The sequence below is a fragment of the Bombina bombina genome, chromosome 4 (genome assembly GCF_027579735.1).
Source record: "Bombina bombina isolate aBomBom1 chromosome 4, aBomBom1.pri, whole genome shotgun sequence".
In the NCBI taxonomy this organism is placed as follows: domain Eukaryota; kingdom Metazoa; phylum Chordata; class Amphibia; order Anura; family Bombinatoridae; genus Bombina; species Bombina bombina.
The window spans coordinates 116,082,702-116,135,891 of NC_069502.1; the positions used below are offsets into that span (position 1 = coordinate 116,082,702).

Below are 53,190 nucleotides of genomic sequence, written 5' to 3' on the forward strand. Positions count from 1 at the left end.
AACTGAGCTTGGAACTTAAATGACTCTGATTTTCATATCTTAAATATTACAAATGCATTTCTTTATTGTATACTGTATATGAAAGAGCAACAGTTGCACAAATAAATATATTTTGCGTAAGAAAGGGGTTATATAAAATCTGTTTAAAGGGACACTCAAGTCAAAATTAAACGTTCATGATTCAGATAGAGCATTAAATTTTAAACAACTTTCTAATTTACTTCCATTAACAAAATCTGCACAGTCTTTTTATATTTACACTTTTTGATTCACCAGCTCCTACACAGCATGTGCAAGAACTCAGAGTATACATATACAGGTATAATAATACCTCATTTTACAGCGCCTCACTTTACAGAGCTTCGCTAATACAATGCTTTGTGGAGCTGAAGTTCAACCTCCAGGGACTTTGAAACAGTGCTTTAATCATCGTGAGATTGCGAAAAAAGTGACCGGCACCATTTTGTTATACACAGTTTGCTCTGTTTACAGCATTACAGTGCAATCTGTGTCTCAGTGCTATAGTCTGGCAAATTGTACTACAGTAATTGTCACTATTTAACAGGTACAGTATTTATTGAATACTGTGCTAGTGTTAAACTAAACGTAGCACTATTGCACCCCTAATATATGTTAGTTCAAACATGTTTTTAAACACAATGGCAAGTGAAAAGAAAGCTAAAACTGCCTTGTTTCACTTTAAGGCGGTTTTCACTTTACAGCAGGGCTCCGGTCCCTAACCTGCTGTATGAGCGGGGTATACCCCGCTCATACAGCAGGTTAGGGACCGGAGCCCCGCTGTACAGGTATACCCCGCTCATACAGCAGGTTAGGGACAGGAGCCCCGCTGTACAGGTATACCCCGCTCATACAGCAGGTTAGGGACCGGAGCCCCGCTGTACAGGTATACCCCGCTCATACAGCAGGTTAGGGACCGGAGCCCCGCTGTACTGGTATACCCCGCTCATACAGCAGGTTAGGGACCGGAGCCCCGCTGTACAGGTATACCCCGCTCATACAGCAGGTTAAGGACAGGAGCCCCGCTGTACAGGTATACCCCGCTCATACAGCAGGTTAGGGACCGGAGCCCCGCTGTACAGGTATACCCCGCTCATACAGCAGGTTAGGGACCGGAGCCCCGCTGTACTGTACAGCGGGGCTCCGGTCCCTAACCTGCTGTATGAGCGGGGTATACCTGTACAGCGGGGCTCCGGTCCCTAACCTGCTGTATGAGCGGGGTATACCTGTATGCATTTGTGATTGACTGTCACACGATACAGGGGGAGTGGAAATAGACATAACTGAAATTTGTCTGAAAAAAAATCTGCTACTCATAATTGCTATTACATTGTCTTTGTATCATGCATTTGTTGATTATGCAAATCTACTGTATTTACTGGTCCTTTAAATTAAAGAGGAAATAAACAGAGAGAACATTTAAATGTACAATTAAATCCTGTAACTCTTCTACTCACTGGCTTACATCTGCTTCCACAGGAAAAAAAAGGTTTATTCAGCCCAAGAAAATCCAATATTCTAAGCTGTGTAATACATTTAAAACATTATTTTAGATAGGACAGAGAACACTTTTGAGCATCATGTTCATTACAAGTACTAGTGGTTTTATAAGAGCTGTAGCCGGCTGCATTGCAGTGACTAAGCTGTATCATGTGAGTTTACTGCACACAATAACTAAACCATAGGGGCGGAGCTTGTGTCTATAGCAACTGTGATCAACACAAAACGCCTACACTCAGCTATCCAGCACCTATCTGCTCTACATCCAGCAGGGATTGCAGATTACGGAATTATGTTTTCCAAGGATTGCATATCCGAGATTCAGGACGTCTAGGAAAACCTTGACGTAAGAATATTTAATTTGCTGCTTTGTATCATTTCTGGTTCCACCTGTATTAGTCTGGTAATGCTAATTATAGCCTTTACTGTAATGCTATTATACATCTGTCATTACATTCAATCACCTATGACAAAATAGTTTGCTTAGTATGTTTAATATCTATTCTGCATTCATTTATATTTTAGTATTAATATTTTAAAAGGAAATATATCTATAAAATGTATACTATATAATTTACCTTAAAGGACCACTTAATACAGCAAAATTTCATAATTAACAAGTGCATAAGAAAAAGACAATGATTAAACATCTACTCTGAATTTCAAATAAGCAGTAGCTTTTTTCTCTCTCACATTTTCTGCCCCCCTGTGTCATGTGACAGACATCAGCCAATCACAGACTAGTATACCTATACCTTTGTAAACTTGTGCACATGCTCAGTATGATCTTGTCCCCCAGAAAGTGTGCATCTAAAAAGACTGCAAAAATGTATAATGTAAAGTGTCTTAAAACTGTATGCTCTTTCTGAATCATAAAATTTTATTTTGCTTTGAGTGTCCCTTTAATAATGCCTTTCACTGTCTGAGCTTGATTAATCTATACATGTATATTATTAATATATAATGATCTTTCTTTCTATAAAAGCCAATAAGAGCTACATTATTTATATGCTTTTGTGTTACCTCATATATTGCACAATGTATCAGAGAGAGGCTGATACTACAAGCTAAAAACTTAAAGGGACACTCAATCAAAATTAAACTTTCATTATTCAGATAGAGCATGCTATTTTAAACAACTTCCCAATTTACTTCCACTAACAAAATGTGCACAATCTTTTTATATTTAAACTATTTGAGTCACCAGCTCCTACTGAGCATGTGCAAGAATAAGTGTGTATGCATTTGTGAATGGCTGATGTTTGTCACATGGTACGTGTATGCATTTGTGATTGGCTGATGGCTGTCACATGGTACAGGGGGAGTGGAAAAAGACATAACTTTTAAAATTGTCAGAAAAAAAAAATCTACTACTCCATTTGAAGTTCAGACTAAATGCTATTGCATTGTCTTGTTATCTTGCATTTGTTGATTGTGCAAATCTACTGTGTTGACTGGTCTTCATATATTTTGAATATATAACGTAACATTTGAATGTAATGAAAAAAATCCATTCTTTTTTTTTGTTTACTGTATCCTTCGATCTTCATAAATTTAAAGGTAATCCAGGTATGAAGTAAAAATATTTTAAATAAAATAAGTTAAAGCTGGTATTTTGATTTTATTAGCAGGAAGTGTATATTTGTCTACACTTGAGCCTTAAAAGGACACTTCAATTTTATTTATTTTATCAAATGTATTTTAAATAAAAACACGTATAACATTTGCATAAAGATACAAAAGATACTTGCACATAAATGGAAATAACTTGAAAGCAGCTTAATAAATGACAGTCTGGCCAGACTAATAAATTAGTTCACTGTACTAAATCTGGCCAGATTATTAGTTTAAAGGGAAAGTCTAGTATAAATTATCCTTTCATTATTCAGATAGGACTTTTAATTTTAATCAACTTTCCAATTTACTTTTATCATCAAATTTGCTTTTTTCTCTTGGTATTCTTAGTTTAAACTAAACATAGGTAGGCTCATATGCTAATGTCTAAGCCTTTGAGGGCTGCCTCTTATCACAGGCTTTTTAAATCTCTTTTCAACACAAAGAGACAAAGTACACGTGGGCCATATAGATAACACTGTGTTCAGGCACAGGGAGTTATTTAAGATTTAGCACAAAACAATGCTAAATTTAAGACAATAGATAATAAACAGTCACAGTCATGTGATCAGGGGGCTGGAAGAAGGTTCCTAGATACAAGGTAATCACAGAGGTAAAAAGTATATTAATATAACTGTGTTGGTTATGCAAAACTGGGGAATGGGTAATAAAGGGATTATCTATCTTTTAAAACAATAACAATTCTATGGTAGACTGTCAGTACAGAGAGAAAAGAAAAGGTAGCATCTTTTAAGCACTCTGGGAAACACTAAGTTAGATTGGTCCAAAAGAGAGGACACCCAATGAAACGGAGGGGTTCTCAATCCTCACCACAATATGATGGGAAAAAAAGAGAAATAAACTTAACATTTATTATATCAAGAAAATAAAAAAAGAGAAATATAAAATCACTTAAAGGGCCATAATACCCAAATGTTTAAACACTTGAAAGTGATGCAGTATAGCTGTAAAAAGCTGACTAGAAAATATCTCCTGAACATCTCTATGTAAAAAAGAAAGATATTTTACCTCAAAAGTTCCTCAGTAGCCACCTCCCATTGTAAAGGATTTCTAAGCAGCATATTAGTATGCCTGTCCTGGGACATCTTAGGGGATGAGCATCGTGAACTCTCATATTATTTCACCAATCAGGTAAAGGAAGCTTACTATGAAATCTCATGAGAGATAAGTCAAATCTCATGAGATCACAGTAAGAGTTCATGACCTCAGCACTGCTGATGCTGATTGGCTGCTGTTCATTTCTTCATTTTTTTTTTAATTTTTACCTGCAGCTGGGAGCAGGTGAAGTATAACTTTTTACACTGAACTTACTCTGCTGAGCTGAGGAGATTGTGAGGTAAAATATATTCCTTTTTTACATAGAGATGCTCAGGTGATATTTTCCTGTCAGCTTTTTACAGTTATACTGCATCAGTTTCAAGTGATTTAGCATATGAGTATTATGTCCCTTTAAACACTTAAAACAAGAAATAACATACAGGGATATGAAAGGTCCAAATCAAAGTATTTTAAAAATCGGCAAACAATCAAATATAAGGCCTAATACCAGTAAGCTTCAAAGGAGGTAATTATCCCCATTATATAGTGCAACACGAAATAAAAGGAGCCCTGTTATAGAGTCTACCGGTGACTATAATATCTCCCTAAGGAGAACCACAAAAAAGGGATTGGCGAACTGCTAGTCTCACGTGTTCTCCTATACAATTATTTAAAAACACTGGGTATTCCTGTCCTAATCTGGTACTACAAAAGCATCTAGTATAGGGTTTAGCCAATAAAGCAAATAGAACATATGAAATATAGCTGCAATACCAAAGGCCCCCTGGTCAGGACCTAATCACGTCACAAAATTCATTTTTTGTGGTTCTCCTTAGGGAGATATTATAGTCACCGGTAGACTCTATAATAGGGCTCCTTTTATTTCGTGTTGCACTATATAATGGGGATAATTACCTCCTTTGAGCCTTTCTGGTATTATGCCTTATATTTGATTGTATAGGTGTTTGCTACATGATTTATACAATACTGTGATTTGGACCTTTCATGTCCCTGTATGTTATTTCTTGTTTTAAGTGAATTTATATTTCTATTTTTTTATTTTTTTGATATAATAAATGTTAAGTTTTCTTTTAGTTTTCCCCTCATATTGTGGTGAGGATTGAGAACCCCTCCATTCCATTGGGTGTCCTCTCTTTTGGACCAATCTAATTTAGTTTTTCACAGAGTGCTTAAAAGATGCTACCTTTTTCTTTTCTCTCTGTACTTAAAGGGATACTAACTCCACATTTTTTCTTTCATGATTCAGATAGAGCAGGCAATTTTAAGCAACTTTGTAATTTACTCCTATTATCAATTTTTCTTTGTTATCTTGATTTTAAAAAGCAGTAATAAAAGGTTAGGAGCCGGCCCATTTTTAGTTCAGCACCTTGGTAGAGCTGCTGATTGGTTTGCTACATTTAGCCACAAATCAGCAAGTGCTACCCAGGTGCTGAACAAAAAATGGTCTGGCTCTAAAGCTTACAGTACTGCTTTTTCAAATCAAGATAGCATGAGAACAAAGAAAAATTGATAATAGGAGTAAATTAGAAAGGTGCTTAAAATCCCATGCTCTATCTGAATTATGAAAGAAAAAAATTGGGTTTAGTATCCCTTTAATTATCTATGTCTGCATCCCATTCAGTTTACTTATTGTATGATATATACTCCTTAATTATTTTAAATTTATTTTAAAATATCAGATTATTAGTTTGTCTAATAGTCTTGACAGAAGCGTGGACTGATTACAATTGTGAATCTCTGATTTTAAGTATCCTTGTTTTTATGTATTATTTATTATATATAATATTGTTTATACTGTACATACTATGGGCCAAATTACGAGTGTAGCGCTAACAGCTACACGCAAGCGAAAAGGGGTTTATCACGGATGTTTGCTTGTGTAAGGTTTATTGCTTGTATTACAAGTTGAAAGTAAACGAAATCGCTTGAGTGCAATTGTAGTTAACACACGTCTAGAGTGCGTCCTCAGAGCTCTGGTTAACTGTTTCACAAAACATAAAAGTGTCACAAAACACATTAAAAATACATTTAAAAGTACAGTTACACTCATAACACTGTCTATTAAAAAAATATTTTTTTTAAAAATGCACATACATACATAAACATGTCTAAATATGTATATCTGTGTGTGTATGTATGTGTGTGTATGCATATGAAAAAAATAATAATAAAATAATATATATATATATATATATAGTTATGTGTGTCCATATGTATTTATGTATTTACAGACGTATATACACAGATCAACACATAAATACACACACACACATATAGGCTCAAAATTTCCACTACTTACTAGCCATTGGCGAGTGGAAATTTAATGGTGGCGAGTAAAAGTTAGTGAGTGAAAAAATGTATACTCCTATTGCAGCATTGACAGACACACATGTTGGGCTATGCTAAACATATTAGCTGAAGGAATATTATATAACCTAGAAAGGGCAAGAATGTTATTCCTCTAGGATGTAGGAACACCATTGGTGCTTAGACTGTTACTTCTGCTTCTGAGTGGGTAAATGGGGGGCAGAGAGAGAGACGAAAAGTAAAAGTGGAGAAGAAAAATCAGCGCTGCGGAATCTGTTGGCGCTCTACAAATACCTGATAATAATAATAATAATAATAGCTTTAAGAGAGAATGGAGAAAAAAGCAAGAGTAAAAAGATATGAGAGAGGGGAAAGAGAAGATATGGCCTGAGAGATAAGGGAGAGGGTAAAAAGAGAGAGAAGACAATAATAATAAAAAAAAAACATCTCCAGGTCTGCTATGACCTTTCATGACTGTCAGCACTCTCTCAATTCTCTCACTTGAACAAATTCCTATTGTCTTACCCAGAACCACCAAGTTGATGTTGCTAATTGCTATGCACTTATTTTTGTTAAACTATTATTGTAGCTAGCATTATTTAATTTAAGGTATAAAATAAAAAATATTAAAAATGATTGCACAATATATGCAAAGAGAAGGGGTGGAGTAGTGGGTGTGGGCAGGTAGTGGATAAGATCAGAAGTGGCGAGCAATATTTTGGCCTGGCTAGTAGCTTACGACCTGAAATTTTGAGCCCATATATATATATATATATATATATATATATATATATATATATATATATATATATATAATATTTATGCAATATTCAATAAAGTGTTATACTGTGTATTTACTGTACATATTTCACATTCCAATGTTCTGCACATATCAGAATATGTTCAATGTATTTATAAATATATATATATATATATATATATATATATATATATATATATACACACATACACATACACATACATACACATACACACACACACCAAAATGTGTATATATATGAATGTGAAATATTCATATTTCTTTCCTAAGAAATATCAGGTAAGCATGAATTTAGTTTTTTCATGTTGGGTTAGCGCACTTGAAAATATGCTATCAGGTTTGCGCATATTTTTTTTTTGCTCCATTGACTTCTATGGTGGAATATGTTAACGCGCGTGAAATATCCTAAATTCGGTAATGGGCATCGGATTAGTGCTCGTGTGAAAACAGTATACTTTCAACTTGTAATATGAGCGCTATCGGACGCACTACTAGCGGGATTAGCATGCGAGCGATAGCCTTAAATACCACTCCACTTGTAATCTGGCCCAATATGTTTTAATTAATATATCCTATTTCGTTTGAACAATATTGTTTGAGTGCTGTTTATTGTTTTGATTGATATTTTAATTTTGCCCCATCAATCCCTTTTAAAAAATGATCAGAGAAATGGGTTGGGCTTGGTGTTGTAAAAAGGCTTTTTTATATTCAAATCATGCAAATCTGAACAATGCAATTTGTAAAATAACGTCATATTTGAATGCAAAATTGTTCTGGAAATGAGGCATTAAAATTAACGCATTGTTGCTACCTTGCTTTAAAGGGACAGTCAAGTCCAAAAAAAACTTTCATGTTTCAAATAGGGCATGTAATTTTAAACAACTTTCCAATTTACTTTTATCACCAATTTTGCTTTGTTCTTTTGGTATTCTTAGTTGAAAGCTAGACCTAGGAAGGCTCATATGATCATTTCTAAGCCCTTGAAGGCCGCCTCTAATCACATGCTTTTGTATTTGCTTTTCACAGCAGGGGAGAGCTAGTTCAGGTAAACCCTATAGATAACATTGTGAGCACGCCCGTGGATTGTGGCAGACACTGCACTAATTGGCTAAAATGAAAGTCAATAGATAATAAATAAAATGTCATGTGATCAGGGGGCTGTCAGAAGATGTTTAGATACAAGTTAATCACAGAGGTAAAAAGTATATTAATATAACTGTGTTGGTTATGCAAAACTGGGGAATGGGTAATTAAGGGATTATCTATCTTTTAAAACAACAAAAATTCTGGTGTTGACTGTCCCTTTAAGGGGCTCAATTTATCAAGCCCTTCCCCTCGCTACAACTGCAGGTTCTCACAAGAGAACCTGCAGTCAGTATTTGTCACGCTGCTTCTTAGCCTCTTCTCCTGCCCACGTGTGATTGGATGTGCACGGGCAGGGGGCGGTGTTGCACATGAACGCAAAATAGCACTCACATGGAATATTAATCCCGCCAGCTGATTGCTGCCCGCCAGAGGCGAGCTGGGGCAGACAGGGGCGCATATTTACTAGGGATGGGCGAATGTTTCCCAACATTCGAAAAACGGCACAAATTTTAACACATTCGTTCGTTCGAATCGAATTTCGAATGTTTACATAACATTCTAACATTCGATTTTCGAATGTTCGGTTTTGAATTTTACGATTACATTCGAAAATATTCTTTTCGAAAAATTCGAATTTAGATTGTAATAGTATTTCTAATGCTTTTTCTTTAAATGTAATATTCGAATTATGCAATATTCGAATTCGAAAAATTCAAATTTAGATTGTAATAGTATTTCTAATGCTTTTTCTTTAAATGTAATATTCGAATTATGCAATATTCTATATGGAAACATTCGAAATGATATATTTGTATCTATTATGTATCAATTTACTAGATTCCCGCCCTACCACATGAACTATTGAACTTCTGAATAGTATTTGTTAAATAGAATGTTAAATTCGAAATTTCAAATGTGGACATTCGATATAATTATAAACATTCGAATTCGAAAGTGACATTCGAAAACTGTAAATAACATTCGATTTTCGAATTTTTAATAATATTTGTTCTTATCGACATTCAGATTTAGAATTCGAATTTCAGTAATAACATTCGTTCTACATTCGAAATTCGAAAATTTACACATTCGCACATCCCTAATATTTACGCCCCTGCCACCATGGCTTGAGAAATCGAGCCCAAGGTATTGCTATGCTTTATTGTGGAATTATTAGCAACCTCTGAGGAATAATTGAATGTATTTTAACATATGCATGTTACTGTTTTCATTTTATTTTTACAGGATGACTGATGTTACAGAGCTCCATCAAGCAGCTGCATTAGGGGATTATGACTTAGTATCTGATATACTAAAGAAACAATTGTATGACCCAAATTATAAAGACATTGACTGGAATGATAGGACAGCACTGCACTGGGCTGCAGCTAAAGGTACAAACATTTTGTAACCAGGGTTAGCCAATGAAACTCCTATATAATTTCTATGTATGTGATTACCATTGTTTATAAAGAACACAATAAACAAAATAAACCCAAACACCTTAATAATAAAATTACAAGTGGAGCAGTAATTAGCACGTTCATTTGATCTTTTATACCATTGAAAGTAAACGTTTTATGCATGCAGGATAGCGCACGTATTTCAAGTTGAAAGTAAAATATTGTGCGCAAAATCCGATGCGCACGAGATAGAGAGATTTAAAATATGTAGAACATTTTCTCCTGTGTGAAGAAGACTGGAATGTAAAATAATTACATTAAATACACAGTTAAACATATAATTAAATATTAATACTGAATAAACATATTTCATGTTTTCAGGTATATGAGTGGAAAGGGCTGCTGTGTGTGTGTGTGTGTATGTATGTATGTATATACATGTGTATTTATGTGTGTATGTGTGTATATATATATATATATATATATACATACACACATATATACACATGTATATAAGTCCGTGACAGAAAGCCCTCACCGGGTCTTTAGCAAGTATAAAGATGATACCTTATTCAAACATAAAGTGAAGTTTCAGGGATTTTAACCCCATCCTCAGACCACAAAAAAGGGAAAACAGTGTACATACCTTACTCCTTAAGTACCCTCCACCCGAAAATCCACGCCGCAGAACCGGAAGTCGCCCGGCGTTCTGACTACACCACTGCGCAGGCTCAGTCCGTCGCCATGGCTACTGGACGCTGCGCAGATAAAAACAATAACAAACCCATTAAAGAGACATATTACAATTGAAACAGCATATGAAGTGGCAAATAAATAATACCTATAGCTTAATCACTAAGTATCAACTACTAACTATATCATATTAAATGCTATACCTATGTCAGAGTGACAATACATTCTATTATAAACTATGCTATATTATACAGAGGATATGGTACAGGTCAGCGTTAATATCCGTTACATATTTCATCTTATGTCCTATAATCTCAATTGCTCCCATCATCTACTAGTACAAACAAATCAACTATACTAATAGTATTAACCTCATGCGTGTATCAAACCACAACTAAAGAAAACAATTTATTGCATTATGAACCTATGTAAAGTTCAACAATGTTGCCAATTCTGGCACTCACTACTATACTCACTAGTAACTGTTTGAACTAAAAAAAACAGTGCCAGTCCAGGTGAGTGTTCAACCCCCCAGGCATCAGGGTACCTAGGTTGAAAATCCACCTTGACTCGCACTGTAGAAGCATTCTACCTCTATCTCCTCCTCTCACTGGAGGAGGGATGTGATCAATGATCACGTATCTTAAATCGGCAACTGTATGGCCTGTCAACGCAAAATGACGAGCTACGGTTACAGATCTCTTTACACATCGTCATATTAGGTATTTTAAAAGATACATTTACAATTTGTTCCTGTTGTGGACAGGCACTGAATCAGAGTTGGAGAATTAGTTTAAAGACCTTAATGCAACTATACCCTGCCTTCAGTTTAAGATGACCCACCATCCACGGATGGTTGATTTTTTGGATTTAAGGATATCTATGGAGGAAGGACAGTTACACACTACTTTATTCAGGAAGGAAACGGATAGGAATTTGTAATGCTAAGCAGCAGTGTTGGATTTATTTTTGCAGATGAGAGATACAAAGAACTTGGTTAACATAATATATTTATGCGTTCAAATTATGTTTTTTGTAGCTTGATTCAGATCTGAAATATGACTGAAATAATCCAGAATTGTGAAGCAAGCAATTACTATATAAGTAGTGTTTTAGAAGTGTTTATAAGAACTAGACTGGTAAATCACTTCTGGCAGCACACTACTTAACAGCAACAATTGTTACAAGGTAAGTTACACTGTAAAGGTAATTAAGAGTGAAGGTTTCTGATACGGTTAACCAATGTGTACACATAACTTAAGTCTGAATATATGTCAGAGTGATAGGAATAACTGTAAGTCCGGTACTTACTTTTGTTAATTTATAACTTGGAGACTTGAACAGATCGAGAGAGAGTGAGAGGAACGTTATGCTCTGGTGCTGGTCTGAGACAGAGTGGAGAGAGCAGGCTGCGTGACCGCAACACAGAAAAGTAGATCCGGCACTACAGTGGAAGGAAATAGTGAGACTGAAAAACAATGGTAATGGCAACTGAAGCCGTGCAGCTGAACCAGGGGGTTAGCTGATGAAATTAGATAGGTAACATTTGCAACAAGTTTAGAATGAGCCCTTTAGTTCGTAGTTACACATATTTGTAGAATTATGCAGTTAGAGTAAAAGTCTTTCTGAGTGAAGTCCCAAAATACTCACAGTATTAGCAAGAAATGATATGTTGTATCCGAATGGGAGATAAAGATACAAAAGGATAATCCTCAATTCAGGAAACGGCTGGGCAAAAGAGCAGCTAGTGAATCTAGCAAGGATTCAAATTACCAAGCAATGAATTATGGGAAATGTAAGGCTTTATAGGGAGGATGCAAGCAGGTGATCAATCTCCTTAAAGGTATATGCATGACAGTACCCCCACTCAAAAGGAAACCCTCCGGGGTTCAAGGAGAGGGTCTATCAGGGTGTCTGTTATGAAACAAGGCAACCAAGCGATCAGCAGAAAGATTCGTGGAGGGTTCCCAGGAGTCCTCTTCATGAGAGTAACCGTTCCAATGAACCAAGTATTCAAGAAGTCTCCCTCGTTTTCTTGAGTCCAAAATGTCAGCTACCTCATAGTCAAGTTGATCAGTGATAACAGAATGTTTGAGTGGTAATGGTTCACTCCTAATGAGAGTATAGGGCTTCAGTAAGGAGACGTGAAACGTCGGATGAATTCGTAATTCACTAGGGAGATCCAATGTAACAGCATTACTGTTAATTATACGAGTAATTTGATAGGGACCAATGAATAAGGAAGTAATTTTCTTACTGGGAGCATTTAATCGTAGATGTTTGGTTGACAACCAAACTTTATCACCCTTTTTGTACTCAGGTGGTTTACTATGTCTAAGATCGTAGAAATGTTTTTGTTGTCCTTGAGCTTCAGCGATATTAGTTTTGAGGTTGGTGTGGATCTGCGAGAGGCTGTTAGTGAGTTCTTGAACAGACACTAAGTTGCTTGAATGATTTGAAAATGGATGAAAGGCAGGATTGATTCCATAATTCGCAAAAAATGGAGTGTATTTAGTAAATGAGTTGATTGTGTTATTATATGTGAACTCAGCATAGGGTAGGTAATCAAACCAGGATGTTTGTTGGTGAGAACAATAAGATCTTAAATATTGCTCAAGTACCTGATTTACCCTTTCTGTCTGGCCGTTGGATTGTGGTTGGTAGGCAGAGGATAGGTTCCTTGTGATCCCAAGAGTTGTGCACAATTGTCTCCAGAATCTGGATGTAAATTGGGATCCTCTGTCTGTAGTAATTGATTTAGGAAGTCCATGTAGTTTTACAATGTTGGTGAGGAACAATTGAGCAGTTAATGAAGCTGAAGGTAATTTAGACGTAGGAATAAAATGTGCCATTTTAGTGAAATGGTCTACGACAACGAGTATTGTGGTGTGATTAGAGGATTTAGGCAATTCGACGTTAAAGTCCATAGCTACTTCAGACCATGGTGAAGAGGGTATGGGTAAAGATAGAAGCAACCCATATGGTTTATGTTTCTGAGGTTTAGTTTGAACACAGGTAGGACATGATCTAATGTAAGCAGAAATCTTGTCAATCATCCTAGGCCACCAAAAAGAGCGTTGTAGAAGTTCCGCTGTTTTCTTAATGCCAGGATTTCCAGCAAGTAGTGTATCATGTACTAGATGGATTACCTTGTCTTGTTCAAATGGAGGAATATATAAGAGATCATCATGATAATGCAGATTATCAGTATCCTTTCTCAGGGACAAACGAGGAAGGTCGGTATCATTTTCTTGGGCAGTACGTATTTGGTCCTGGATGGTGCTATTTAAGGCAATGATTTGTTCTGTCGGTATTACAGTTGAGGGTTTAGAAAGTGATGCTAGAGAGACAGGCAGTCGAGACAGAGCGTCAGCCTTTCCATTACGAGAACCTGAACGATGATATAATGGAATCTAGTATAGACTCCAACGAACTTGTCTCGCGGAGAGAGTTCTATTTGTTTGTAGATACTCGATGTTCTTGTGATCGGTATAGATTATTATCGGTTTCTCTGTGCCTTCTAGAAGGTGCCTCCAATGCTCCAATGAGGTTTTTATGGCAAGGAGCTCTTTTTCCCCTATGGGGTAATTTAATTCAGAAGTTGTCATAGCTCTGGAATAAAAGGCTATTGGATGTAGAGGTGACTCTATAGACTGTCTCTGTGATAAGATAGCACCGACTGCGTAATCACTTGCATCAACCTCGAGAACATATTGCAAAGTATGATCCGGGAAGTGCAATATAGGTGCAGTAGTGAATTTGTTTTTTAGTAACTGAAAGGTGTCTTCAGCTTCAGTGGTCCAAATGAATTTTGTATTTTTTCCTGTTAATCTAGTGAGTGGTTTCACAATGGAGGAAAATCCACTGATGAATTTCCTATAAAAATTAGAAAATCCAAGAAATTTTTGGACATGTTTTTTAGATGTGGGTGTTGGCCAATTGGTGATGGTGGAAACCTTGTCATCTTGCATTTTAATACCCTGTGGACTAATCCGATAACCAAGAAAGGACAATTCTGTGACATGAAATAAACACTTCTCGGGCTTTGCGAATAATTGATGCCTTCTTAACCTCTCCAATACAGTCCTGACATGTAGAATATGTTGATCTAAAGTTTGTGAATAGATCAAGATATCATCTAGGTAGATGATCATATATACATCTAGAAGGTCATGAAAAATATCATTAACAAAAAACTGAAAAGTCGCAGGGGCATTACAAAGCCCGAATGGCATGACCCTGTACTCAAATAGGCCATACCTGGTACGGAACGCTGTTAACCATTCATCCCCACTACGTATCCTAACCAAAATATAGGCACCTCTGAGATCTAATTTGGTGTATATTTTAGCAGAGGATAGTCTTTCCAGTAATTCAGGGATAAGTGGGAGGGGGTACCTGTTTTTCCTAGTAACTTTATTCAGAGCCCTGTAATCTATAATAGGTCTTAGTGTATCATCTTTGTTCCGAACAAAGAACATCCCAGCCCCTGCTGGAGAGGTTGAGGGTGTGATAAACCATTTTTTGAGGTTTTCATCAAGATATTGCTTTAAATCTTTTAACTCGGGCTGTGAGAGAGGGTAAATACGTCCAACCGGAATTGGGGAACCAGGGAGGAGTTCAATTGGACAGTCATAACTCCAATGCAGAGGAAGTGTCTCCGCTTCTTTTTTATCAAACACATCTAGATAGTTATGGTATACTTTAGGAATGGTCTCAGTATTAGTTATCGATAAATTACAGTGAGAATAACAATGCTTTTTGCAATATTGTGAAGGAAATGTGAGTGATAGGTCAGACCATTGTATATGGGGTTGATGTGTACGCAACCAATTCAACCCTAGTACTATAGGGAATAGAGGTGAGGTAGTAACATCAAAGGATAAATACTCACTATGCCCTTCATGAGTTGAAACAAGAAGTGGTATGGTATGTGTAGTGATAGGTCCGTATGAGGAGGAAGTGCCATCAAAAACCCGCAAAACAACAGGAGAAGATTTTTTTATAGATGGTATTTTATTAATGTTAACAACAGAACAATCAATGAAAGCACCAGATGCGCCAGAATCAATGATGGCTTGAACCTTAATCTGATGATGGTCCCACTGTAAAATAACAGAAAGAGAACAGCAATGGGACGTAGCAATATGAGAATTGAACATTGAATAATTCTGGTGTATTTTACCTCTTTTTTATTCTTTAAGAGATTAGGACAGTCTTTCAATCCATGTGCTTTTGATCCACAATACAGACATAGATTGTTCAGCTTCCTTCTGGCCTTTTCTTCTGGTGTAAGTGGTCCTCTAACCACGCCAATGTCCATTGGTTCTTCTGAGGATTTTTGTGTGGGTATATACTGTTTATGTTTGGGTATGTCTACTATCCCCCTCTCTTTTTTCCTCTCTCTCAATCTCCTATCAATTGATATCGATAGTGTCATAAGGTTTTCTAAAGTTTCAGGGAGCTCTGTTCTAGCTAACTCGTCTTTTAAAGCTTCAGACAAGCCTAACCGAAATTGGTTTTTTAAACTTATATTGTTCCATTCACTATCCATAGCCCATCTTTTGAAATCTGAAATATACTCCTCTACTGGCCTTTTTAGTTGTTTTAATGATCGCAAATTATTTTCAGCGGTTAATTGTTTTTGCGGATCATCATACGGATTTGCCATGGCTGCGAAAAAGGAGTCTAATGAATTTAGAATAGGGTCATTCGTCTCATAGAATGTATTTGCCCATGCTCTTGGTTCAGCACGTAAAAAAGAAATAACTGTGAGAACCTTTTGTCTGTCATTATAGTAAGATCTGGGTTTTGAATCAAATAACATGCATTTGTAAAACTACGAAATTGAGATCTATCCCCATAAAACTTGTCTGGGGGGCTTACAATGGGTTCAGGATGTGAATCTGTAGTAGCAGATTTTGTAGTTACAGTATCTTTAATTACTGTTCTCAATGTTTCATTTTGTATCTGCAATTCCCTTAAACCTTGTCCTAATTGGTCAACTCTCTGTGAAAGGTTTTGCATGTGTGTAGTGATATCTGCAGGATCCATTTTTGGGCTTGGTAATATGTAATGCTAAGCAGCAGTGTTGGATCTATTTTTGCAGATGAGAGATACAAAGAACTTGGTTAACATAATATATTTATGCGTTCAAATTATGTTTTTTGTAGCTTGATTCAGATCTGAAATATGACTGAAATAATCCAGAATTGTGAAGCAAGCAATTACTATATAAGTAGTGTTTTAGAAGTGTTTATAAGAACTAGACTGGTAAATCACTTCTGGCAGCACACTACTTAACGGCAACAATTGTTACAAGGTAAGTTACACTGTAAAGGTAATTAAGAGTGAAGGTTTCTGATACGGTTAACCAATGTGTACACATAACTTAAGTCTGAATATATGTCAGAGTGATAGGAATAACTGTAAGTCCGGTACTTACTTTTGTTAATTTATAACTTGGAGACTTGAACAGATCGAGAGAGAGTGAGAGGAACGTTATGCTCTGGTGCTGGTCTGAGACAGAGTGGAGAGAGCAGGCTGCGTGACCGCAACACAGAAAAGTAGATCCGGCACTACAGTGGAAGGAAATAGTGAGACTGAAAAACAATGGTAATGGCAACTGAAGCCGTGCAGCTGAACCAGGGGGTTAGCTGATGAAGTTAGATAGGTAACATTTGCAACAAGTTTAGAATGATCCCTTTAGTTCGTAGTTACACATATTTGTAGAATTATGCAGTTAGAGTAAAAGTCTTTCTCAGTGAAGTCCCAAAATACTCACAGTATTAGCAAGAAATGATATGTTGTATCCGAATGGGAGATAAAGATACAAAAGGATAATCCTCAATTCAGGAAACGGCTGGGCAAAAGAGCAGCTAGTGAATCTAGCAAGGATTCAAATTACCAAGCAATGAATTATGGGAAATGTAAGGCTTTATAGGGAGGATGCAAGCAGGTGATCAATCTCCTTAAATGTATATGCAGGACAGAATTCCCTATTGGAGGCGACGAGTTGCCATCCACCTTCACTGAAGAATGCCCTCCATTGTTCCCAATTTAAAAGGGATATACATAACAATAGTAAAAAGGGCCAAGCCAAGGAATAACTTGGAGATATGAAGACTAGATTACCCCAAAGGGGATACCGTGGCAAGCACATTGACCAACATTTTACAACTTTTGAAAAAATGGATCAGGATACAGCTTTACAGACCTCAACGGTAAAGGGCAATGATGACAGATTGATCTTCAACACAGCATTTACTTCTGACAAAAGAGGTTTCACACTTGTTGAAGAAAAATTGGAATATCCTAGAAACTGCCATTTATCCTAGAATTTGCCATTTAAAGGGATATTGCATCCTCAAGTGGGCTTTAGGAGATCTCGATTGCTAAGGGACATCTTGGTTAAGGTTGATCCTGTTCAAAGCTACAAGACTACAACTTGACTGCACACTGCTAAACCCGGCTGTTATAAATGTGCTGGGTGCACTACGTGTAATGGTCTGTTAAATGCAAAGTTTTTTTACCCATCTAAGTACCAACTGTAAATTTACCATCCGACATAGAGTAGCCTGCACAACGACATTCATTGTGTATTTGTTACACTGTCCGTGTGGGTTCTTCTATGTTGGTAAAACCATAGATGATCTCCGCACCCGTATGGCCAACCACTATGCTGCAATTCGGGCGGCTATAGATAGAAAGGGTTCTGATCAACCCGTAGCTCGTCGTTTTACGTTGACTGGCCATACAAAATGCGCCTCCAATCCCCCTCGGACCCTCTGGAACCCTCTAATCACCAAAGACACCCTCAGAACCATGAAATCCATCCACTCCAAAGCACCCTCAGACCCATGTCCCCACCACATATTCAACAAAGCAGGCGATATCGCCCCAGTACTTTGCCGCACCATTAACTGCTCCCTCGAGACCAGCACCTTCCCGGAAGAATGGAAGCACATGGATCTGAGGCCTCTCCTGAAAAAAGCCACAGCAGACCCTAAGGACCCAAAAAACTACCGCCCCATCTCCCTGCTCCCCATTCCAGCAAAAGTCATCGAAAAAGCCATCAACACACAACTCATTGAGCACATAGAGGCCAACCACACACTAGACTCCTCCCAATATGGTTTCAGGAGCAACCACAGCACTGAGACTGCCCTCCTCGCCGCCACGGATGATATCCGTGCCCTGCTTGACTGAGGAGAAACCGCCGCCCTCATCCTCCTAGATCTCTCAGCTGCATTTGACACTGTCTCCCACCGCACCCTCTGCTCAAGACTCCATGAAGCTGGCATCAGAGATAAGGCCCTAGAATGGATCACCTCCTTCCTCACCGGTAGAACCCAGAAAGTCTTATTCCCTCCCTTCACCTCCAAGCCCACAGGAATCAACTGCAGGGTTCCACAAGGCTTTTCACTAAGCCCGACACTCTTCAACATCTACATGGCACCCCTCGCAGCCATCGCCCGATACCACAACCTCAATATCATCTCCTACGCAGACGACACTCAGCTAATCGTCTCTCTCACAAGAGAACCCGCCACCGCCAAGAGAAACTTCCATGAAGGGCTCACAGAAATCGCCTCCTGGATGAATAACAACTGCCTCAAACTGAACGCAGAAAAAACAGAACTACTCCTCCTCAGACCCGAAAACTCAGCCTGGAACAACTCCTGGTGGCCCACAGCCCTTGGACCCCCACCAACCATGCACGAAACCTAGGCTTCATCCTAGACTCATCACTATCCATGAACCAACAAGTCAACGCCGTCTCCTCGGCAGATTTCCACACGCTCCACCTACTTCAAAATCTTCAAATGGATCCCACCAGACACCAGAAAAACTGTAACCCACACACTCGTCGGCAGCAGACTAGACTATGGCAACGCGCTCTACGCCGGATTCACCATCAAGCTCCAAAAGAGACTCCAACGAGTCCAGAACGCCGCTGCCAGACTTATCCTCAACATCCGCCACCAATGCCCTATCACAAAAACACCTACAAGACCTACACTGGCTCCCCATCAACAAAATAATCACCTTCAAGCTTCTCACTCATGCTTTCAAGTCCCTCCACAACATCGGCCCCGAATACCTAAACCAACGTGTCACCTTCTACAACCCCACCAGGCAACTGCGATCAGCCAACCAAGCCCTCGTGCTCATCCCCCGCATAAGAAAGACCACTGCTGGAGGCAGGTCCTTCTCTTATCAAGCAGCCAAAACCTGGAACACCCTCCCACTTCACCTCAGACAGGTTACTGACCTAACAAAATTCAGAAAGGACCTCAAAACCTGGCTCTTCGACTAAACCCCATTTCTACTCGCACCTTATAGGTGCCAATCAGCACCTCGAGACCCACACGGGTGATTAGCCGTGCTTTATAAAAACTGAATAGATAGATTTAAGATACGTGATCATTGATCACATCCCTCCTCCAGTGAGAGGGGGAGATAGAGGTAGAATGCTTCTACAGTGCAAGCCCAGATGGATTTTCAACCTAGGTACCCTGATGCCTGGGGGGTTGAACACTCACATGGACTGGCATTGTTTTCTTTAGTTCAAACAGTTACTAGTGAGTATAGTAGTGAGTGCCAGAATTGGCAACATTGTTTACCTTTACATAGGTTCATTATGCAATAAATTGTTTTTTTTTAGCTGTGGTTTGCTACACGCATGAGGTTAATACTATTAGTATAGTTGATTTGTTTGTACTAGTAGATAATGGGAGCAATTGAGATTATAGGACATAAGATGTAATATGTAACGGATATTAACGCTGACCTGTACCATATCCTCTGTATAATATAGCATAATTTATAATAGAGTGTATTGTCACTCTGACATAGGTATAGCATTTAATATGATACAAAGAGTAGTTGATACTTAGTGATTAAGCTATAGGTATTATTTATTTGCCACTTCATATGCTGTATCAATTGTAATATGTCTCTTTAATGGGTTTGTTATTGTTTGTAGCTGCGCCGCGTCCAGTAGCCATGGCGATGGATTGAGCCTGAGCAGTGGTGCGGTCAGAACGCCGGGCGACTTCTGGTTCTGCGGCGTGGATTTTCGGGTGGAGGGTACTTAAGGTGTAAGGTATGTACACTGTTTTCTCTTTTTTGTGGTCTGAGGACGGGGTTAAAATCCCCGAAACTTCACTTTATATTTGAATAAAGTATCATCTTTATACTTGCTAAAGTTACGGTGAGTGCTTTCTGTCACGTACTCTGCATTATTCTTTTAAGTACCCTGAGCAGTTGTTTGCTAAGAAGCAAGTGCAGAGCCATATATATATATATATATATATATATATAATCTTCCATGTGTATCTGCACTCACAATGCGATAGGGTAATCAACCAGGGTGCAAAGTCAATAATATTCTCATTCCAATCAGGGACTGCACTTTGGATCAAAACTTAATTTATTAATACATTACGGTGACGTTTCGGGGTATGCCAAGTGAGGCAATTGTCTGTATGTGATACATACATAGCCTAACGTTTCAGGCAGTGAGGATGGTGTAGCTGATTACACGCAACACTTAATCAGACGAAGCGCAGCCGTGGAACAAACTATTAGAGCGCCTCTCATTCCTGGGCTGTGCACACTGGTCGCTGCTGTGATATGGTGACAAATACTGTGTCATGTGACTGCACCAGTAACGTAACTCATGTACCCACTAGTAAGTCAGCACTCTTGTCACACAGTAATGGTAAAAGGATCTGGGTGTAATATCCGCTTATACTCAGATGTTTTATCTAACTTACACAATGTAACAATAGACATTGTATAAAAATGGAAATTACAAGCAATGCATTAAAATACCTTTAGAATCAAAATCTATTTGTATTTGCATCTGTGACATGCTTAATAACTTCACTAGTGCTACTCTCAGCATGTGCAAGATAAATGTGCACGGACTACACAAATTAGCCATTTTGGCATCAGGGTCCCAATCAGTCCCAATGAACTGAATGAAAGGAGCGTGAGCGTGCAGGGACGAGAGGATCTGTACTATTGCTGCAGTTCAAGCTTTTGAGAGACGTCAGAGAAGGAGGAGTCAGGTGGCCATTTCAAAACAACTAGATGAGATCTAGTAAGTGTATTTTCTGCCAAAGTGTATTTAGATGAAAATTGGGCTAGAGTTTGATGTAAAGATTGTTAATTAACTAATCTAAATAAGTAACAGTAATTTTTGGGTTGACCTTTAACAATGTTACAATGTAACAGTCTGGGGGATGTATCCGTTTGCCGTTGGCTGAGTGGGTATTTGTTCCATGTATGTTATTGAAAAAAGGGTTAGATCTTATTTTGAATCCATTAACTCTCTTTTACAACTTTAGGATAGGAAATAGGGATGTTCTGGTACTATTCATGTCTATGTAATTGCAATGCACAGTGTATGAAAAAAAGCCACAGTGTGTTTAAAAAAAACAAAGCCCACTAAGGGCTAGATTACAAGTGGAGTGCTAATTTACTGAACGCGTTTGCGAGCGCGTGATAAATAACCAGCCTTTACAAGTGGTTGGCTATTGCTACAGCAAGCTTGCGGTAGCAATTAGTGCTCAGAAAATTAACCAGGGATCAGATCTCTGGTTAATTTTCTAAAAGTGCCCCAACTTCCCCCAAACTAAAGGGTAAAGTGTCTTTAAATTGCGGTCTATGTGAACTGTGTGTTCCCTGTAAATATATATGTATATGCTTATATACATTTATATTTATGTGTTAATATGTGTATATACACCCATCTCTGTGCTACTTACCCCCTTCGCTGCGCTAGTTTTTATGCCATGTCTCACAGCATGAGAACAAGGCTCCCATTGTAGCCTATGGAAGCTCTCTCTTGTGAAGCTCTCTAGCTCGCGTTTGTGCTCAACTTTTTTAATACAAGCGCACATAAGCGTGTGCTGGTATTACTCAGTTAAGTGCAAATTTTGCTTTCGCAAAAGTGATATTTTGTGCTCCACTTGTAATCTGGCCCTAAATGTCCCCAGGCGCCAATCTAAACACACACCTAGACACAGGTAAGTACACACTAATTTAAAAAAACACAAAAAAAAACAGCCCTTTTAACCTGGTTATTATTGGATTTTGTTTCTAACATTATACAGCCCCAACATACTATTACATGTTATGCCCCTTTAACGTAACATAATATATATTGGATTCTGCTAAAACAACTTTTTTAGTATCCAATAGTGAAGAGCTCTCTAAAAAGGCCACAATTTTTTTTTTTTTAAACCTTTCAATGTGGCTCCTGGTAAACATTATACATGCGTAGCTCTGAGATATTGCTGGTTCGGTTCCAGACCACCGTAATAAAGTGAATAACATTATTTTTTTTTGTTTACCAGTTGACATAAATTTATATTTACACTATACTGTAGTCTATTAATAGCATTATGTCTAAACAAACAATGTATATACCTTAATTAAAAAAATACTTTATTGCTAAAAAATGCTAACCATCATCATATATATATATATATATATATATATATATATATATATATATATATATATATTCATGTGTATTTATGTGTTTATTTGTGTGTATATATATATATATATGTTGGAAAAATAGACTTGCTCAACACAGAGTTGCAACAAACCTTCATTTAAAAAGAGCAATGTCTGCGAAAGCGCAATTAAAGCGAAGCACAATAAAACAAGGTATGCCTGTACACCTGTTTATAACGTTCTGGATTGCTAAAATATATATCTATTTTTGATTTGTTTCAGGGCAGTCAGATACCGTCAAGCTACTCATAGAGTATGGTGCCCGCCCCTGCTTAAGGACAGACATAGGTTGGACACCTGCTCATTTTGCTGCAGAATCAGGAAAGCTTAGTGTGCTGAGAGCTCTCCACACACTGCATGCTCCTATTGATTGTGAAGACTTACACGGGGATACCCCTAAAAGAATAGCAGAGATCTATGGCCATAAAGATTGTGTAAAGTTTCTGGAGACGTAAGTGAAATTTAAAAAAAAATCTGTAAGAAATCTGTAAGCTAATTTGATTAAATCAGCCAGGTTTACACTCATTGTTTGCTGAATAGTTCACATACACATATGTTTGGTGAATGGTAATTACATATCTGTTAAAATGCCAACAAAAGCCAATAAACTATGATTAAAGGATGCAATACCCAATGCGATACCCAAAAATGGATGGGATACCCAAAAATGCCTCTATTCTAGTTAAAAGAAAATGTTTAAAAATTTATTACAGAGCTTTATAAACCTATCACATAACATTGGATGCAATACGGCCTCTAAGCTGATGCTACTTCTGAAAAATAATTTATTTGCATAATTATTCTTACACTATGAGTAATGGGACTTTATCATTACAATGAAAAATGATTTTTTTCCCCCAGAGATAGTGAACAAAAACATTAAAAAATACACTATATATATATATATATATATATATATATATATATATATATATATATATATATATATGGACGGGGTTAGACCATTATTCCTGGAGACTATGTAATTGCCTCTGTTAATTACAGCTCTTTCAAAAAAAAAAAAAAAAGCACTATATAGAAATACTGATTCCTTTGTCCACCTTTGCCAAGAAAGAAAGAAATTCTAATGCCTCTTACATCCATATTCAGTAGCCACTTAAGAGAGAATAACATTAAAGTATAAAACTATGAAGAAACACGCTAATAACGCTAATTGCTCCTGAGAGCGTTAAATGTGCCCAAAATTTGGAGTGTGTGTAGAGGGGAATATCTAGTGCAGATGGAGGGCCCCTATATAATGATCACCATAACATAACCAACAGATAACTCGGGTTTGTCACCTAGAAAACAATTTACCTTTCTTTATATATAATTGACACTGAGAACACATGTCTTTAGTGATCTCTCTCTGCAGATTATCACTTTGCGCAGTGCCAGTAATGCAGCTTGAGAGTGATCTTTAGCCCTTTTCAAAATATGTGATCGCTTGGGCAGCTATGTTAGATGAGTGCCATGTTTGCCCCTTGATAGAGAATAGTAAGTTTGTGGGGGGTATGTTTACCCAGTGGATTATGCATGGGAGTTCAAGTGCTAGTTGTCTGCTGCCGCTTGAAGATGGTCCGCAACAAGATGCGATCAGGAAGTGCCCCAACAAGTAGGGTTGTTTGGTATTCTTGATGGTCTGCGGCATAGTTTCACATGAGTTCCCTGCAGCTTCCGATCATGTCTCTGATGTTCCCTGGGACGCTGGATCAGATGAGGTAGTTGCATTCATAACTAGAGGCTCTTGATGTTTAAGTGATTGCGCAAGTAGCTGTGTGCTGGGGTAACGCACAGTCTCTTGAGGGGTTCTAGCTGGTTCTCTGTCCACTGTCCCCATCGGGAGGGTATGTGAAGGAGGGAGCTTCATCTCTATTGCCTGTGTCTTCTGGCTGTTACCGTAAGTTGCGTCTTGCAAAACACTCTGTTCAGGCGCTTCTGTGACCATGCACTCAATAAGGTCTCTAGGTAGGGATCTTTGATAGAGCTTGTATAGCAGGTTCTCTAATTTAGCAAAGCGCTAATCCAGAAACTGTTAGATCGTCCTCCCATGTAGTCGCCATTTTGGAACAGTCTTCTGGCGAGTGGATTGGGATTCAAAGTTCCGTTAGGCTGCTGGTTTAGTAAAGAAATGCTGTGGTGTTCGATATTGGTGATATTTTCAGAAAGGCAGGTGTCTGCTGCCAGCACTGGTAACCCAGAGGGTCCGGGGGGTGGGGTCGTTACCTAGGTATAGGATGCTGCCTTAGGCCTCAAACTGCAGATCTGTTGCCCTGGAGTCATTAAAACAGCATGCATAAGCTGAAAAATAGCCACATACTACTAAGTAGCTATTGATTGAAGTTTGGTGCAGATGATTTTGCTGTTGTAGCTCTATAATCGGCGGATTAGAGAGAATCTTATGCAGAGCTCACAGAGAATGCGCCCCCACAGATATATATATATATATATATATATATATATATATATATATATATATATATATATATATATATATATATTTAAAAATACACAACATTTTCTGCTATGTGCAGAACATTGGAATGTGAAATATTTCATGTAAATACATAGTTAAAACTCAAATGCACTTCTATATATACACACATATATAAATATATATATATATATATATATATATATATATATATATATATGCTGTACATACATATATATCTTTAGACATGTTAAAGTGCTTTGCTTTTTTTTTTTTTTTTAACACCTGAGACCTCATATCTTTGAGTCTATTTAACTTTTGCGTGCATTATTTTTTTGTGAATACATTTTATTAGATGGTGTTATTATGATTGTAACTGTACTTTGTAATGTATTTTTGATGTGTTTTGTGCAACTTTTTTGTTTTGCAAAACAGTTAACCAGAGCTCTGAGGATTCGGTACTCTAGCGTAAATCATGATTGCGCTCAAATGATCGTGTTTACTTTCAACTTGTAATACTAGCGGTAAGCCTGACAAGTGCAAACACCCGCGATAAACCCCTTATTGCTCGCGCTCCACTTGTAATCTGGCCCCAAGTATACTGGTATTTTTTATTTTACACATAACCTATTTGCATTTTGTTATTTTTACATAAGAATGCAATGCATACTAACATGGTACCCCTCTCTCTGTGTATAAAAGTAGATGAAAGCATTTTTAATAATGTACAATAACCAAGGGATACTATATATATATATTTCTTTCATGTAATTGGCAAGAGTCCATGAGCTAGTGACATATGGGATATACAGTCCTACCAGGAGGGGCAAAGTTTCCCAAACCTCAAAATGCCTATAAATACACCTGTCACCACACCCACAATTCAGTTTTACAAACTTTGCCACCCTATGGAGGTGGTAAAGTAAGTTTGTGCTAAGATTTCTACGTTGATATGCGCTTCTCAGCATTGTTGAAGCCCGATTCCTCTCAGAGTACAGCGAATGTCAGAGGGACGTGAAGGGAGTATCACTTATTGAATACAATGATTTCCCTAACGGGGGTCTTTTTCATAGGTTCTCTGTTATCGGTCGTAGAGATTCATCTCCTACCTCCCTTTTCAGATCGACGATATACTCTCAATTTACCATTACCTCTACTAATAACTGTTTTAGTACTGGTTTGGCTATCTGCTATATGTGGATGGGTGTCTTTTGGTAAGTATGTTTTTTATTACTTAAGACACCTCAACTATGGTTTGGCACTTTATGCATTTATATAAAGTTCTAAATATATGTATTGTACTTATATTTGCCATGAGTCAGGTTCATGTATTTCCTTCTGCAGACTGTCTGTTTCATATTTGGGGAATATAAACATTTTTTAAAAAAGAAATTTATTTCTTACCTGGGGTTTAGTCTTTTTTTCAATTGACTACTTCTTACAAATTGCGGGCGGTATTAGGCCCGCGGGTGCGTCAAATGCTAAACTTTATTGCGTCATTCTTAGCGCGAAAATTTTTTTTGCCGCGAAAAAGTACGTCTATGACGCAAGTTCGTCACTTCTGGGGTCATTCTTGACGCCAAGACCTTTCACACTGTTGCGTCATTAGTGATGCGAGTGTGTCATTTCCGGTTATTTTTTTCATTATTTCAATACCCCATTGATGTTTGCTGCTTGCTTTTTCCTATCAGAGGGCTATGCTATTTGCATTTTTTCCCATTCCTGAAACTGTCATATAAGGAAATAGATAATTTTGCTTTATATGTTGTTTTTTCTCTTACATTTTGCAAGATGTCTCAATCTGATCCTGCCTCAGAAGTTTCTGCTGGAACATTGCTGCCTGACATCGGTTCTACCAAAGCTAAGTGCATTTGTTGTAAAATTGTAGAAATTTTCTTGCCGAATGTCATTTGTAATAGTTGTCATGATAAACTTTTACATGCAGATAGTGTATCCATCAGTAATAGTACATTGCCAGTTGCAGTTCCTTCAACTTCTAATGTGCATGATATACTTGTAAATTTTAATTTCTATTCTGAAGGCTTTGTCTGCATTTCCACCTTTGAATAAACGTAAACGGTCTTTTAAAACTTCAGGCGGAAGCAGTGGATGCGCTGACACTTCCTTGGTGTTATCATCCTGCTTACATTTTCCCGCCTCTAGTTCTCCTTCCAAGAGTGATTTCCAAAATCATCATGGAACAATCATTTGTGTTGCTGGTGGCGCCAGCATGGCCACACAGGTTTTGGTATGCGGATCTGGTTCGGATGTCCAGTTGCCCGCCTTGCCCACTTCCGTTACGGCCAGACCTACTATCTCAAGGTCCGTTTTTACATCAGGATCTCAAATCATTAAATTTGAAGGTATGGAAATTGAACGCTTAGTACTAAGTCATAGAGGTTTCTCTGACTCAGTGATTAATACTATGTTACAAGCTCGTAAATCTGTCTCTAGAAAAAAAAAGCACAATTATTTCCAAATTTCTTTTGTTGATGCTTTCTACTCCTTTCTTTATCACCCCACTGCTTGGCTATTCGTTAAACTGAATTGTGGGTGTGGTGAGGGGTGTATTTATAGGCATTTTGAGGTTTGGGAAACTTGGCCCCTCCTGGTAGGATTGTATATCCCATATGTCACTAGCTCATGGACTCTTGCCAATATGAAAGAAATGAATTTATCAGGTAAGTTCTTACATAAATTATGTTATATATTTATATTAGTGCATTTCAGTTCAGTCAAGCAGGAATTCAAGCATAGGAGCCTTTTAGGTTCAGTACCTGGGTAGCGCTTGCTAGCTACATTTAGCCACCAATCTGCAGGTGCTACAAGGGTTCTGAACCAAAAATGGGCCGGCTCCTAAGCTTACATTCCTGCTTTTTCAAATAAAGATAGCAAGAGAATAAAGAAAAAATTATAATAGTATTAAATTAGAAAGTTGCTTAAAATTGCAGCTCTATCTGAATCCTGAAAGAAAAAAAAATGGGTTTTGTGTCCCTTTTAACAAAAATGCCTCTAGCATAAGCGTTTGCTGTATATAGAGTATACGTCCATTAGTGCGGCCACATTAAGACACCACTTCTGGTCACAGAGCTGAGGGTTACAGGTATTATGTGGGCCGATGCAACTTGTGAAATTGTCAACATAATACGAGTCAGAAGAGCTTCTGTGAGTAGCCTCTGTATCTGAATGCTTTTATACAAGGCATATGGAAGTATTCACTGTGAGCAGTAAGAGAGGCTGTTGAAGCCATGCTAGCTTTTACTAGAATCATTTCTCTTAATGCATGACCCAAATGATTCTATTCAATGTACTGCATCGCAGTTTAGAATAGATTGATCATCTTTTTAATAATGGCTAAAAGTGCTGAAGTGCAACTGCAGGTTCAGTAAACAGCAGACACCATTTTTCCAAACAAAGCACAGATCGCACTGGTCAGTAGTAGAAACAGAAATTGAAAATGTAAAGGAAAAGGTTCTAGTTGAACGTTTCTTTCTAAAAAAAAATGTATATATGTTCTTTGATATTCTGTGATAAACCTAATAATAAAATCTATCTTTGAATCTCCTGATTTTATGTCTTCCCAGGGCCGGATTGGCCTACCAGGATACCAGGAGATTTCTGGTGGGCTGCAGCAGCTGAGGGGGTCTTCATATTTTTCCATTGCTGCTTTTTTATTCCCAGTCCGGCCCTGTGTCTTCTATTATAAATATTAGTATTTGTTTTTATGACAATAAATTCTGTGTTTTTTTTAAAGTAAAATCTTTGCATCTTTATAGAGCCGAGGTTGAATGCGCCGATCACCGACTGACGGCGGAATTAGAGGGTAATCCTTTGGATGAGGAGGATGAGCAGTGGGAATTAAAGAAGAGAGAACTTCCGGAAAATAAGTTTCAAAGAAATAAAACTACCGACCAAAAACTTTCTCCTCGGCAACAGATGATTCGCAACAATTCCAAAAGCCACCCGGAAATAACTAAACCGTTAGATTCACCATCAACTGTATACAGAAAATCAAGCAAAAAATAAAAAACAATTGCGCTTGAATTAAAACATAAAAAAGTGAAAATTCCGCTAGAAAAAGATCTTTTTAAAATGTTTTATGCTATTGATTGTAATGATCTAGTTAAAGGGACAGTAAAGTCAAAATTAAACTTTCATGGTTTAGATAGCGTATTCAATTTTCAACAAATGTCTGATTTACTTCTATTATCAAATTTACTTTTTTTTCTATTGGTATCCTTTTTTGAAGAGTAAACCTAGGTAGGCTGATAGAAGCTCACGATTGTGTATTGAGCACTCTATTTACAAACATTGTTGTAGACACAGCTGCCATAGACTGCTAAAGAGATGTGCACGCTCCTGAGCTCCTATGAGATTACCTATGTTTACTCTTCAACAAAGAACACCATGAGAAGAAAGCAAAGTTGATAGCAAATTGAAAGATTTTATAAAATTGCATGTTCTATCTAAACCTCAAAATGAGCCATATAGTTCTGGGGGAGCTAATCTCTCCTATTCAGTACTATAGCATCTTCAAATTTCAGTGATGCCAGGTGCCCTGTGTGTGTGAGGTAGCTCCCTCTAAACATGGATGTTATATATGCAGAGCAAAGTGGGAGGTAAAGATGGAAATGAAAAAAGGTAGCAATAGTTACAAGAAGATTGGGTTTTCCACTTGGAACCCCTGCCATTTTAACATTTAGTTTTGGTGTTAAATTTAGCACCCCTAAATGTTATGATCTAGAACCACAATTGCAAATGGTACTAAAACAAAGTCATGAAGCAGAAATACAAAATCGGAAACCAAAGTAGCAGAAACTCATAAGACCTGATGATCAAAAACATTATATTGTAATGTGAAAGTCTCTCACATACAGAACCTTCATAGCGAGATAAATGTGTCTCATGCTAAACATTTTTATTTCTAAAATTCTTTGAGGGACTTTGCCATACTGGCAAGACCTCTTGGTTCATCTCACCTGAGCGGAGAGCCATTGGTGAGAAGTAAGAGTCAAGACCAGCAGACAAAGGGTAAAATACAGATATTGGGCTATTTAGGTTTCATGCTGTTCTAAGAACAGATAATTCTGTTACTCTCTATCACCCCTATTCCACCCATTTTATATCCTTGTAATAAATAGTTAATTATTAACCGTTAATGGTCAGATATAGATATGTGCTTCTGAAAGGTATTTTTTAGGTATGAAAAAAGATTGTTAAAGCTAAATGTATCCATTATAGGAGCCACATGGAGATCAGTGATAACTCTCTCCAAAATCCAAAAAAACTCACTATTCTGATAACCATAAAAATCCTAAGGGGAAGCAATGGAGAGTGGCATGGAGCAACTACTATATGAAATTAATATGCATTAAACAAAATAAAATATAGGTGTGGGCAGCCTGCTTGTGACAAGGCAGGCAGTATGCACCGAAACGTTTACTCAATGTTTGCCACACACAATAGACTGCAACCCTTGGCATGTCTATGCCATTAGGACGTTCCATGGAAGGAAGTTTCAATGCATCCTAACAACGCTGGGCTTAAATGCAGTTAGGACAGCATGGAACGTCCTACCTTATATGGCGTTCTGCAGCTTCCCCTTTTTGCACAATGAAAAATTGGACTGGGGAGTGCCTAGCAGCGTAGGCAGTCCCCCATAATCAGATTCCGGCTTTGAAATTGTGATCGCATCAACGACTGCATAATTTCATTCTTCCAGCAAGTGTCTACTTCGGAACTTCGTTCCAATCTAAGCACTTGCACCCCAGCATGAAGGGATTAAATATGTCAGTAATTCAAGGAGTCAGAATATAAACATAACTACTGCAGGAACAGTAGTTCAGTTTGGTCTTCCTCTGCCCTAGGCTCATACCAACATGCTATTGTTTAATACTGTTTTTCCTTATGATTATTTCTGCTATAACTGTCTTCCTCTTCCAGAGGTCCATACCAATGTGCTACTTACTGTTTTCCCCTTATTCATACTATTATCTAATTGTTTGTTTATGTTCTATGTTCCACTACTCTAGGCCCATATCAATGTGCTACTTACTGTTTTTCCCTTATTCATACTCGTTCTTCCTTTACTGTAGGACCATACCAATGTGCTACTTACTGTTTTTCCCTTATTCATACTCTTTCTTCCTCTACTGTAGGACCATACCAATGTGCTACTTACTGTTTTTCCCTTATTCATACTCTTTCTTCCTCTACTGTAGGACCATACCAATGTGCTACTTACCGTTTTTCCCTTATTCATACTGTTTCTTCCTCTACTCTAGGCCCATATCAATGTGCTACTTACTGTTTTTCCCTTATTCATACTCTTTCTTCCTCTACTCTAGGACCATACCAATGTGCTACTTACCGTTTTTCCCTTATTCATACTCTTTCTTCCTCTACTCTAGGCCCATACCAATGTGCTAATTACTGTTTTTACCTTATTCAGGCTCTTTATTTCCCTCTACTCTAGGACTATAACAATTAGCTACTTACTGTTTTTCCCTTATTCACACTCTCTGTCTTCCTCTACTTTAGGCCCATAATAATGTGTTACTTACTGTTTTTTTCCTTATTCATACTCTCAACTAAATATTTATTTCTGCGTTGTCTTATACTGCCTTTATGTGAAGGAAATCTTATTTTCCTAATATTGCTGAATGTACTTCCTGGGTTCGTTCTCAGAAAACACGGGTTTCCTTCTGTGGAGTGTAGATCAGCCATGTAGACATGAAAATATTTTCTGTATATTTAATTTAATTGTGCATTTATAAACTGAGTTACAATGCGATATATGTACTTTATAACTTTATAAGACATTTTGTAAAAATAAATACATTTATTTTCTTATTATGTATGTTTTCAGTGCAGATTTTTTTTTTATAAAATAAATATTATTCACACTTTACTGGGACATTAAAAAGCAAACACTGCAACAGTGAACTGTTATTAGGTGAGTTTATTACCAAACATTCAGCAGCTGATAGAGTAGATATATTTTTTTTCCCCATATTGTCCATTTAGAGCAGGGACTATCAACATATGGCACATGTCCGTTTTTAACAGCACTTAGAGTAAAGCAGTAAGGACTGGCATAGCCTTTGGTTTAACCCATGTCACATTTCTGTCATGAAGTGGGGTTACAAGCAGGCTTACCAGACGTCCCAGTTGGACTGGGATTGTCCCTGTTTGGAGGCGCTGTCCCAGTGTCCCACCCGAGTGTTCATTCTGTCCCAGTTAGTGCCGGCATTACAAATACCGGCAATGCAAAAGCCTTTTTTACATTCTGATTGCAATTGGCTAGCATAGCTAACATGGGCAGTATTATCACAAAATGCTATACTGTATAGGTCCCTGAATGCATTCTCTAAACTCAAAATGAATTGCAAGTACCACACAACTCTCCGACTGGAAGCCACACTCAGTGACACGCCCAAATATCTTTATTCATCCAATCCAAAAACATGCTGCGGTGAGAGGAATTTAAGGTGTCATCTAACAAAACACTGACAGTAGCAGTGACAGTGCAGGGCAGAACCGGGGCTATAAGGAACTGGTAATTGTGGAAGAAAAGACTGAACCAGGACACAAAGAGAGTCAGTAATAGAAGCAAAGCAGGACCAGGAAAAACTTAGTCATATCCATGGCACCAAGGCACACAGGGCAGAACAGGAGCAAATAAGACCAGGAATATCCACGCTACCTCCTGTACACACTACTATGCCTCCCCTCAGAGTGAGTATAATTGGTTCGGAAAATTGGTGAGTCAGAATCAGCAGTCATCACTGTGACACAAGCAGTGAATATCACTCAATTGGGTCATAGTCTCATAAGGACAATCATTGGGGCCAACTGGGTGACCCTGTAATCCACTTTGTATAACAACCCTGGTGTTGTTTTTAAATTTTTGTTTTTAATAAATATTTGCAAATTTTTACTTTTGGAGTGGATCTCATTTCCTACCGTCTGCCTGCAATCACTACTAAGTGCACAGCTACTGAGAAGCATTAAACCTGCCTTTGTTTTCACTGCATCAATACCAAAAGATTGTTTGCCTGAATCTGCAGCCTGTATCTACAAGCACATTGGTGTGCTTTGGGAGTATGTGAGTACCCACTTTATACTATAAAGCACATTTTCATGTATCATCCTTAATGGTCTGCACATATAGTGCTCTCTGTTTGTTTTACACCTGTTGCAGAACTACAGTATTGGAAGTATCCTTGAACGGGTGAGCTGTCACACCCATCTAAATCTACAGCCTGCCCCTACCAGCACATGAGTGTGCTCGTGGAGTATGTGAGTACTCATTTGGCTATTCTGTTGCTTTTTCTTATGTCTTCAATCAGACTATACCACACATGAGGCGCCCCTCTGTTTTTTATTTCTCCTAGTTCTTGCCTGGATCATCTGGTTGAGAGGAGGCAGCCACCACTCAGCTATCAACTTATTTGTAAAAAGAGACATTTTCTTTCCTGTATACTCCAAAAGGGATTTATATAACCTTATATTGATATATTTTTCACCTCATAAGATAACATTAGTTTAAGTTTTAAATTGTCTTTAAGGGTTATCAATAACTACCATCTGAATTGTATACCATTTTGCGCCCCCTCCACTGTGATTTTATCACGTATTAGATTTCTCATAAGGACTGATCCGCTAAAACTAGAAGGTAAATAATAAATGCAACCAACTGGGATCTTGGTGTACTATTATCCAGTACTGGTATTTATTTACATTGCTTAATTTCCTAAAACTAGACTCTCTTATTTTACGGTACAGTCTCCAACTCCCATCAATAAAAGGTAAAATCCTAATCTTTTTACTGTTTGGGTTAGTACTTACCATGAATACTACGTGAATAGTTATAATTCACTACCGACTGCTTCTACTCTAACCTCCCATCACTAGACTAGTGCTGACCTCTCAACCACAACCCTTAAACACTAATAACTTGTAGTTACTATAGGCTTATCGATTAGGATGCGAGGAATGTAGTTGTTATCCCTCACAAAGCTCTTTTTACATTTTGCTATGGGGCCTTGGGTTTCTTTAGTTATGCCCCAGACTGGTAAAGCAGTAGTCTCCCATCAATGAGCATTCTGCCCCTTCTCTTTAACTACTGACTGTTCATTCGGTTTTATTACTAAAATCTGGTCATGAACACAGACCAGCAGTTTAATGCTTCCATTTGACAGTACCTACCTCTATCCCTTTTCAATTGCAGGGCCTGTATGTGTCTCATGTGCACGATGCTGTTGCATTGGTCATACTAATGATAATTAACACTGAACACAGATGCCAACATGTATATTGTTTAATATAATATAATTCCTCTATATATGTAGAAATACTAATTTGTATAGCCGTATCCTCACCATCTCTGAGTAGTTTCTGCTTTAACATCTGACTTTTCCATCTACTTTCATATAACTGAATGATCTAGTGCCACTTATTGATACCTTCTATTCTGGATAGAGCCTATTTTTAAAGAGATTAAATTATGCATTTGTAAGTTTTTAGGAAATTTAGTTCCGATCGTCAATTGTCACACCCCCTTGACCATGCCCTGACTGCACCCCCACTGGCACAGCGCCAGGTGGTCCCAGTTTCACCTCTAAAACTATGGTAAGCCTAGTTACAAGGCCCAGTGTTATCCTGCTCTTTACTCCCCCACACAAGTACCATGTACATAACCTGAAAAACAACACACTACATGTTAGGGAACCCAAAGCAACAGACCGAAACTGAGGAGTATTCAACAGAAGTGAGTGCACCGCTGTGCAATATAACTTGAATGTTGATAGAATGAGATCAATGCACTGATGCACAAAATCCCATAGGGGGCGCTCCCTAATTAAGGCCACAACATATACTTATCAAACAATTGAAAAACAAAAAACAAACCAAAAAGTCCATATAATCCAGAAAAAAGGTCTCTGTCAAAGAATGGTCAAATCCTGATGAATTGTAATTTGTAGAAAGATAACAGATGTGCCACAATGGCCTAGTACCACCAGAACAAATGATAAAATATATGAGACAATAATGTACTCACAAACGTGATGCACCCAATGGTGCTATTGGGGCAGAGTGGAACTTCCCAGTAGTCCAGGTTACTGTAATCAGCCTACTGTAAAGCAAGGCCACAACTTCCTGAAGAATCACCCCCAACACCTCCTGAGGAAACCGCCCCATAGAGGCTGAGAAACGTGTCACTTTTAATAAAGTAATTGTTTTTATATATACACTTGCTGCCAATGTATTTGTAATGAATTTGGAGGTTATCCAGTACATTGCTGTGGAGCTCAGTCAGCTGGGTGGCTGTGAAGTCCCAGTTTGCTTGTATTGCATCTTGAGGTGCTTCCCTTTTTGTAAGTGCAATTACCTCATATCTTTTTCCTGTTATTACTGTACTGGGCCATGGCTGTTTGTTTTCCATTCCTATATAGGTGTTTGGGGTGATTCTTCAGCATGATAAAGTTCCTCTGGTGCGGCTTCTGCTTCAAAAGTGCCATAATGCTAAAACTGCACTAGTCAAGAGTACCCTCTGGAATCTGCCTATTCTTTGCTTGTAGGATCTGGAAAAAGTTTGAACAATCCAGCTAGAAAAGGTTGATTTGGTAGGAGTCTGACCCAAGTGAGGACCCCTGGAAATGAATAAGAAATTATCAGTCTTACGAACTGCATGTGTCTGTTTAATAGAAATGTGAAGGTGACGAACCACATCAAGATGATATATAGACATCTCGTGACTATCATGTTTTTCATGACAGAAGAATGGTAGCACAAACTCTTTGTTTCCTAGAAAAACAGACACAAGCATAGATAGAATCTCAATAAGAGTTTGCACAGAAAGTGCTTAAAAATGGTCTTCAGGGTGATAATTTAAAAAGAAACTTCACATAGAGATTCACAATGAATATCCATAAAGGTTTCCTGGACTAAAGGAAGAACTCAATATGGATCTGTAGTTTTCTTTTCTGGATGGATATGGGCCAAAGTTTGAAAGAATTTAATCACTAAAGAATCTTGTGCCCATTTTCTCAGATATAGCTGAAAAAGCAGAATCTCAAATTTTCAGAGTTGGAGCACTAAGACCCTACAGAAAAACTGACATATAAGAATTTATCTTGGAGGCATAGTTGAATCATACAAGATAAAAGATTTATTCCAAGTTCTGAAATACACATTTGATATGGATTTCTTTCTAGCTTTCAGAAGTGTCTGAATTGCTGAAGACAAATTATTAATTTGCTGTAAACAGAAAATCTCTGCAACTATGCCGTCAACCTGAGGCGCTGTGAAACCGGATGCAACAAAGGCCCTTGAAAAAGTATATCTTAAGACATGGGCAGTGTGAAAAAGGTGTTAAATTGCTAGCTTTGGCTAAAAGGAACCGAGGACTGAAAAAAAGAAGAAAAAAAAAAGAACAGAATCATAGTAAATGTCACTTTCAACTCTAAAATACGTCTCAGAAAAGTGAGGAATGAGAAGAAATGGTGAAAACCCCTGAATTAGACTGAACTTCTACTCCTGAGACAGAGCATTCATTCCCAGAGCTTGAATATCTGGGAAGGGATATAAATATTGTGCAACTTGAGAATTGTGACTATAGATCCACTTTTATTAGAATGTCCACTTATTCACAATCTCCTGGAAAAACTAATTGGGGAATTTCCATCCCTAATGGAAATACCTGTTTACTGCTAGGAAAATGTGTTTTAAAACGTGAACAGCGACAGAAGCTGAAGCTTGCATTGAGTCCACACAAATAATGAAGAGATCCCCTTTCAGACTGACAGACCTCTTGTTCTTCAACTATAGAAGGATCCAATCTGACTCAAACAGGAGAGAACTTCTGAACAGGTTAAAATTCTAAAACCAGAAAAGAATGCCGTTTTAGTCCAATAAATAAAAGCCAGGTATCTCAAAAAATAATAGTGAAAAATACTCCAACTTGCCCAAAAATGTCTAAGAATTAAAATATTACATCCAATTTCAGATATTTTCAAGGGAGTGATCCTGTACCAAAGCAAAAAGAAAATCTTGTTCATATGTCCTAATCTTGAAAGAGTTGCATCCAAGCAAAAGACACATGAACAAGAAAAATAAAATAGTTACTAAATGTTAAAAAAATGAAATAGAAAATCACTCCTTTTGCCATTAGTCTGGGACTAAGAATATTAAAAGCAAAGCCTACTTAAAAGGACATTAAAGTCAAAATCACGATTCAGTTAAAGCATGCAAATTAAGACACCTTTCAATTTGTGCACAGTCTTACTGCTTAATTGAAATTCAGAGGAAGTGCTATTGCATTGTCCTTCAATTGTGCAACTATTAACTAGCGGCTAGATTACGAGTTTTGCGGTAAGCTGAAAAAGCAGCGTTAACAGGTCCTAACACTGCTTTTTCACTACTGCTGGTACTACTGCTGGAGTCTTGCAGGTTTAGGGGCACCGCACACTTTTTTGGCCTTACTGCAAAACGACTTACGTAAACTTCGTAAAGTCTTTTTTCTATGGGACTTCCATAGCGCCGGTATTACGACTCTGTCCTGGGAGGCCAAAAAGTGAGCAGTGCACCCTACCCCGTCAAGAGTCCTAACGCATTTAAAAGTCAGTAGTTAAGAGTTTTATGGTACAACACCGTAGCATAAAACTCATAACTAAAGTGCTAAAAAGTACACGAACACCCATAAACTACCTATTAACCCCTAAACCGAAGCCCTCCCGCATCGCAAACACTAAAATAAAATTTTTAACCCCTAATCTGCCGCTCCGGACATCGCCGCAACTATAATAAATATATTAACCCCTAAACCGCTACACTCCCGCCTCGCAAATATTATTAACCCCTAATCTGCCGTCCCTAACTGATTGGAACTGCCAATAGAATGCGAGCTCAATCCTATTGGCTGATTGGATCGGCCAATAGGATTGAACTTCAATCCTATTGGCTGATCCAATCAGCCAATAGGATTTTTTACACCTTAATTCCGATTGGCTGATAGAATTCTATCAGCCAATCGGAATCTAAGGGACGCCATCTTGGATGACGTCACTTAAAGGAACTGTCATTCAGTAAGAAGACTCCGGATGAAGAGGATGCTCCGCGTCGGATGTCTTGAAGATGGAGCCGCTCCGCACCTGAAGGATGAAGATAGAAGATATCGTCTGGATGAAGACTTCTGAGGGTCTGGAGGACAACTTCGCCCGGCTTGGATGAAGACTTCTCCCGGCTTCGTTGAGGACTTCGTCCCGTTTGTATGAAGACCAGGGCCAGACTGGGACCAAAAATAAGCCTGGGCATTTTAAGGCAAAGCAGCCCACTACCCCCCCCCCCCCTATTTCTTATTTAACTGTATACCGAATATGACAAGTATAGTGTATATATATTTTGTGAATAGATAGATATGAAAAAAAAATAAAATATAAAAAAACAACAACAATATAAATTTGCATATTTTTAATGAAAAACACATAAAGTGCTCATTTGTAAACACAAGACATATTCAATAAACTAACCATTTAGCGCACATAACTCTCAGTATTCAAGCTTAGAGACCTGGCAGTGGTGTGTCTGTATAAATTTAATAAGTGTCATAGAACCCCCTGCTGACTCTGAGACTGTGTGGGGTTTGAAAACTGGTTCACAGGGCCTCAAAGTATATGTGTGTATGCTGCTAAAGACCAGTAATAACTTACTAAAAACATTTTTGCTAAGAGAGTTGCTGTAACCAAACGTGAATACAATTGGAATATTTGTGAATAGTTATACCAATTATAATCACTATCAGATATGTCAGGGACCTGAAAAGCTGACTTAAAATATGTAAACATGAATTTAAAGGGACAGTTTACTCAAAAAATGTCTCCCCTTCAATTTGTTCCCAATGATCCACTTTACCTGCTGGAGTGTATTAAATTATTTACAAGTATTTCCAATAGCCTTATATTAGCATTTTAAATAGTTTATTTAGCCTGTGGTATCCCCACCCATCCTGAAAGTTTTTGGTCTCAAGGCCAAGCTCTGTTAACACAGCCAGTAGAAGAAATTACACTCCCAGTGGGTTATAGAAGAGATAAGGTAATAAAATGTTAATTTTCCATTGTTCTCTCCAAGTACTGGTGATTGGTTTATGGACAGATATAAGATAAAGAAGCAGGTGATATGTACATAATGTGATAAAGTAATATGATCTGATTATTCCTACAAGCTCAACCCAATTTATTAGGTTGTGGCTTCAAAACACAAAATCAGTTAATTCATATACACAAATAAGCCTTAAAAGAACAAATCTCATACATTTTATACTCTGCAACTGGAAAAACAAGTAATTGGAAAACACATTTTATAGTATACTGCCCCTTTAAATACAAATCTTTAGAATGAAAAAGTGATATAGTGAAAACTCAATAATAGTTAATAGTTTAAAATAAGTAGGGGTTAAGGTTAGGGTTATGACTAGTTTTGGAATTAGGGTAAGAACCAGGATTAGGATTGGTGTATTGGGTTAGGTTTATGGCTAGGGTTGGAAGCAGGGTAAGAACCAGGGTTAGGATTAGTGTTTAGGGTTAGGGTAAGCACCAGGGGATTAGTGTATGGGGTTAGGGTTATGGCTAGGGTTGGAATTAGGGTAAGTACCAGGGGATTAGTGTATGGGGTTATGGTTAGGGTTGGAATTAGGGTAAGCCACCAGGGGATTAGTGTATGGGGTTAGGTTTAGGGTTATGATTGGAATTAGAGTAAGAACTAGGGTTAGGATTAGTGTATGAGTTTAGGTTTAGGGTAATGGCTAGGGTTGGAATTAGGGTAAGCACTAGGGGATTAGTGTATGGGGTTAGGGTTATGGTTGGAATGAGGGTAAGAACCAGGGTTAGGATTAGTGTATGAGTTTAGGTTTAGGGTAATGGCTAGGGTTGGAATTAGGGTAAGGTTTAGGGTAATGGCTAGTATTGGAATTAGGGTAAGGATTAGTTTTAGGGTTATAGCTAGGGATGGAAATAGTGCTTTCTGTTTGTTGCCATTGCCAATGGGAAAAGGCACTATGAAGGTAGTAAAAGGGCCCAATATGCACTGGTTACATTGTGGCTGTGGTATTCATTGACACATACCCACAAAATAAATACAGTGCAGTCAAGTGATTTTAAACCCCAAATGTCAATATAAACTGTAAAAGAAAAAAGAAAAAAACAAATAAAACCATTTAAATAACATTTCCACTAAACTTTCGTTTTGTAATTTGCCTACCTGAAATTCCCATTTCAAGAAGTAATGAGCTTCTGAAAATTGTGGTTCCCCACCCCCAATAAACTTAATCTTGAGTGTGCAGACAGCCTCTATTCCCTCCTGTGCGCGGCTACACAGGGAGGAAGTGATGAGGGAGCGGGAGGTCACATGTTCTCCCTTTTTAGTTCCGGCTCCCAGCCAGCAGCAGGCCAGCACAGATCTAGGAGGCCTCTGCTGCTCCTCCCACCCGACCCATGGCCGCCCGCATCATTAGCATCATGGCATGTCTCTTGCATACAGCGGCCGTGAGACAAAATTGCAAGTAAGCAGATGCTCTCAGTCTCACGGCCGCTGTATGTAAGTCTGTCTCTGCAGACTGTGTCCACTGCTCACTCGCGGTCCTCCTCCAACCCTTGGCCGCTTGTGCCCGCATTAGTAGTACTTTAGCAGCATGTCTCTTGCATACAGCGGCCGCCCGTGAAGCAAAATTGTAAGCAGATGCTCTTAGTCTCACGGCCGCTGTATGTAAGTCTGCAGTGTCTGTGTCCCCTGCTCCTTATAAGGCGGTATGGCCGTTGAACAGTGCTGCAAAATTTACAATAATATGTGAAAAAGACACTCCAGACTTACATACAGCGGCCGTGAGACTAAGAGCATCTGCTTACAATTTTGCCTCACGGGCGGCCGCTGTATGCAAGAGACATGCTGCTACAGTAATACTGACAGTGATGCGGGCGCCAGCGGCCAAGGGTGGGAGGAAGACCGTGAGTGATCAGCGGACACAGTCTGCAGAGACAGACTTGCATACAGTGGCCGTGAGACTGAGAGCATCTGCTTACTTGCAATTTTGTCTCACGGCCGCTGTATGCAAGAGAAAAAAATTTGGGGCACGCACTATGAGTGGTAATAGTGGGAGGGGCTAAGATAACCGGCAGCCCTATGGTCAGTTCGGGCCTGATGAAGACTTCTGCCGCTTCCTTGAGGATGGATGTCCGTTCTTCAGAACAGTAAGTCGATCTTCAGGGGGTTAGTGTTAGGTTTTTTTAAGGGTGTATTGGGTGGGTTTTATTTTTTAGATTAGGGTTTGGGCCGCAAAAGAGCTAACTGTTGTTAATTTAGTTAATTTATTTAATTATAGTATAGTGTTATGTGTTATTGTAACTTAGGTTAGGTTTTATTTTACAGGTAAATTTGTATTTATTTTAGCTAGGTAGTTAGTAAATAGTTAATAACTATTTAATAACTATTCTACCTAGTTAAAATAAATACAAACTGGCCTGTAAAATAAAAATAAACCCTAAGATAGCTACAATGTAACTATTAGTTATATTGTAGCTAGTTTAAGATTTATTTTACAGGTAAGTATTTAGTTTTAAATAGGAATTATTTAGGTAATAATATAATTTTTTCTTTAGATTTATTGTAATTATATTTAAGTTAGGGTTATGGTTAGACTTAGGTTTAGGGGTTAATACATTTAGTATAGTGGTGGCGACGTTGGGGGCAGCAGATTAGGGGTTAATAAATGTAGGTAGGTGGCGGCGATGTTAGGGACTAATCATATTTAACTAATGTTTGCGAGGCGGGAGTGCGGCGGTTTAGGGGTTAATATGTTATAGTGGCGGCGACGTTGGGGGCGGCAGATTAGGGGTTAATAAATATAATGTAGGTGTCGGCGATGTTGGGGGCAGCAGATTAGAGGTTCATAAGTATAATGTAGCTGGCGGTGGTGTCTGGAGTGGCAGATTAGGGGTTAATAAGTATAATGCAGATGTCGATGATGTCAGGGGCAGCAGATTAGGGGTTAATAAGTGTAAGATTAGGGGTGTTTAGACTCAGGGTTCATGTTAGGGTGTTAGGTGTAGACATAAATTTTATTTCCCCATAGGAATCAATGGGGCTGCGTTACGGAGTTTTAACTGCATGTAATAGACACTACTAATGAATAATATGCACAGATACTGATCTAAAAATCCAGTGTTAAACATTTTAAAAACTTACTTAGCAGCTCCCAATTTAACACTGTTAATGAGCTAAGTATGGGACACCCACTTAAACGCGCTGAAATCAAAACCTCCCCCTCCCCTGCATATAAAAAGACCCATGATGACGACCTCCGGTGGGCAGGTGTGGAGAGTGGAAGCAGGGAACGGAGCTCCGGAGGCGAAAGCTCCCTAACTTGTTAAAACTCAACCTAAATACCCCCAAATTCAGCTAAATTCCTTGGCAGAAAGGTAAAACACCTGCCCAGACTTAATATAGCAAGGAATCACAAAAATCAAATCGATTGCAATACAGGGAGCTGGAGACAAGAAGAGACACAGTCACCCTGTGGTCTGACAAAATATCATTTTACTGGAACTGTCTGGTGAGCGGAGCGGTGGGTGAGTTACACATGTGGCGGGAAGCGACCTCCGGTGGGCAGGTGTGGAGAGTGTAAGCAGGGAACGGAGCTCCGGAGGCGAAAGCTCCCTAACTTGTTAAAACTCAACCTAAATACCCCCAAATTCAGCTAAATTCCTTGGCAGAAAGGTAAAACACCTGCCCAGACTTAATATAGCAAAGAATCACAAAAATCAAATTGATTGCAATCCAGGGAGCTGGAGACAAGAAGAGACACAGTCACCCTGTGGTCCGACAAAATATCATTTTACTGGGACTGTCTGGTGAGCGGAGCGGTGGGTGAGTTACACATGTGGCGGGAAGCCGCCATCTTGCTTGACATCCATTACAGTGTAGCTCATACGCAGCACAAAAGGGCCATACTCCAACCACAACTAAAAGCACGTATGCAGGGCCGGCACTTGCATTCAGGCAGAGTAGGCAGCCGCCTTATATCACCACCGTAGGGGGGGCGCAAAATTTGCAACATAAAAAAACTTGAGCACAACCACTGTCTGATTTGCTATGCAAAACTAGCACTGTTTGATTTGCTATGCAGCACAGCCACTGTTTGATTTGCTATGCAGCACAGCCACTGTTTGATTTGCTATGCACCAAAGCCACTGTTTGATTTGCTATGCAGCACTACCAATGTTTGATTTGAAATTACCGACCAATCAGCAAGTGCTACCCAGATGCTGAACCAAAAATGGTCTGGCTCCTAAGCTTACATTCCTGCGTTTCAAATACAGATACCAAGAGAACAAAGAAAATTGATAAAAGGAGTTAATTAGAAAGATTCTTAAAATGGCATGCTCTATCTGAATCATGATATAAAAATTTGGGTTTCATATCCCTTTAACTAGCAATGGGATGGTATGTAATCGGGAGGGGGGGCGGCAAAATGTATCCTCGCCTTTGTGGCCAAAAATCCTAGCAGCGGCCCTGCACGTATGCGGCTACATATAATAGAGCACGTGGGGACAGAGACATTATTTCAAACTACTCAAAAGCGGGTTGCCCACATAAAATACGCATGAACATCACAATAAAGAAGTTCATATTGATAGTCTGATAAATACAGTGAGCCATAATACAGTTCTGCACCTCATACAAGCAGTGAGAGATTTAATCCACAATAAACCCTTTATGCTCAGAGGAACTGACTGATTGAACGAACTACCTGACCTTATAAGTCAACTGCATATAGACTTTGCTTTACTCTAAAGTATTATCTGTAAACTGCGCATTGAAGTGCAACAATATAATATCTACGGACAGCTGGCTAAACTACTGGTCACCCTTCAACTAAAGAAACAGGCAACTTAACCCCTGCTTACCCACTCTGGAGTCCCAAAGAGCTCTTTAGACCGACAGCGGATTAAACTGATAAAAGCAGATTTATCATATTGAGACTCTATCGCTCCATAATCACTTTCATTAAGTCAGAGGGATATAGCAATAGAGATGTCACACAATAGCACTAAACCCACACACTGCAGTCTCTCAGTTTCTTTTATTATTGACATCCTCTGAGAGAGACATGCAGGACTAGGAGACACAGGTCCACCTACTGCAGAATAAAACTCAACTGTATGATTTAAACATACTCTCTGCTTTATGGCCTAGGTGAACGCCCAATCACGGCAATATCCGAGACTCTCAACTTAGTTCTCTGATTCACAAGAACAGGTTAAAGGAATTTTATACTAGGCAGCAAGACGAAGACAAAGAACTGCACATCTGATAACTACTACCTCACTACTGTTGGTTTCTTTCTGAGATCATTCTACCTTATCCAAGGAACTTGTTCTCATCTACTAAAAGAACTCTGAAACACACACTTCTGTATGCAAAAATATTACGAATCATATACTAAAAAAACAGCCACTATGTTGAATAGACTAAAGAACGCTAGCAAGAAAAAGAATTAAGGGGAAATGCAATCCACCCCACAATATCCAGAAGGCATGTCAGATTCTAACCTTATGGACACTTATCCAATTGTTTCACAGATATCTGCCATGTTCTTACCAAAGATAGAACAGCTTCAAAGGGGCATGGACTCCCTCACAGCAGAAGTAAAATCTTTTAACACTAGGCTCACACAAGTGGAGCAGATAGTTTCAGAGGGAGAATGTCGACATTGAGAGACAGAATCTAACATACACACTCTCCAACAACAAACCAACCAGTTGAGGGCAAAGATCGATGACCTAGAAAATAGGTTGAGAAGAAACAACCTTCGTATTGTGGGAATACCAGAATCACTCCCAAACAATCAACTAGTATTATTTGCAGAAACCACTTTGCCAACCCTATTGCAGATGTCTAACTCTTGCCGGCCGTGCACGGTGGAAAGAGCTCATAGATTAGGAAATCCAAGAAGACAAGGAGGAAACAACCAACAATCACGCCAGATCATGGTGAAGTATCTAAGCTTCAAGGATAAGATAGCCATCTTGCAAGCATACAGGAAGATCTCCTCTCTGGAGTATGAAGGAAAGAGATTATACATGTTCCAGGATTATTCAGCAGAAGTAGTGAGTAGGAGAAAAGAGTTCTCACCCTATTATAAACAACTAACGGAGCAGGACAGAACAACAGTCTTGCTGTACCCGGTGAGATTACGTCTACAAACAGCAAATGGACCAATTTTCTTTGAGTCTCCGACACAACTAAAACTACACCTGCAGAGAGAAAGAAAGCAACTCCCACCTGGAGATGAAGAGAGACCATAACCACCAACCTGAAGATCAGAACCAAGGCTATGAAGGAAATGAAAGACACTTAATGACTTAGTCATGCAGACTATATCCTTTACAAGTGAGGGGGGGGGGGGGACTTTCTTGAGATTGTTTGCTGTCAAACAGTTAAGGGATTGAGGGGAGGGAAAGTTATTGTTTTATTGAATTGCTCATTGTTTGTCTTCTTATTTTCTCAATAAGACACAGAATTAGGACTTAAGCGTTGGCCTAGAGGTGTTACTCCTGAGGGGGAAAAATAAAAAAATCTTTCTGTGACCTCTCCACAAAAGTAAGTACTGCACACTCTTATAAATATTCCCTGTCATATACAACACACTCTGCATACGGCTTCTCTAGGTGGGACCATTGGGCGCAGGCAAGTTATTACTACCTCAGCAGAATGAAGCGGACTACTTGGAATGTAGGAGGGATTACATCCACAATCAAAAGAAAGGCAATCCTGAGGCATATAAATATTAAGAAAGTAGACATAGCGATTCTAGAAGAGACACATCTCACAAACCTAGAACATCAAAAACTTAAACATAGCTGGGTAGGGGGGTTAGTATATACTCCGCATGAAAGGAAAGCGAGAGGGGTGGCTAAAGGTCTAAACTATAAGATACTACAAACAGTGGCTGATGTAGAGGGTAGATATCTAATTGTCAAAATACAGATTGAAGCACTCCACTTAGTACTGTGTGGGGTTTATGGTCCTTATCCAATTGTAGAGTAGGCTTATGCAGTTCCCAGATTTTCCCATAATATCAGGAGTAGATTACAATATTGCTCCTCATACACTGGCAGACAGATTCCGTAACCCTGATCACAATACCCCACAAACTCACATATGGGCAGGATCCAAAAGAGAGACATTAATCTTACAAAACTTTAAAAACACTCTATCTCTGACTGATATAAGGAGGGTGAGAAACCCGGAAGCTAGGGATTATACATGTTTACACCCTTCCAAAACGACGCTATCTCGTATAGACTTCTTCTTAGTTTCTACGACATTCTGTCCTCGTATTAAAAATGCTAAAATTGATCCATCACCATTTTGGATGACGCTCCAATCTCCCTAAAGATAGACATAACCACAATTCCCAGATGATCTAATCTATGGACATTCCTGATTTACCTTTACCATAACCAGAACCTACGCAAACACTTGATAGGTGAATGGATCACTACAAGGAGCTGAACATCCAACACTTAAATGATATCTCGCTGTTCTGGGAATCAGCAAAAGCAGTGCTCAGGGTGGTAGTGACAGCCTACGTGGCCAAATTAACAAAGAAAAAAAAAATTAAGGGGAGAACTACTCTTGCGACAACTCTTAAACGCGAGAAATCGCTACTTACGCAACAATACAAAGATATCAAATCCCTTAGGAACACATATATCATACAAACATCAGGTAGTGCCCAAAATAGACTACAAACAAAATTTACTGTTATGGGAATCGCACAGGTAAACTACTTGCAAAAATTAATAGATAGAAAACCCAATATCGTAGTGGCCATTAAGGAGAAAGACAAAATTCTCACACAAGAAACTGACATACACAAAGCATTTACTGACCACTACTCTAAATTATATAGCTATCAAGAGGTCCAAATGGGAAAAAAAGACGAAGACCAGATACAGAAACTATATGCCCCAATCCAACCTCTTGAAGTAACTCGTTCCATTGAAACACTCCCTCTAGAGAAAACTCCGGGACCTGATGGACAGCCAGGAGAATTCTATAAATTGTTAAAAATAGAAACTACTGACACCCTTACACTACTATACAACTCGATTCTGGAGGGGAAGGCGAGATTATCAAACAGATTCTCTGAAGCCAACGTGACAGTCATCCCTAAACCTGACAGAGACCCATTACTAACTTCCTCATACCGACCGATATCCTTACTGAACTCCGACTTTAAATTATTCACTAAAATATTGGCCAACAGACTAGCAGATATACTCCCGCATTTAATACATGATGACCAGATTGGATTTGTGAAGGGCACAGTCGATACTTACATACTTTTGGAAAGGTAGCGATAGTGACCACCAGTCTGATTCTGAGGATGCTTGTTTGATTCTTGTAGATGCTGAAAAAGCATTTGACAAGATATTGTGGGATCACCTGTTTACTACCCTGGGAAAATTTGGCATCCAGGGGCCCTTTCTAAAAGCTATCCACACTATTTATAGTGACCCACAGGCAGCAATATTATATAATGGTACGCCCTCCAAGCCATTCTCACTCCTGAGGGAAACGAGACAGGGATGTCCTCTTTCTCCACTCCTCTTTGATTTGGCACTAGAGCCTCTCGCATGCAAAATTAGAAGAGACACAGAAGGTCTATAGATAGGGAAGGAAATTGTTCACCTTTCTCTTTTTGCGGATGATATGGTCCTGTATACGCGGGAACCAAGGAGGAATATCCCTAAAATAATGCAGATTATTAATAAATTTAGTGAGATATCTGGATATCAGATCAATAACGATAAATCAGAACTCCTGTGGTTACAGAACCAAGATCCCCTTCTCCCATTACCATACAATTTTAAAATAGTAAATAATGCAATAAAATACTTAGATATAACTCTGACCAGGAATCCTAACCAATGGTATGAATCCAACTTCCGACCATTGTTAAAAGACTTAGCACAAAAACTGGTAAACTGATCTACTCTTCCACTGACTTTGTTGGGACGGGTGGGCTTAGTGAAGATGATTTTATTCACCAAGCTTCTATATATGCTTCAAATGCTCCCTGAACTCATGCACAAGCACGACCTCAAAACTCTGAACAAAGACATCTTAACTTTTCTGTGGAACAAAAAGAAACACAGAATAAGTTATTCAATATTAACCTCTACAACAACATTGAGGGGTTTAGGCCTACCAAATATTGAACATTATAATTGGGCAACCCTAGCTAAGTATGTCATGGACTGGCTGTTACATAAAAACCAATTCACAAATTATACACTTGAAACAGAAATCATTAAACCATGGTCCTTGCAGATGCTCCCTCACTTGACACCCTCACAAGCGGAGACAGTAGTCGGAATCCACCCCTTCCTGTATCACCCCATAAGGGCATGGAGGAAGATTTACAACATATTAAAAATCTCACAACGGCACACTATATATTTACCTCTTCAAGGCAACCCAGATTTTCTGGTGGGGTTCACTACCAAACCTTTTAAACAATGGGAAGAGAGGGGGCTGACAACACTAAAACAAGTACAATCAGAGGATGGAAAATCAGTCCGATACTTTAGAGAACTACAAAGAGATATTAATATACGCAACACTCACCACTTTGCTTTCCTCCAGATGAGGCATTATGTAACTGACATCCTAAACGCAAAGGACATGCCAAACATGAACTGTGACATTTATAAACCTCTGACCCTAATGAAAGGAGGGATGACATCTATCTCTTATACTTACAGTGCCCTTCAAGCTACCTCCAATACTTCTATGAAAATCCACCTTCAACACACATGGAATACACTCTTAGGAAAAGAGATTCAGGATGCATGCATTACTCAAAGGTTCACAAAGCTTCACAAAAGTCAGAAACGCCACTCTATAAGCTGAAATTTGCAAATCACACACAAAGCTACTACACAATGCGTATGTGACACCTAAAATGTATCATAAGTGGAACCCAGCTACCTCTGGCCTGTGCCCAAAATGCATTCACCCCAACCCAAACATCACACATATTGTATGGGAATGTCCAAGGTTGACAACATTTTGGTCCATGGTATGCAGATGGCTTGAGATCATTACTAACAAAAAAGTCAAAATAACATCAGAAACAGTTATTTACACATACAGGTAGGGCCTAAATCACACACAAAGTTTGTACACAATGCAATTTTACAAGCTAGAAAGCGAATCCTCAAACAATGGTTAACTACTAAACCACCTAGTTTACCCCAGCTTAAGGAATCTTGAATGAAACAAATGATGTATGAACAAATAGACACACAGGGTGATACTATGCAGAGAACAAGACATTTCATGATTAAATGGGAGTCCCTCATATGCAGTCTAGACCTAACACATCAGAGACAGATTATTTACCCCTTTAAAGACTCAGAGGCCCATTTATCAAGCTCTGTATGGAGCTTGAGGGCCCGTGTTTCTGGCGAGTCTGAAGACTCGCCAGAAACGCAAGTTATGGAGCAGCGGTCTAAAGACCGCTGCTCCATAACCCTGTCCGCCTCATCAGAGCAGGCGGACAGGGTTATGGAGCAGCAGTCTTTAGACCGCTGCTCCATAACTTGCGTTTCAGGCGAGTCTGAAGACTCGCCAGAAACACGGGCCCTCAAGCTCCATACAGAGCTTGATAAATCGCCACAATTCAACCCGATCGAGTACGATCGGGTTGATTGACACCTCCCTGCTGGCGGCCAATTGGCCGCGAATCTGCAGGGGGCAGCGTTGCACCAGCAACTGCTGGTGCAATGCTGAATATGGAGAGCATATTGCTCTCCGCATTCAGCGATGTCTGTCGGACTTGATCCGCACTGTCGGATCAGGTCCGACAGTTACTTGATAATTCGGCCTCTCAGAGTACATACTCAGTGCTCAACTGAATGAGAAATGGAAGCTGAACTGCTAAGAACTTAATAAAGATCTGGTCAACAGTAAATATGATGAGGAAACAGATTAGAGAAGGGAATCAGGAGTGACTCCTCGATGGAATTCACTGAGAGTTTAAAGAATTGTAATTCTAATGAATATATGTAAACAGGGGGAGAGCAGTATGTCAAGTGAAAAGTTTTTTTGCAGAACCAGAGACTCATTGTTTGAAATAAATGTTATGGCCTCTATAAGAGTATTATGAGATACTGTAAGACTTGGGTAGTGCCGCATTAAATGTGACCTTCTGAAGATTTTTGAGCACTCAACCTTATCTATGGCGGTCAAAACTCACAGATGGACATTGAACAATTAACTCAGTAACAGATGACTATTAGAAAACAGCATTCCAAAACCTTCAATCTTTTAACATGAACAAATACACATAATCACTCTGTAACAACAGAAAGCTGAAAACACAAGAAAGTAGAAAGAGTGGAATCTAATACACTGACTTTGATTAGTTAGCTCATTAATCATTCGGTAGACTCTCCAAAACTGAGGAAGTAGAATGAAGAGAGAGAGGTGAAAGCAGGAGTTTTAAGGGAAATAACAAAAGATAAAACCCCAGCACTGTTGCAGTGCTTATGTTATACTTTCTGTCACGTTTTGTATGTAATGATTATTCATTGCTGTAACTAGTGTTGGAAATAAATAAAATTTATAAAATAAAAAAAAGACCCATTATACAAACAAAAACAGTCTGAAGTATGTAGAAATCAGTATACATATAAAACTTTGGGGCTTGGTTAGAAGCATGAAAATCAGCACAATGTTATTTAAAAATAAGCAAAACTATAAATGTTTCCAAAAACACACTCAGATGGGCTATATAAATGGATCATCTACAAAACATTTATGCAAAGAAAAATCTAGTGTATAATGTCCCTTTAAATGGACAACTTTAAACTTTGCCAGCAAAATCCAAAGTTTTTATTGTTTAAAAAGATAGATAATCCCTTTATTACCCATTCCCCCGGTTTTGCTTAAACAACATTGTTATATTAATATACTGTTTACTTCTGTGATTACCTTGTATCTAAGCCTCTTTTGACAGCCCCCTTGATCACATGGCTATTTATTTATTATCTATGGATCACGGACATGGACACAATGTTATTTATATGGCTCACATGAACTAGCAGTATCCTGTTGTAAAAAGCTAATAAAAGTGCATGTGATAAGAGGCTGTCTGTAGTGGCTTAGAAACAGGCAGACATTTAGAGGTTTAAATGTTATAAACTATGGGCGAGATTACAAATGTGGCGCAGGCTTTAGCGTAACTGCTGAAACCCATGGCGCACGTAAATTCACCTCGCACATCGGGGAATCACATATCATAAACTACCGTAAGTCGAATAAGCTGGCGATGTCCAGAAATGTGCGTAAATACACATTTCTGGAGTCGCCAGTGATTTACGGCAGTTCAGAAACTGCCAGCGCATAAACCCCCCCAAATAAAGTTAAATCTCCAGTAAAAGACTAACCCGCCTCCCAAAAATAAACCCAACATGTCAAAACCCCTATCTCCGCCATCCCCCACAACGCAATATACCTAATAAATGTATTAACCCCTAATCCGCCATTTACCCACATTGCAATCTACTTAATAAAAGTATTAACCCCTTATCCGCCATCCCCCACATTGCAAATTTAACTAATTAAGCTATTAACCCCTAATACGCCAAACCCCTACATCACAATCTACCTATTAACCCCTAATCCGCCAACCCCCACATCATAAAGTAGCTTATAAACATATTAACCCCTAAACCGCCAAACCCCCACAACGCAATTAACCTAATAAATCTATTTACTCCTAAACCGCCAAACCCCCACAAAGCAAATAACTAACAGCTAGATTACGAGTTTTGCGTTATGACTCAAAAAGCATTGTTATGGCCCATAACGATGCTTTTTCACTAACGCCGCTATTACAAGTCTTGTCAGAATAGGTGCACCACACACCTTTTTGGCCATCACGCAACGTCAGTACCGCACTTTAAGAAAAGTCCTTTTTTCAATGGGACTCCCATAGCGCTGCTATTACGAGTTTTATGGTGAGGCCAAAAAGTGAGCGGTACAGCCTAAAACCACAAGATCCGTAATGCCATCTAAAGTCAGTAGTTATGAGTTTTATGCTACAAAGCTGTCACAAAGTACACTAACACCCATAAACTACCTATAAACCCCTAAACCGCGGCCCTCCTGCATCGCAAACACTAAACTAAAATTATTAACCCCCTAATTTGCCGCTCCGGACATCGCTGCCACTTAAAAAATTTATTAACCCCTATTCCGCTGCTTCCTGACATCGTCGCCACTATAATAAAATTATTAACCCCTAAACCGCCGCCCACCCGCATTGCAAACACTATTTAAATATTAACTATTTACTAGCTACCTAGCTAAAATAAATACAAACTTACCTGTGAAATAAAACCTAACCTGCCTTACGCTAAAAACTAACATTACAATAAAATAAACTAAATTCAATTAATCAAATTCATTTATCTAAATTACAAAAAAATAAACACTAAATTACACAAAATAAAAAACGAAATTATCAAAAATAAAAACGAATTACTCCTAATCTAATAGCCCTATCAAAATAAAAAAGCCCCCCAAAATAAAAAAAACCCTAGCCTACACTAAACTGCCAATGGCCCTTAGAAGGGCCCCCGACGATCCACTTACAGCTTTCGAAGACC

At 38.5% G+C, this 53,190-nt stretch overlaps 1 protein-coding gene across 1 annotated transcript; it reads left to right on the forward strand.

The window, feature by feature from the left end:
- Positions 1 to 1,733: 1,733 nt before the first annotated feature.
- On the forward strand, positions 1,734 to 29,516 carry ANKRD66 (ankyrin repeat domain 66). The gene is made up of 4 exons (XM_053708929.1): positions 1,734 to 1,864; positions 9,632 to 9,780; positions 23,239 to 23,467; positions 29,227 to 29,516. The coding sequence occupies exons 2-4, from the start codon at positions 9,633 to 9,635 to the stop codon at positions 29,474 to 29,476; spliced, it is 627 nt and encodes a 208-aa protein (XP_053564904.1). The 5' UTR covers positions 1,734 to 1,864; position 9,632; the 3' UTR covers positions 29,477 to 29,516.
- The last annotated feature ends 23,674 nt before the right edge of the window (positions 29,517 to 53,190 follow it).

Coding starts and splice junctions, on each gene's coding strand:
- ANKRD66 (XM_053708929.1), top strand. CDS start 9,633: ATGACTGATGTTACAGAGCTCCATCAAGCAGCTGCATTAGGGGATTAT. Junction 9,781..23,238: donor GCACTGGGCTGCAGCTAAAG/GTACAAACATTT, acceptor GATTTGTTTCAG/GGCAGTCAGATACCGTCAAG. Junction 23,468..29,226: donor TGTGTAAAGTTTCTGGAGAC/GTAAGTGAAATT, acceptor GCATCTTTATAG/AGCCGAGGTTGAATGCGCCG.